Source organism: Anastrepha ludens, chromosome 4 (genome assembly GCF_028408465.1).
Source record: "Anastrepha ludens isolate Willacy chromosome 4, idAnaLude1.1, whole genome shotgun sequence".
NCBI lineage: Eukaryota > Metazoa > Arthropoda > Insecta > Diptera > Tephritidae > Anastrepha > Anastrepha ludens.
The window spans coordinates 103,914,030-103,986,118 of NC_071500.1; the positions used below are offsets into that span (position 1 = coordinate 103,914,030).

Sequence of the window (72,089 nt, forward strand, 5' to 3'; positions counted from 1 at the left end):
TGTTTGTTTTTTGGTTTTCAGATCACTAGAAACGATGCTAGAATGCCCGCCGATTAAAAAGCCTCACTCCGACCTTCACAGGAAGAATTTCACGTATACCCGCCATTTTAAATTATTATAATCAAAACATTTTTTTTGTATTATTTTAATATTTAAACAAAATACATGCCAATTTTTAAAAACATATAATGACTCTTTAATAAAAAAAAATAAATCACAAACATCAAGGAAAATTTAAGCATTTACATGTATCTCCCCCCTTATGTTGGGACATTGAGAAAAAATAAACGTGAAATCCCCTCCCAATTTCAACCAAATAAACAACGTCAACCTGGAACAACTATCTTTGGATTTACGGCGAGCAAAACACTAGCTTCTTTTGTACCGAAAAAGAATCAGAGTGTAATAATGATTTCTTCAATGCACCACGACCAAACTGTCAATGAAAGATCTGGGAAACCGGAAATAATACAGTTTTACAATTCCACAAAAGGTGGAGTTGATGCTTTAGACCAAAAGTGCGCTAATTACTCTGTAGCTCGCAGAGCACGACGTTGGCCAAGTGTAGTGTTTGCTGGCTATGTGTTATGGGAAAGTTCAAATACTGAAAAAAAACATGAAAAGGAAGAACTACATAAAATCAGCTGGGATGGAATTAATAAAAGAACATGTCATAAATCGGAAAGCTGAGTATTCAATGTACCCACGAGAACTGCGAGAAAAGATTGATCGTTTAGTAGCATCTTATAATATAACTGCAACATCTGTGACTAATTCCACGCCTGAAGTTGCCACCTCGAGCCGAAATGATCTAAAAAGAGGGCGCTGTTACTTATGTGATAGAAAAAAAGACGGTAAATTTGTTACAAAATGCAATAATTGCAAGCATTTCATTTGCAAATTGCACAGTAGCACAAAAGTACTGTGTGATAGTTGTCAAGACTGAAATTAGTCCACTTATAATGTTCCTAAACACTTCGGTTTATAATTTTGTGTTGATTTTTTTCTAATACGTTGAAATTCTTATGTTTTAGTTTATTTTTTCAAAGTTGATTTTATAAGAAATAAGAAAACATACATATGTTAGCTAAAGACTTTCGAAATAATAGTTTTTTTTTTATTTTTATATTGGTAAGAAAAAAATACCAAAAAATTGTCCAAATTTTGTGATCTCTTGTAGTAAATAAGTTAAAAGAAGTATATGAATAAAAACTTATTAATTTCATAAAACAAGCTTGTTATTTGTCCTATCAAAATAATTCTTGAAAAAAATTGTAGACATTTGTATCCTAGAATCTAATTTTAATAGGGGGCCGCGCGGCCCCCACGATACTAGTTTCGTTAGTCAAATTTACGATACCAGTTAAGGGTTAAACTAATTTTTTAATGTATAGAAAAGGTATTACAAAATTTGGAAAACTAATTTTGCGCCATCTTATATTAGAAGCAATTTCGAAGGGGAGCTCTCTCATGATGTGGTGCAAATTTTCTTACATCAAAATGCTGCAATTGCGCTTCTTTACAACAATTATGGACTGCGAAATAAATTTCAGATGTGAGAAGTTGTGCTCAATGAGCAACTCAATTCATACGAGTAAAACAGTTCATACGAGCAACCAATATTTCGTGTGCGAATGAGTTCTTTGAGCAGAGCAAAAATTCAGAGATAACAACGAAATAATCGTCACAAGAAAAAATGTTTAATTATTAAGCGTTGCATTGATAACACAGCTGAAAAAATTTGCGTTTTTTCTACCTAAGTATGTATGTATGTGCATACATATGTACGTATTTACTGACACAGCGTGAAGTGATTTTGCTTTTCCTGCAGAGTAGAGCCCGCGAATCAGTTATTTGCTTGCGTTCCCCGCAAAAAGAGGTGCTGAACTGTGAAGGTTTTTAGTGCTAATATTGTTTCAATGGAATTCGCGAAATGCATAGTGCTTTTAACTTTCTGTGGTCTTCTGAGCCTCACTGGAATTCGTGCTGGTGAGCATTGATTAAAAAGAATTTCAGCTTATGGCAAATTATTGAAACTATTTATAGCTGTGTGACTTATAAGTGTATTTTTTTTTTATTTATAATAATTGATTTGCGGCGGCCGCCGTATCCGAATGGGTTGGTGCGTGATTCCCATTCGGAATTCACAGAGAGGTCGTTGGTTCGAATCTCGGTGAAATCAAAATTTATAAAAACATTTTTCTAATAGCGGTCGCCCCTCGGCAGGCAATGGCAAACCTCCGAGTGTATTCCTGCCATGAAAAAGCTCCTCATAAAAATATTTGCCGTTCGGAGTCGGCTTGAAACTGTAGGTCCCTCCATTTGTGGAACAACATCAAAACGCACACCACAAATAGGAGGAGGAGCTCGGCCAAACACCTAACAGAAGTGTACGCGCCAATTATTTTTTTTTTTTTTTTTTTTTTTTTTTAATTTTTTTTTTTTTTTTTTTTTTTTTTTTTTTTTTTTCTCCCTTTATTTTATACATCTGTCCATGGACATTAAGTACGTTGTTTAACAATTTGGCCAGGATTTACATACATCGCTTAATGACCAGTGCCAAAGCGATAAAAATTAAAATAAACGAAATAATACTATATACAATTAAATAATATTCAATACAAGTTTTACTCTACATAATTACAATTTTACAAAACTTTAACAGCAATTTAACCCCTTTGCACATTTATTATTTTCTAGCATTCATTAAGTCGCTTGGTCGAGTTCTCTTTAAGCGTCTTTCAGTGTTTTTTTCCCTTTCCAGAAGTTTGTTGATTTCTGCATTATTGTGTTCCTGTATTTTTTCAAAGTGGCTTCTTGCTATTTTTTTGGTCTCTTCTTCTACTGTTGCTATATTAAAAGTCCTGTGGATGTCATCATTTTTCGTGTACCTGTCAGACATGGTCAAAATTCGAAGAATCTTCGATTGCTGTCGTTGAATTTTTACTAGGTGAGACTTTTTAGCCGTTCCCCACACCTGTAGTCCATATAGCCAGATTGGTTTAATCATGGCTTTGTACAATAATAGCTTGTTCTGTATAGTAAGTCTGGATTTTGTGCTGACTAGCCAATGAAGTTGTCGAAGTTTTTCCTTTATTTGTTTGACCTTTTGCTTTATGTGGTGATTCCAATTTAGTTTCGAGTCCAAATGTATTCCAAGGTATTTAGTAGTTGGTTTAATTGTAATTGCTTTGCCATTTATTTTTATTGGAATTGCAGTAAATTTTGTTTTGGTAGTAAATATAACCTGTACGGTTTTCTCTTCATTTATTTTTAGGCACCAATTATCGAACCATTCCTTAACTGCGTTTGTGTATCGCTGCAGTTTTTCAGTAGCGATAGTTAAGCTTTTATCCGATGCCAGTAGTATTGTATCGTCTGCGAACGTAGCAATTGATGAATTAGTTTCGTCAGGAGGTGGTATGTCTGCGGTGAATAAAACATATAGTAGAGGTCCAAGAACGCTTCCTTGCGGAACTCCAGCAGTTATTTGATGAATATCTGAACATTGATTGTCATATTTAATATAGAAACTTCGGTTAGTTAGGTAGCTTTTTATGATAAGATAGTAGTCAAAAGGAATCATTATTTTTATTTTGTGGAGTAAGCCTTTGTGCCACACTTTGTCAAACGCTTTAGCTACGTCTAAGAATACTGCCGCACAATAACGATTGTTTTCAAAGTCTGATTGGATTTTATTTGTAATTCTGTGGATCTGTTGGATAGTCGAATGTTTTTTTCTAAATCCAAATTGATGATCCGGTATTATACGTTTTTTCTCCAGAAATTGGGTTAGTCGATCATGCAGTAATTTTTCAGCAATTTTAGATATTGTCGGTAGTAAGCTTATTGGTCTATAAGATGATACGGTAGTTGGATCTTTACCCGGTTTTGGCAATGCAATAATCTCTGCCACTTTCCAGAGTTTCGGAAAATATTGCAAGCGAAACATGGCATTGAAAACGTTTCGCAAAAATATATATGCCTTGGTTGGTAGCTCCACTAATGCTTTTCCTGTTATCAAGTCATATCCGGGTGCTTTTTTATGTTTTAGTCCTTTTTTGATGCAACCTATTATTTCGTGTGTATTCGTCCTTTTTATTTTTGTAAAGTCATAATGATAGTTGTTTTGGTTGTCAATTTTCTTTTCTTCGTCATTTGATAGAACCTCTTCAAAGTATTTTGCTAAAGTTTTCGCTTTTTCCTCTTTTGTAACGGCCCATGAATTGTCATCTTTCTTTAATGGTGGTTGATGTTTTATTTGGGTTTTTAATGTTTTGGTACATTTCCAAAGAGAGTAGTTTGTATCTTTGTTGGGAGTCAGGTTCTTCAAATAGTTTTCGATTTCTTTATTATTTCTTTTGTTTAAAGTATCCTTAAGAATTTTTGTGGCTAAGTTTAGTTTTCTCTTGTCGTCAGGTGATCTAGTTTTTTGCCATCTTTTTCTTAACTTTCGTTTCTCAATAATTTGCTTCTTCATAGAAACGTCAGTTACTGCTGAATTTGTTCTATTTTCTTGCTTTGGTGCCGATCTGATCCCTGCTTCTAGTACTACGTCATTGAAATGGATAATGGCACGTTCAATGTCAAGTTGCGTTTTCAATATCACATTTGGTATAAGTTGATCGTCAATATGGTGGCGGAATTTTTCCCAGTTGGTTCTGTCATTAAATATGCGAAAAGATGTATCTATAGATTTTATATAACTTACATATTCAAGTAATATCGGCGAGTGGTCAGAAGAAAGATCATAGCACGACTGAATTGTCAATTGGTTATGGCTTATGTTTTTGGTTATGCAGAAATCGATCAAGTCTGGAATTTTCTTTACGTCAGTTGGCCAATAGGTAGGTTCTCCGGTACTTATAAATCTGCAATTGTTTTTGTTAATTGCGTTAATTAGAATACGGCCCTTTTTGTTGGTGAGTCTTGAGCCCCAGTCAATGTGTTTTGCATTGAGATCTCCAGCTGCAATAAATCTATTGTTAAGCGTTCTTATGTATTTGTCATATTCATCTGAGTTTATTAATTTGATTTGCTTTTTTTTGATTCTTTTTTTTTTTTTGATTTTTTGATAACAGCTCAGATTTAGCAATATAATTTATTCAGTGACAGTTTGAAAGTTTGTTTAGAAGATGAAAAATCAAGAACCAAAGAATTTGAAATTTCATAACATTCTTTCACCGTTCTGTGCATTTAACCCGCTCCAGAAAGATTAAATCATTACTGGTCAAGTTTCTTTGTGGAATAAACAAATGTGTATAGTAGTTTTTTAGTTCTCATTTCACAGTAGTTTTTTTGGTTCTTCTTCAAAATAAAATAAACAAAAAAGAAAAAACATGCATTCCAAAAGATGTGATGATATCAAAGATGGAGCACAGTGAAAGAGTGCTCTCTCTATTTTGTAATGACTGCAAATTTATTAAGGCATATTTTGCAATACCGAAGAAATCGGTTCAACAAAACTAATCGATCTGAGAGTGAATTCATCCAAGTCTATTAGTGTGACAAAGGTGATGTGGTCTCCATATAAATACAGCATTTTCCTACTTAGATTGTACAAGTGAGGTGAAACTTCAGCGTGTATGGATCAGTAAAATCTGAACCAAAACGTCGAATAAAAGCAAGTGTAGAATATGAATTAGAAATTATGCAAGTTAAATGACTCAGAAATAGGAATTTTGAATAAAATATTACACCCAGTTCCCTACTATTAGGCCATTTTGGAGTTATAAGGTTAAGACTAAGAAGTTTTGAAGAAGTGGCCTCATCTTAACCGCTTTATAATTTTGAACGAACAGATGTCGCGTGTGGTGGACATACTTTAGCGCACCAACCATTTTCCATTGCATTCGACACATAAATGAATCGTGCTTGCCAATCGGTACGTGCCATTTGTGCCGGTTTCTGCTTGATTTCTTATATTACGGACAATGACTCTGTTGCGGTTGCATTAACCGCTTTATGTGGCTGTTGATGGTTGGTTGGTTGGTTAGAGTGGTGATTCATCCGGAATCCAACTAGCGCTTCCGCACCATTTTGTTGCCACATCCTCGTTACCAAATTGTTTAACAGTTATTTACAGCAGGACTATATCCAGTCTGTGCGGTTTAGGAACCTTATTAGGTTGTTGACGTCTAAGCCAGACAGCTGTTCCAGACTCTCGAACAGCGGTTTACCCAGGGTTAACATTCTGTCCTTCCATAGGGCAGGGCATTCACAGAGGAAATGGAAGATTGTTTCTTTTTTCTCCGGTTGTTTACAACTATGATAGTATGTGTTATGAGAGATGCCCATTTTGGCGGCTTGTTCTCCGATAGACCAGAAGCCAGTTATGACTGCCGTAAGTCTACAGGTGTCCCGTCGTTTCATGCTAATTAATGTCGACGATTGCTTGAGGTTGTAGGTGGGCCATAACGTTCTGCTGATTTTGTATTTCGTCTGGTCGGCTGTTAAAGTTTATCAGATTTTTGATGTGAAGGCCTGCTATATCAGCAGGCGTAGCAAAGAGAGCTGAGATTTTATCAACCTCAGAAGACCGCACGAGCGCCTCCGATCCAAATGTGGCCAGAAGGATTTCGCGACTTTACAAGTTTGCGTACTTGTCCAGCGCTCACTGAGTTGGCGCGGTGCCCATCTTTACAGGCGCAGACCGCAGGTGGTCAAGGGAATCTCAATTCTCTCCCTTCGTGAGGAAATCACCTCACATCCCCATTATTTTATCATCCGCCTTACAAGTTCTTCCCATTGACCAGGAACCCAGAGGAACCTTATGTCAAAAAATTCGGATACAATCGAAAGTGAAGCCAGGTATTCCCTGACTAGTTTCGAAGGCACCATCATTGACCCGAGGGCCCTAATTGCCGCTTGGCTATCGGCTATATTCTCTCTTCAGTGTTGGGTCTCCACGTGAGTTCACTGTCAAGGATAATACCTGGATACTGCACCTTATCAGAAAGCATCAACGGAGCGTCCCCTGTTGAGAGAAGTTGAGGTCTGGGTATTTTATATGTCGTCGCGAATAAGACGATCTCCATCTTGAGAGGATTCACCGATAGGCCACAATTCGTTGCCAATCGAACAACTACGTTCAGATATCCGTGTATCAAATCGTACAGAGCATCCAAAATTTTTCCTCTAACAATTAGTGACACGTCATGCTCGCAGCTCCGTCCCCATGCAGCCCCTTCGCACCAGCTGCTTCAGCAAGTCATTGAAAACGACATCCCAGGAAAATAATAAGAGAAAACCGCCTGGCGGAGTGCCTATACTCACCTGCCGGCGAAGAGAGACGCCACCCCACTCTATCACAACTCTTTTGTCGCTAGATAAATCTGGCAATGTCGGCTTGGGCACCCTCCTTTGCACAGAGGCTTAGTAATTGCCTCCAGGACGACGTTATTAAAAGCTCCCTCAATGTCGGGGAAGTCCCACCGCAAGCTCTTTCTGATACAGAGACTTCTAAATATCTTTTGAAATTGAATGCAGGGCTTATTTCACTGATATACCTTTACAATAAGTAGAACGAGGACTTTCGCTGTTTATGTGCAAGTCAATCAGTCTCTCAAGTGTTTTCAGCAAGAGAGATGAAAGGGGAGACATGCGACTTCGTGCCTGCCTTGGGTATGAAGGCAACCCTCACTGCTGTCCATGATGTTGGTATGTAAACTCAAGCGATGCAGCTCGCATAGTTAGGGCTCAACCAATGGCATGATATGATGCCGTCAGGCGACTTGAAGGGCTTAAAAGAGTCAAAGGCCCGAACTAGGCGGCGTTCATCCAGTAACCAGCCACAACTGGTTTTGATGATTAATATGATATATTAATTCCTATTTATTTTGGATTATAATAGGAAGTGATTGTGAAATCGAGGATTTATATGTGTGCAAAATCAACTTACTAATTTTCACAAAATAAAAAAATCTGTGGTTTTGGTTACATTTTTATGAAAAAACCCGAGCGTTTTGAAGCTCTCAAGCTGATTTGTGAGATTATAATATTTTCTGCAGTGTGTAATATATATATATTGTACAATATATATATTTATTTATTTAGTCAATTGATCCATAAATTCTAACTGACTATAAAACAAAAGTACTTAAAAACATGTAAGTTTGACTCAACATAAAAAGCAAATTTAACTAATAAAAAAAGGAAAAGTAGAAGAAGTCTGTATATTTAACTTTGATTGAATTTGAATATTAATTTCCGTAAGAAGTTCCAAGTTTTCGGAAGGTAGACGTTGCATTTTTATTTTTATGGGTACTAAAGCGGTGGAAAAAAACAAAGAACGTATTTTGCTCTCAAATATTGTACTTAACATGCTAATCAAAAACCCGAGTGAACTCGACAATGCTGTTGAAAGTTTATCTGCTTTGATACATGATGCAGCTCTTGCCTCTACACCTAAAAAAAATAACAACTATAGTCGACATACCTCTGTGCATGTTTCTGCAGAAATCAGAGTCTTAATTCAACAAAAGAGACGATTACGAAAGATATGGCAAACTAGTAGAAATCCAAGAGATAAAACAGTTCTAAATAAAGCCACTAGTGAACTCAAAGGCAAATTGAAAGACTTTAGAAATAAATCGATCTCAAGCCATATTCAAAACCTTAATGACAATAATAATGATGATTATAAAATATGGAGGGCAACGAAGTACCTAAAACACCCAAAGAAGAGAAGTTATTATACTATTAAAGATTGCAATGATAGATGGTGCAGAACAGATAAGAGCAAAGCTGGTGCTTTTGCAAAGCATTTAGAAAAAACTTTCACAGCCTTTAACAGCAGTAACAATACGTTTAACGTTCTTCAATTTCTCGATGTCCCGTGCCAACTATCGTTGCCAATTAAGCATATTACACCTGCAGAAATTCGTACCGAAATAGAAAACTTAAGTAAAAATAAATCACCAGGCTATGATAAAATTGATTCTAAAGTGGCAAAGTGTTTACCAAAAAAAGGCATTATGCTGCTGACACATATTTACAATGCTATATTATATAAGATTAAACCATATATAAGATTAAACCATTTTCCTACACAATGAAAATGCGCGGAAATTGTTATGATTCCCAAGCCAAATAAGCCTGAAAATGAAGTAACGTCTTACAGACCAATAAGTTTACTGACACTTTTCTCTAAAATATTTGAGAGAATATTTTTACGGAGCATATCACCAACTTTAAAACAACATAATACAACACCTGAATATCAATTTGGTTTTCGCCGACACCATGGAACTCCCGAACAATGCCACCGAGTGGTTAACTTCATTATTGATTCATTCGAGAGAAAAGAGTATTGTTCAGCTGTCTTTTTGGATATCAAACAAGCATTTGACAAAGTTTGGCATCGTGGTCTTTTATACAAATTGAAAAAAATTTTCCCCTCACAGATATATTTAATTCTAAAATCGTATCTTACTGAAAGATCATTTTACGTGAAAGTGAAAGATGACACATCTAGCATTGCATACATCAAAGCTGGGGTACCTCAAGGAAGCGTACTCGGTCCAGTTCTTTATACTATTTTCACATCAGATATGCCAGTAACTGAGAATATACTTATTGCAACATATGCTGATGATACCGCTTTTCTTGCATCAAGTTATTCTCCAACCGAATTTACCTCACTAGTACAAATTGCATTGAATTACTTGCAGGTGTGGTTAGACTGCTGGAAGATTAAAGTTAATACCAACAAATCTGTACATGTTTTATTTATCCTACAGCGAAATGACTGTCCTGACTTGCAGATCAATGGAAACATTATTCCTAAATGTAACAGTGTATAATATTTAGGCTTACACCTAGACAAGCGATTAACATGGAAGTGTCATATACAAGCTAAAGCTAACCAATTAAAAATTAAAACAAGAAAACTTTATTGGTTACTTGGACCTAAGTCACCACTTTACCGTGAAACCAAATTATTATTATATTGTACAAAGCCTTATTGAAGCCAGTATGGACATATGGCGTACAACTTTGGGGAACAGCCTCTAATTCAAATATAGAAATCTTACAAAGATATCAGTCGAAAACCCTTAGATTGATAACGAGTGCACCCTGGTTCATTACCAATAAAGCCATTCATTCAGACTTACATATTCCTTTCATAAAAACTGAGATTAAAAGATTCAGTACAGCATATTTGCAAAGGATCAGCTATCATGAAAACCCGCTTGCAATAACTTTCTTAGATAAAACCAATGAAATAATAAGACTGAAAAGACAACATGTTCTAGATCTCCCATTTCGTACCTAATCACTATTTATTAATATGTTTACAACATATTCATATAACGTTATCCCATGTATAGCCTTAACTTTGTATAAATATATGTATTACATATAAGTATATTATTATTTTTTGTTCACTGGAGATCAATAATACATGTCAAATAACCAAAATGTTATATAATTTGCTTATTGTTCTTCGAATAGATTGCAAATAAAAGTATTAAAAGTATTAAAAAAAAATATTTTGCTCTCTTTCAAAGAAGTCGTTAGCTTCTGCCATAAGATGCACTACTCTTGCATACTCTTCCAAATATTCAACTCGTGGAAGCTGAGCCAAATTTGACAGTCGATATTATAGCTCAAATGTTAAATTTATCGCATGGAACAGTTCACAGGCACCTGGTTGAGTTGAGAAAGGTTTCAAAGCTGGGAAAATGGGTTCCGCATAGACTTTCCGTCGCCAACCTTCAGCAGAGAGTGAATGTGTATTCTCAGCTGCTGCAACTGCCTGAAAATGAACGTTTTTTGAACCGTATCGTTACTGGTGATGGAAAAATGGTCCTTTACAATAATCCTGTTCGCAAACGCCAACGGTTAGATAAAGATGAAACACCAGAACCGACCCCTAGAGATGGCCTTCACCCCAAGAAGATTCTCCTGTCTATTTGGTGGGATATGGCCGGTTTTGTTTATTATAAACTTCTGGTGCCAAACCAGACGATAACTGCTAATTATTATTTCCATCAGCTATCAAACTTGAATGAGGCACTTAACAAAAGTCGACCGTTTTTAGTGAATAGACGCAAAGTTTTGTTTCACCACGACAACAGCAAGACGTCATACCGCAAGGCAAACATTAGGCAAGCTGAACGAGCTCGGATGGGAGCTAATGCCGCATCCACCTTGTGATTATCACGTTTTCCGTAGACTTCAATCCCATATGAGTAACAAGAACTACTTCTCAAAAGAAGCTATAAAAAGGGATATCGAAGCGTATTTTGGCTCCAAGCGCTAACAATTTTTTGAGCAGGGAATTAAAAATTTGCCTAAACGTTGGGAAGATATTTTAAATAATGAAGAAAAATATATTATTGATTTGTAAATACTTTAAACTTATTTTTTATTAATTTTAAAACCACTTTTAAAAAACGCACGTACTTATGGACTGACCTAATAATTTCTAGCTTGCAGCAAAGTTCACCGAACCTTCTTTTGACTTCTAGAATTTGGAGTGTCAAATTGCGTTTTTTTCATAGTAATTAGCTTGACATAGTCTGTAAGAATGTATACATTTAAAGACAAATAAACAAATAAATAAAAATAAATAAATGAGTCTGCTTTTGACGCCAAGAGGTCTTGATTTATTTCGCTAGATTAATTAGCTTAATTCTATCATCATTGTAATCCACTGACTATACACCAGGAATTATTATGGTATTTTCTTATTATTATATAATATTTAAGGGCAATCTTTTATGCTGTTACAACAACAATAGCAAACATGTCATATACAACTTTTTTCTTATTATTTATTATATTGCATCAACATTTTTGACTTACCTTAAAAACAAGTTTTAATAAAAAAAAATGTAATAACAACTGTTTTTACTTACAGACCTCACAGTTGGCGCGTGCCTTTCGTATTACGCGGGTATTGCCTACGGTGACTGTATACCAATTCAGGATTGCCCGACTTTATATGAAATTGCTTTGAAACCCACTTTACTAGTAGAAGACGTAAATTTGCTGAGAAATAGCAAATGTGGCAGTGCAAATAATAAATTCTATGTAAGAATTTTAAATAACAAAACTTCGGATTATACTTTTTTTCTCTTATCTGCTAATCTGCTGATTGTAGGTTTGCTGCCCAACAGTTTCATGGCTACGGCAATCCCAAGTTTCCATTTGTAAGTTGTATTAAAATAATTTGTTTTTGCTCTATATTAGACAACAACAGAGATTACAGGCTTTGGACTGAAGTATAGAAATTGAGAAAAGCTGACAACAATAATCACAAAAACAAAAAGTCTAATTTTTTCACTTTAGAACAGAATTTTGATAAGCAGTTATTAGCGGCTCAATTATTTTGACCCCGAACTAAAAAAAAAACGAAAATTGTTAAACATTTCAAAGCTGAATACTATAAATAGTGTAAAAACCTACCTCCAAAAGTATGGTCCCAGCCTTAGTTTTCCTGACGGACCTTACTTTGACTGACTCATCAGTCATAATCTTCGCGCGCAAATCCTTCAGCACATCTGCATAGCTATGACCTTCTGCGGGTTTTATCACAACATCTTCTGGATTTACGTGTTGTGTTCGCGGCTTGCTCCTTTTGTTTGGCTCGGCTAGCTTATACTTCGGCTTCTTTGGGTTGCCCTTCTTCGTAACTGTCTGCAAGCCTTCATCCATTTTCTCAGAACGTCCTTTTTTGTTCCCTGTCGGTCCATTTGTCTTGGCTATTTTACAGCTCTCAGGGGCAGCCGCACTGGTTGCCACTCGCTTCGGGTTCGTTGTCGCAGAGGTGGAAATATCTGTTATTTGCTGGATGGCAGTGTTCTTTCAGAGGTTCTAGAGCTCCCTTTCGTCTTCTGCTGCCTTCCATGAACGTCTGTAGTTCGGCGTTACATCCAGCAGCTCAGCGATTTTGGATACTCTAGCTTTGACTTCGTTGCTAGTGTTCTGTTGACATCTAAACATCTGCGCATAGACCTTATCACCAGATTACATTGGGATATCATAACTTCCCCATACTCCTCATGGTTTTTATTAGCTCAAGTCCAGGAAACATTTCAATTGCGTCGATTGACGCGCTCTTACATTCTCATTAATCATATTTGAGGACCTTTCTATTCGCCACTTTTCTGCGCGCTATCTGTCTGCTCGGCTCATTTGACGATAAACTTGCATGTGAAGGCAACTACAAAGTTATCGAGTACAAGTCTTCATCTATTCGCCACTTCCTAGTGCTTGCTGAAGGGAAGAGGCTTTTAGTATCGCTAACCTCACTTGTACTGCATTCCTTCTCACGGCTTACTTTTGATGCAAATGCATCGTTGCGAATTGGCATTTGGGTTGACATGCGTCTGAGCCACTGAACGAATTTATTGTTTATGGACTTTCATCTTCCGAAGAGCTTACAAAAAGTCATCATAATTAAGTGAAGGCTAAATTGACTATTTGACTGGCGGCATATTGACTAAAAATTGCTTGCATCCGAATAGAAGTCATTCAGAATAGCCCCTAACACATGCCAAAATTTGTGCATGGAAGATAACAAATACGAGCAAAGAGACCGTAATTCTCCATACGTCGTGTCTACAAAAATCCCGCGAATTTTCATATAAATACTTATAGATATGTACAGTCCGGTTCACTTGATTAGAGGCACTAATTTTTGTGGAAAAAATGTTTATTAGAGCAATCGTGTTTGATCTAGTAATCCAAGGTTTTCTGACAATTCAGGTGCTGCACTTTGCTCAAAAATAAACGTGCATCAAAATATTATTGCGTCTAATAGTATTTCCTAGCTTAAATTTGAAAGGAGGCGCTCAGTTAACATTAACATATTTGTGGATGAAAGCTGTGAAAAGCGATCGTATTTTTAAGCATTCATCTTCATCGAAAACTTCTTAATTTTAATTAAATGGATCGCGAAAAAGGACAAATCGGTATCTTGACTTCAGAGGGACTTTCAAATCGCCAAAAATCCAAACGTTCTGGAATCTTACGTGAAACAAGGTGCCTTATATGGTAAGACAGAACCACAAGGACAGAACTGCGATGGCTTTGATACCGAAGGACGCCGTAAAATCATTAGGATTGCATCAAATTCTCCCCTTCCAACAGAAAAAATTAAAGTAATGACAAATGCTGCAGCTAGCAAATCCACCGTTCGAAGGGCTATTCTAAAAGCGTCACACCTGAAGCATAAAAATTACAGAAAAAAACACGTTTTAATAAATTTCGCAAATAATGCCGCCTCAATTTCGCAACGGACCACATGGCTTGGAGTTCTGTTGCAAATAACGATCCCGGTGAATGGAAAAATTTAGTATTTAGTGACGAAAAAAACTTCAATCTGGATGGGCCGGATGGATACAATTACTATTTCCATGATTTGAGAAAGGAGGAATGGTCGACAGAGAGTCGACATCATAGCCGTGGAGGAGGTGTTATTTGATGCGGAGCAATCTCGTGCTACTGCGGATTCGAATTGAAAATTGTAGACTACAAAATGATCGGAAACATCTAAAAACCCTCTTGGAATTATAAAGGGTTTTTCAATAAGGGCGGGTAGATGTTGAAATGGAATAAAACAAGCTGTGTGTGAGCTATTGACAAAATTATTTTTTTATTTGAAAAGCGCATATATGCCATTAAGTGTGGAATATGACATCATTCAAATGCCCGCCTCGGCTTCTTACGGTGGAACGGATCCGAGTGGCCCAATTTTCAATGGCTCTTCCGCATAGATCCGGCTGAATTTGAGCGATGGCCTGTGTTATGTTCCCCTTTAGAGCATCGGTCGATTGTGGTTTATTTGCATAGACCTGAGACTTCAAGAAACCCCACACCAAAAAGTCTAGCGGGGTCAAATCGCATGACCTTGGTGGCCAATTCACATCACCACTGCGAGAGATAACCTTACCCTCAAATCGTTCATGCAGAGTGTCAATCGTGGCGTTTGCTGTGACGGTGACCGCCTCACCAACGTCGTTTTCAAAAAAGTACGGACCAATGACGCCGCCGGCCCAAAATCCACACCAAACGGTAACTTTTTGGGGATATATTATCACCTGGTGAAGCTCGTGTGGATTGGTGTCGTCCCATATACGGCAATTTTGTTTGTTAACACATCCATTCATCCAAAAATGCGCCTCGGCACTAAAGATGATTTTTCGCCCAAAACTGGGGTTTTCTTCCAAACGATTCGAAGCCCAGTCAGCGAACAAACGGCGTTGTCATCAACTTTGAGCTCCTGGGTCAGTTGGATTTTATACGGGTGTAGGCCCAAGTCCCGACGCAAAATTCGCCAAGTTGAAATCTGCGAAAGGCCAAGTTCTTGTGCACGGCGAGGAATAGACTGCCTCGGGTTCTGCTGTACACTTTCACGGACCGCGGAAAAACCCTTTATTTTCCCAAGATTCGTGAAACATGTGGATCTATTAATTGAATCTTTCTACAAGATATTGCACCTGCACACACTTCAAGAGTGGTTTTAACTTGGATTGCGTCCCAAAATGTTGAAACTTTAGCATGGCCACCGTATTTCTCAGATCTGAACAGTATTGAAAATCTATGTGGATGGAGCAAGCCAAGGCTTATGATCAATAGATCAAAAACGGTTGCTTTAGTAACAATTTTTTCCCCTAAAAATTAGTTCCTCTAATCGAGTGAACCGGACTGTAAATGCGCATACATACAAATTGTAAGTACAGATTTATGAGTATAAACTACAGCACTTTTTATTTTGCACAGCTGTGCCGGAGAGTATCTGCCAAGCACCCAATGGCGCATCTGGAGTGTGCAAGCCCATCAAAGGGTGCAGTGCCTTAATGAATATCGCTATGAAAGAAAAAATCGCACCCGAGGAGATTATCTACCTACGAAATAGTCTGTGTGGAAATGCTAATGGCAATTTTATGGTAAATATTTTAGAATTTGTTATCTAGGTTGTAGATTTAAACTAATTTTTAGGCCTGCTGCCCAGTAGCTCCGAATATATCTGAAGATGAAGTGGAATCTACAACAGTAGCGACGGGTAAGTCAAACTTCATATATTTATATTTAGCGTTTTATGTTACTTTTTTTCTCGCTGAATATTCGTAAATTTTGAGCGTATGTTTGAGCAGTATTGTTAACTCGTCCTAAGTCCTATAAACCCCTGTACCAAAGCCCTAATTTATTATTCATTTGGATGAAGATCAATTTTATGTATTTTGCAATATAACTTCTTTAACGTATCGGAATACATATTTCTTAAAGAACTTGGCGAAAATACTGCTTGTATAGAGAAACCTGTGAAAACCTGAAAGTCAAATAACATTCGCCATATACCGAGTTTCACCAGCCGTTTATACACTTTTTGATAATGACGAATGAATCTGTTAGATTATTGTAGATGGTTGTGTTCGACGGTGAAGGCTGTGGCTTGGCCAAATCCTACAAAGGATTATACTCAAGACCTTCTAGAGTGCTTCTCCGCTTCCTCAATAAAGCTGTAAAATATACAGAGAAGATATTCAACTATTTTCTATTCATTTTATTTTCCAAACTTCTATGCAATTCAGTCTAGGTTATAATCAGCTATCTGACGAGAGTGCATATAAAAAAAAAACAACAACTAAAATTCGAGCAAAGGCTATGTCTATATTGATTTATTTAAATAAGTGAGAAGTTGCTGGCGTTTGGCATATTCGCACTTCGTGGGTCTCGTCTTGTTAAATGCAGCTGCCCATAGGGAAATCCTTTATTGCATCCATCGCCTCAACGCAATTTGCCCTTTGTAGCCTTTTTAGTTCGATATCACTATATTGATTATTTAATGGAGTTCACCAGTTCAGGCTCCATAATACAAGATTGGAAAAACCGTGTCTGTATACATCCATAATACATAATAGCTGTTAAATGTGGTGTAAGACAAAACCGCATTTTATTAGCGGTTACTGTTTATTAGTTGGATACTGTGTTGTTTAAAGCAACTAAGGACAAGAGAGGCATTCCATGAGGCCTAACCGAAAGACTTGAGGATTTAGACTACGCTGATGACATCTGCCTTTTAAACAGCACCGCTTCAGATGTGAAAAAGATAATCAAATTGGTGGTTAATGTGGCGATGAAAGTAGCACTGTGCATAAAAAAAAAAAAAAAAAAATAAATAACTGGCGCGTACACTTCTGTTAGGTGTTTGGCCGAGCTCCTCCTCTCTCTGTGAATTCCGAATGGTAATCACGCACCAACCCATTCGGCTACGGCGGCCGCCTACACGTTGACAAAACTAAAGCTCTCCGAATTAACACCGCTTGTAACCAGTACTTTTTCACATGCAATAAGTCGTTGGAAAATGTAGCCCGTTTTTCCTACGTAGGCTCCTTTCTTGACAAATGTGGCGGCTCTTCGGCAGATGTCGTGAATCCGCTTGTAAAAGCTAGACAAGCTTTCGGCGCCCTAGGCCCGGTGTGGAACTCAAGAGTCAAAACTACAAATCTTCGAATCGAACGTAAAATCAAATCTTTTGTACCGATGTGAAACGTGGAATCCAGCACCAAAAGACATACAGAAAGTCAAATCATCAAAATCTTTTTGCCCCATACAATAACAAATGACAATCTGTGGCACTTAACACAACAGCAACGTAAGTGGAATTGGATTGGCCATACGCTACCATAAACTACCCGACGAAATCGCTATACGAGCTATTACATACGTGGAATCCACAAGGCACCGGACGTAGAGGAAAATCAGCTCATACCTGAAGAAAGCAGCTTGAAATCGAAATCGATAATCTCCAGTTAAGTTGCAAAGAGATCTAAATGCATTCATTACGTCCCTTTGCTCCTAACGGAACGATAGGAGCTTATATATAGGAGGTTGAATTAGTTTTAAAGGTGACACACAGATGGCGCTATTTATCACTTTATCGCGTTGGCAATACTGAATATATATTCATGACAAAGCCTCATCCCTAGGCTTTGTTTATCAGTATCTGTCATTTCGCTGAAGTATAAACAACGCAGTGTTTTCGTGCTCCGAGTATGTCAACTTTCGTGCCGTCGAAACGCAATTTGCGGGAAGCTTTGCTTTTCTGCTTCAATTTGAAAAAAAATACAGCCCAAGCCCGTGAATTGCTGCAGGAGGCCTACCCAGACCATACTCCGTCGATTTCAACATGTGAGTACTGGTTTCGACGATTCAAAAGTGGTGATTTTCACACCGAAGACAAGGAGCGTTTTGGCCAGCCCAAAAAGTTCGAGGACGCGGAATTGGGGGAATTGGTAAACGGGGACTTGTGCCAAACCCAAGAAGAGCTTGCTGAATCATTGGGCGTTGATAAATCAACCGTTTGCAAGCGTCTAAAAGCGATGGGAATGATCCCAAAGCAAGGACATTGGGTCCCGTACGAGTTGAAGCTGCGCGACGTCGAACGGCGACTTTTTACGTGCGAATTGCTGATCGAACGACAAACTCGGAAGGGTTTTTTGCATCGGGTGGTGACTGGCGACGAAAAATGGATCCACTACGATAACCCAAAACGCAAAAAATCATGGGGTTTGCCCGGCCACGCATCAACGTCGACGGCCAAGCAGAATATTCACGGCAAGAAAATCATGCTCAGCATTTGGTGGGATCAGGTCGGCGTCGTATATTTTGAGCTGCTCCAACCGGGCGAAACAATCACGGGGGATCGTTACCGACTGCAATTGATGCGTTTAAGCCGGGCATTGAAAGAAAAACGGCCGGAAACGGTAAAAAGGCACGACAAGGTTATTTTGCAACATGACAACGCTCGGCCGCATGTTGCTCAACCTGTCAAAAAATACCTTGGAACGCTTGGCTGGGAAGTGTTACCCCACCCGCCTTATAGTCCAGACATAGCTCCCTCCGATTATCATTTGTTCCGTCATATGAGTCGCGATTTGGCAGACCAGCGGTTCTCCTCGCACGAGGCTACCAAAATATGGGTTGAGTCATGGATAGCCAAGCAGCGGCCAGAATTTTGGAGAGACGGCATCCGGAAATTACCCGAAAGATGGGCGAAAGTTGTAGCTAGCGATGGCCAATACTTCGAATAAAATATTTTGTACCGTTTTTTCACAATAAAACCCCAAATCTTCGAAAAAAACCTTTAAAACTAATTCAACCTACAATCACGAGACTAATTTCGCATAAAGACGTCAAAATTTGGTGATGTTTATTAAGAATTTTTCTTATAATTTTAATTAAAAACATTCCGTGCCGCTTAAGTCTTCTAATGATTTCAGCATAAGTTCTGCACAGAAGACTTTCTATGGGAAGCTGCCAAAGTGAATTGCTTGAATTCCAATTACTTCTCGACAGTTCTAATGACTTCAAGCGCCACCTCTGCGAATACTTATGTATTTAAAATATGAAACTGTGCCCAGATATGTGAGCATCTCAGAGCAATGGGCGTCAAGAACATTCTTAAGGGCTTTTGAGAACACAGCAAATCAAGCGGAATTTGACCTCGCCTTCCCATTTTCGGAATAACTATTTTTTTGACTTGTCTTCACGACATGGGCAACTAGATAAGGGAGATGCAACTCTTGAAGATTGACCCAATTCAAGGCATGAAAGCCGCTTTCACATCGCGCAACACTGCTTGGAGGTCAGCATTTGTTGTTTAGGACCTCAGCCAAGCCAGTTGGACATGGTTGTATTTATGCATTGTAGTCAAACCCCAAAAGAATTTAGCTCTTCTTCATCAAATTTTTTTGGCAGTATGTTAAAATGAAAATTTTTTAGTCAAATATTAGGTTGCTTCAAATATTATGTGAAAGTAATGCCAATGCTATCTTAAGTGACTCCTAGCAAAATCAAGTTTTCGACAGCTCTTTTTAAGTCTCACGCTTCAATCCCCATTGTTTTGACCCCTTTTTTAAATACTTTTTTTTCTCACTCCACTCGGGACCATAAGACCTCCACAAGACTATTCCATCGTATACGGTTCTGGGCTGTTGCTTTTGCGCCGTCTCATGTGATGTCGACAATTGCTAGCTCGCGCAACATTGACCTTCTTCAAGTATTCTTTGGACGGCCGCGACCTCCGATCACTTACGGATTCCATTCCAGTACCATTCTAGTGATGCTCTCTGGTGGTTTAGATTTGTCCCTAATTCATTCGGTAATCTTTACAACATGTCGTTGCTGGTGGTGAATGGTGTTCGGCAAGAATATTTCATAGATGATGCGGAGGCAATTGTTGACGAAAGATTGTAGCCACGATATGATGGTGTTGGATATCATTCATATTTCACTTCCGTAGAATAATACTGACTTCACATATGAGCTGAATATTAGCAGTTTCGTGCGCCTGCAAATTTACGAACTCGCCCTTGCTGTGTTTATCCAGCAGTTGACATCTTCTGCTGCTTTGCCGTCTTTCGTGATGGTTCAGCCGAGGTAGCAGAAGCTTTCGACAAATTCTACCAATTTGACGATGTTGTTCTCCAGTCCGACAGTTCACGCCAGTGTGACTAGTCTGTCAGCCTTAGTTGCATATTAGTGAGTTTGTGAGAGAGTAAGCAGATGTAATCGGCGAAGTCGAGGTCCTCAAAATGTCTGGTGAAACTTCATACGATGCAGGGTCAATTGGCTCTAGAAAGGGGCGAAGAAGAAACAGCCTTGCATGTGCATGGAAATTATTTAAAAATAAGAAGTTAGAAAGTTCAAATTTCCAAAGAAATGTTATTGGGAAAATTTTACTAGGAGTCATTGAAGCTGAACAACTCCAATGGATTAAGGTTATTGCGGTAAAAGGCCTTAAAAGAATACAAAATTTTTAGCTTTTATTAGAGTAGAAGTGCCATGAATGAGAATATGGTAAATTGAATTTCGCTCCATCTGTAAAAAAATTGTTAAAGTAAGAGTTTGAGCATTAAAATTGTGTTTGGTGTGGTTGAGGTCCTAAAATGGCTCATTAATTTTTCTCGAGCGAGCTAATGCTCATTAAAATAAACTAATCAGGGTAGAAAGACATGCCCTAAAAAAGTTTGTGTAAAAGTATTTCTTCACCTTCTGTCGTTTGAAGATTTCAACGCCAAACAAATCAACATTAATGAAACGCTTTCTCCAATTCATATTTTTTCGCTCATTGCAATGGCTGAGAAATGTTTTTGTGAGTACAACGACAAAGTTCCTAAACTTTTGAAATTTCTTAGCAGTTCCTAAACCAGAGGCCTGTCAAACACCGAACGGCGAACCTGGAGAATGTACATCGATTCGAGACTGCAGACTCTTGGTCAATTTAGTTACCAATCCGGATAGAACGGAAGCAGAAACTGCTCTTTTGCGCAAAAGTCAATGTGGACTTGCAAATGGAACTTTTTTAGTGAGTATTTCAATCAATTCACGGACTATCCCGTTGTACATATTTATGTTTGTATCTGTAATAAATCTGCTGTTATTGCTTGAAGGCTTGCTGTCCATTGCGGAAATCCGTTAAAATCCGTGCTTTTGTGGGCACAACAACAGGTAAGTGCGGGAGTTAATAGCTTATGAAAAAAGTTATTTAGTATAAGGCATTTATTTAGGCAAATATTTAGTATAAGGCATCTTTCAAAAGTTGACGCCTAGAAGTCAGTAGTGAATAATTTCTAGACGGTACCTTTAATACCATCTTTGATATTTGTTAAGTAGACAGATGCACAATTTTACGCATTGGAACATAGCGTAAAAATTATTGAAATGTATTAGGGAAATCTTTGATCTTTAAGGCCCTCGCCTCATTTCAAATGGTGTTTTTTTTTGGTGTGTCTTTAAAATCGTGTCAAACAGAAACGAATAAAGATTTTTTTGCTATTGTTTTGAGTATTTAATTTTTTGATGCATTGTTGTTCCGCGACTCACAAGTGTCTGAAATCAAAAAGCCAAAACGTTCTGGTTCAGTTTGAATAACGTTATCGTGAGAGCTATGATCCTAATAAAAAATTAAATTTTACAAAATGGCGGACGTTCAAATTTTAGCCTTTCTCTTTCGTTTTCTGATCCTTTTTTAGACTTTAAAGGTTCGGAAAAAATACAATACTACAATTTTTTTCCAAATGATCATACTTTCCACGAAAGCGACATCAATTCTTAGTCTTTCAAATTTGATTTCATCAAAATCGGTTCAGTAGAACAGGTTATATCTGTGTCCATTGTCCATGTAAAGACCATTTGTGAAGACTGACATCTTTTTCAACGAACCTCGTATGGCCAAACAAAAATATTTATTTTTTATTAATGGATTAAAAAAAAAAATATTAAAAAACAAAAATAAAAAATCTTTTTTCGTTTCCGTTTTACACGAGTTTAAAGAAACACCAACACAACAAAAACACCATTTCAAATGAGGCGAGGGCCTTAAGAACAACATATCTCGTGAACAAAATTCGTGATTTTTTAGGGGAAAATAATCGTTCAAACGCGCCAACAATTCAAAGGTTGGGGAAAAAATTGAAACAGTTTCAAGAAGTTGGTTCTCTGGAGGACAGAAAAACGATTGGGGGACCAACAATTTGGCATTCTGTTGAGACTATTGCTACTGTCGCGCCAAATGTTGCTGAACAACCTTCAGCATTGATATCTTAACAATTAGACAATCATGAATCGACGCTTTGGCGAATTTTACCACCCACAAGCGAGTTTGGCAGGCTGAGAGAGGCTGCAGATGGACTAAACTGATGTTACCTGTCATGTCCGGTCGATTGTCGCAAACTCTTCTGTCATTAAGCAGAAGGGAATGTAGGCAGCTGGTTGGACTGATAACGGGCCACTTTCTGTGGGCGAAGCACATGGAAAGGTTAGGAATCTCAGACAGTGTACTCTGCCAGCTTGTGAAGAGGAGGATGAGACGGCGGACAGCTTCCTGTGCGTCTGTCCCGCCTTTGCTGGCATCAGGTTTGAGGTCTTTGGCACTGATGTGTTAAGAAGCGACCATCTTAGCTCCTTGGCACCACAAGATCTACTCAGATTTCTTCGGAGATCGGGTAGATTTAAAGAAAATTAAAAGGGAGTCCAAGCGTAGTACAATGAACTTAATTAATGTCTGAGTGCTACACTTGCTAGTTGTCCCGACAAAAAAACAAAAAAAAACCTGTAAACGTCATAATGATGGGCATTTAAACGATGTAATTTTTCACATGTAATTAAGAACCGTATTTTGAATAAAAATATTGAAACCTGAAAGAACCAAAATTTTTATATGTTTTATTTTAAACCAACGTCTAGGTGCGTCTTTTGAAAGACCCTTTATATGTATTAGACCAAATACAAAAATCTGCTTAAATAACAACAAAATCATTGTATTCTATTTTTGTACAGAGAGGATTTTTTCAACACAAAGTAGTTCTAAGGGAACTGAGCGAGCACTTCGTAGCTTTCAATTTCCGGAAGAAGCTGTTCCAGAAACTGTAAGTGAAAAGCTAAAATTAAAAAATAAAAATAAAAAAAAGAAATTACGCCCGGCAGTGATAATTACTTTTAAGAGCAACTATTTATTTAAGTGCACCTAACTTTCATCGTACAAATTGAAAATCTCATTTTTAAACGCGTTTTGCGATTTTTTTAATTTTGTTTTTTTTTTTAAGAAAAAAATTTCATTTTTAAAAGCGTTTTTCCATTTTTTTCATTTGTTTTTAAAAAAATATTTTTTTTTTTTACTTCGTGCTAATATAAATATTTTAACGTCCAATTTTATTAAAATGATTTGTCATGAGCTTCTTGAGTTCGAGATCAAGTTTTAGAATACCAGAGATCGGCCGCGTTGTGCGTGATTACCATTCGTAGTGCTCGGATTCGAAACCCAGTGTGAACATGAAATGCTAAATGCTAGAAAAGGTTTTTTTTTCTAATAGCGGTCGTCCACCCGCCAGGCAATGGCAAAACTCCGAGTGCTGCCATGAAAAATCTCCTCATAAGCAACCATCTGCCTTGCGGAGGCAGCATAAAACACAACAAGACCCACACAACAATTAAGAGGAAGCACTTTGCCAAATACCCAGCGACACTCCCCGGCCCAAGTTAATACTTGCGCGTGAATGAGGCCAGAACTCTAGTTACAGTTGGTTATACCTATTCTCTCGGCTCGGTTCGACTTTGAATTGCTCTGCAATCTCCATATGAATTATAGGATTCGAATTGCTTAAGAAGACAACAAGCGCATAACAGTCCGGCTCCAGAGCCTTCCTCTGATACGCCAAGTTATCCAAGTATTTTGGAGATGGTCTTCAATATTTCTGAAAATTGCTTTATTTGTAGGCTTGAATATAATAAGAAGTAAATTCAAACAATTTTGAAAAACAAAAAAAATATATTATTTATTTTTAGATTTACTCAATATTGAAAATTTTGAAATATACTTGGAATGCAAAAATTTAAGTTTTTTGCCGGAAATTTATGGGAAACATTTTTTTTTAATAAAAATAAAAAACGCTCCTGAATCCACCAACCAAATATTTAATTTATATTTTTCACAGGACTATAAAACCAAGCAAATACGAAATAGGCCCAAAAGTATAATAAATATTCAGGGCTGTAAGGCGGTTGCTGCATTCATTCGATCTTTTGTGTCCTCAAAAACTCTCTTGTGTGAGCCGATGTGTCTTGGGAGATTATGATTCGTCTTCGGCGGTTGATTTTCCTTAATTCACCGAAAAATTGTGGCAAACAAAAAGCTGTTTACTACTCGGAACTGGCTATTGTAAGTTTCTTTAGTAGTAAAGTTGCGACATGTCCAAATTTTCGGCAGATTCAGGTGACCATTCGACCATTTGCTTCTTTCGCGAACAACTTTTGTTGGATTAAGCTTGCCTAGGAACACCCAAACTGTCAATTGTTGTTTTGTTCCCAACTCATATGAATGCGTAGATCCAAGATTCGTCATAATGTCACAGATCCTGTTATAAAGTCACAGATGCTTTGCGCTCAGCATCGATTGTTTCTGGCACAACAATCGTTTTTGGATGGCCTTCACGAAATTCATTTTGCAAGGTCTAACAGTCAGGTTGGTACTCATTGTACCACAAAGCGGCTAAATGTGGTGTCGAAGCAAGTTGATCAATGCACTCCTGTATCGATAATCCACTTCGAAAATGGGAATAAATCATCGCACGAAAATCTTCCCGAGTTAATTCCATCTTTTGAGCGAGTTGAATTTTTCAACTCACTGAGGAAGCAACAAACAAAGGCTCAAAATATAAAGGGCAACCCTCGTATAAATTATCCATTGAATGCAAAAATTTAGCATAGAGCAAAGAAGGTTGGGTTTTGAAAATTTGATTTTTAAAAAGGAATTTTGTTTTACAAAATAAAATAAAGCCTAGAATTTAGATCAAAATGATTCAAATTTCATTGTGCCAGAAGAAGTAATATTTGACAATTATAAATTTGAATTTGAATTGTATCAGTGATATCCACATCATCAATAATTGGAGAAAATTCGGAGTTGTTAACATCTCTCGATAGCGAAATTCATTAATCGCAAATGCATTTCTAGCCGAGGTTTCGAGAAAAAAAATTGCCTCAGTCAAATCCATAGCACGTAGCGTTCCGAAAGATGAGCTTAGGCTTCTCAACCATCCCATTTTCATTGTGGATTATCATGATTTAATAATAAAAGTTCCTGCATTCAAGCAGCTTTTTCGATTCCACAGAAAAAATCGGCTTCTTAATTGATTAACAACGTTGCTCACTCTTCAGTTTTCCTCATGTAAGCTCGTGCTTTTGAGTGAAACGCGTTGTTAGCCTTTCAAAAGAGTATTAAGATCAGCGTCAGATCCCTGACAGATTTACGTCGATATGCCCACGACAAGTATTGCCTTCCATATATCCAGACAATGACGGATTTCTTTGGAACATTGCGAGTAAAGGGCGGTATGCATGACAACGACAATTCAAGTATAAGTTGTGAATATACTTGTTAGGTAAATGAGATAATTCCTCAATATAAAACTTAAATTTTCGATTACTCAATACTTATTCTCAAAAACATTGCGTAATACTGTAACATTATCTGTTTATTGTAGTGTAGAAGCTGACGAAACCGAGTGGCTACGCTTCAGCGATACTTCTTTGGAAACATTGCAAGGTTTCCTTACTGAAGATGAGGCGGCTTTGGAGAACATTTTTTCCCCAGCGAGCTTGAAGCCGAAGAAAATTTCGAAAATCTCTACGAGGATGCTCTGGAGTACATTGTCGGCTATTTCATCCGAAAGCTTCATCTAAGCGAATATGTGCCCAATGAGTCTTCGTTCACAAGGGTCGCCACGGTTTCCAAGGGTGCATTGGCTAAACTAAGAATACACGACTGCACATCTATTACGAAAAAACTATTGCCGCACGAAGAAAATATTGCATATATGAAGATGTCAGGAACTTCCGCACTTGAACAAGTGTTTGGAGAAAAATGGCATTTGTGAACTACGCTAAATATATGAATCCATCTAATTTCACTTTAGTTTTCAGAGATCTTTGAATTTTAGCTCTGATAATAAACATTTCCACCTTCCTTCTTCACTGTACGATAAGAAATGAAGACAAGTTTGGTAATCTTCTTAGTCGCTCAGGAATAACAGTCGCGTGTACGGACGAGACCTCTTGCAACATTGTAAGTCGTGCAACAGCATTAGAAGAATAAATGAAGGCAAAACTAAATATCTGAAGATCTCGCGCGGGAAGAGAGACGAAACCCTCAAGATATCGAAATCGGGACATTTACCTTTGAGGGCACTCAACACTTCAAATAATTGGAAGTGTTAATAAGAAAATTACAACAGTAGCCATAACGCAATACAAAGCAAATGACGCCTACAAAAAATTTCTGAAGTTGAAACTGCTAACGCGTGAATGTATACTCCGCCTCTACCACTGAATAATACTGCCGGCGCTGTCGTACGGCTGCGAGTGCTGAACAATGACAAGCAAAGACGAAAAAAGCTTGATGAGTGTTCGAGCGAAAAGTGTTCCCTAGGGTGTTTGACCCCATACGCTGCAACGACGGAATGTCCGAATGCGCTACAACGAAGAGTTGCTGAACTTATAACTAGAAAATATGTCGTTAAAGAAGATGTCGGGAAGAAGATGTCGTTAAACACATTAAATCCCATGGGATTCGATGGTTAGTAAGCACTGTGCGTAGAGGACAGCCGCCCTCAAAAATTCTTTCTAACAACAAACTCCCTGGCGACCCAAGCACGAGGACGTTCAAGGATAACCCGGCTTGAATAAGTCATAGCCGAACTGAAGAAACTACCAGTTAGGAGTTGGAAGTAATTTGCTCTGAACCGTGCGGATTGGAAGGGGATTGTGGAAAAAGCTAAAGCTCAACCTGAGCTGTAATCGCTAATTGATGATGATGATGAATAAATAATTTATTGAAATTTATTTATCTTTTCCTCAATATTTCTATTACAACACCATTTCACTGCTTTAGAGTGTCAAATTTCAGTTGTCACTGAATGCAGAACCTTTTATAATTGAATTAACGTAGATGATCCTTAGTTTAGTGTTACTTGCGTGCAAAATTGATCTCATTGCTCAAAGCTTCGACCGCGTATATGTGAAAAATCGGACGTCAAAACGTTCATAATATTAGGGTTCACTCCTATCGTAAGACGAAGTTCTCGGTGAAAAACTCTATACATAAAAAAGTTCATTTACACATTTTAACTTATGGCACATTTGCATATTTTAGGAAAACTACCGAGATACGACCGAGAGTACACGAACTCCATCAAAGCAAAACAAATGTGGAAGAGCTGTTTTAAGCAATCGTATTTTCAACGGAAATCAAACAGAAATCGATGAGTTTCCTTGGACGGCATTGCTAGTGTACACCAATGGTAAATATTACAATAGTAAAAATTTGTTTAAAAAATGTGTAAAAAAATATGTTTACAAATATCTCTACAGACTACGACGACGTGGACTTTTTATGTGGCGGTGCTCTGATTAGTAAAAATTACGTTCTCACCGCCGCACATTGCGCAGATGGTTATTCCATTGCTCAGAATTTCTTGCTCACGAGTGTTCGCCTAGGCGAATGGAACACTAGAACAGAGAGAGATTGCCAATATGACAACAGTGGCCAAGCGTTTTGTGCACCACCGCATCGAGATGTAGAAGTGCAGAGAATAACAATTCATCCACATTACAATCATGTAACCCTGACCAATGATATTGCATTGTTGCGCCTAGCGGAATATGTTGATTTGACAGATTTTATAAATGTCATATGTCTTCCGTTAGAGGCGAGCCAACAATCGGAGCTCTATGAAGGTGCCGCTGCAGAAGTCGCTGGTTGGGGAGCAACTGAAACGAGTCCACATAGTTCAGTAAAATTGAAAACAACTATTACAGTGCTGAATTCCACACAATGTGGTGTAAAAAAATCTCGTCGAGGTATTACAATTAGCGATAAGCAAATATGCGCAACGGGCAGTCGTGCCGACTCCTGCCATGGCGATTCAGGTGGTCCACTTATGCTGACAGAGTCACAAAATGGCAAGATTTCTTATTACTTGATTGGCGTGGTTTCGTTTGGCACTGGCGAATGCGGACAAAAGGATACGCGTGGTATTTACACACGCGTCGGAGCATATATGGATTGGATAGAAGATACTATGGCGAAATAATTCTCATATAATAATATATAAATGTAATATTACTGCTATGCTACTCATAGACACGATTTTTACACTATAAAATTCTGCAGGTCCAAAAAAGGGCTTTTTCCAATCATATTATATTATAACATATATGACAAGTGATGCCTAGGGAATGTGGTTTAGAACAGGGCTTCTTAAACTTTTTTATATAGCGACCCTCTTCAAGCTTAGGAAATTTTAAACGACCCCTCCTCCATATAATGAAATATATATTAACCGTAGATGTAGATGTAATATCGCACTATTTTACAATGTAAATAAAATAAGGATTTAAGAATACGTACCCATTCATTTCACATATATATAATTGGAAACGTTGACGGGATATCGGTCGTAATAAAACACAATAAATAGAATGACATAAAACTATATACCTATATATTTATTCAATAGAAAAAATAAACTTTTGTAACAATTTTTTTAATAAAAACATATTATTAACATCAAACAATATTAATGTGACGGATGTGATTGTTTATTTTTACACAAATAATTAAATCTAGGCTCAATTTGAGTTAGCGCAGATCGTAATAAATTTTCAACGTTTATTAAAGTTGAACGGTATTTTGATTTTATGTAAGTTAATGTGGAAAAGGCTGATTCACGTAAATATGTTGTACAAAATGGCAGTAATTTTTTCATTGCCATTTCCGATAGTAGGGGATATTCTGATTTGATTTCTATCCAAAATTCATGCACAGGCACTTGAGAAAATCTGAGTCGCAAGGTAGTATCACTTGTTAATTCGGCAAATTCTTCTTGTGCTTTTAAGTTTAAAAAATTAATTTCTTCCATTTCAATTGAAAATGGATTGCAAATCCATTGTTGTGTATCAGTATCATTGGGAAAATACCTATGAATGTCAACTTCCATATCCTTCAAATGATTAACTATAATTTTTGTTATAAGAGTATCTTTTTTTGAAATATTGTTACTAATTATATACTCGTCAGTAAATGGAAACATTTCGAGCGATCCACTTTTTAACATAAACATATTAACGCAGACTCCCTCCATTGATAAATTCATATCATTGATTTTATCAAAAATATCTGCCAAATAGCATAGTTTGAGAAGCCATAAATTATCGTGAAAATAATCGGCCAAATTAGAATTTTGCTCTGTTAGAAATATAAGAACTTCATCTTTTAAAGTTAATAATCGTTTCAAACTTCGACCTCTTGATAGCCACCTAACTTCAGCATGTAGCAATAAACTTGTATAATCCGAATCCATATCAATGCACAAATTTTTAAACAATCGACTATTAAGTGCTCGACTTTTAATAAAGTTAATGATTTTGACTGCATCAAAAAACATAGTGTTTAATTCTGGTGCAATTTTTTTAACAACAAGTGCCTCTCGGTGAATCATACAATGTGTAAATGTATATAAGAGGTTGAATTAGTTTTAAAGGTTTTTTTCGAAGATTTGGGGCTTTATTGTGAAAAAACGGTAGGTACAAAATATTTTATTCGAAGTATTGGCCATCGCTAGCTACAACTTTCGCCCATCTTTCGGGCAATTTCCGGATGCCGTTTCTCCAAAATTCTGGCCGCTGCTTGGCTATCCATGACTCAACCCATATTTTGGTAGCCTCGTACGAGGAGAACCGCTGGTCCGCCAAATCGAGACTCATATGCCGCAACAAATGATAACACTTCCCAGCCAAGCGTTCCAAGGTATTTTTTGACCGGTTGAGCAACATGCGGCCGAGCGTTGTCATGTTGCAAAATAACCTTGTCGTGCCTTTTTACCGTTTCCGGCCGTTTTTCTTTCAATGCCCGGCTTAAACGCATCAATTGCAGTCGGTAACGATCCCCCGTGATTGTTTCGCCCGGTTGGAGCAGCTCAAAATATACGACGCCGACCTGATCCCACCAAATGCTGAGCATGATTTTCTTGCCGTGAATATTCTGCTTGGCCGTCGGCGTTGATGCGTGGCCGGGCAAACCCCATGATTTTTTGCGTTTTGGGTTATCGTAGTGGATCCATTTTTCGTCGCCAGTCACCACCCGATGCAAAAAACCCTTCCGATTTTGTCGCTCGATCAGCAATTCGCACGTAAAAAGTCGCCGTTCGACAATGCCCTTGCTTTTGGATCATTCCCATCGCTTTTAGACGCTTGCAAGCGGTTGATTTATCAACGCCCAATGATTCAGCAAGCTCTTCTTGGGTTTGGCACAAGTCCTCGTTTACCAATTCCCCCAATTCCGCGTCCTCGAACTTTTTGGGCTGGCCAAGACGCTCCTTGTCTTCGGTGTGAAAATCACCATTTTTGAATCGTCGAAACCAGTACTCACATGTTGAAATCAACGGAGTATGGTCTGGGTAGGCCTCCTGCAGCAATTCACGGGCTTGGGCTGTATTTTTTTTTCAAATTGAAGCAGAAAAGCAAAGCTTCCCGCAAATTGCGTTTCGACGGCACGAAAGTTGACATACTCGGAGCACGAAAACACTGCGTTGTTTATACTTCAGCGAAATGACAGATACTGATAAACAAAGCCTAGGGATGAGGCTTTGTCATGAATATATATTCAGTATTGCCAACGCGATAAAGTGATAAATAGCGCCATCTGTGTGTCACCTTTAAAACTAATTCAACCTCCCATAATATGATCATTTCCAGCTTTAACAAATGCTGTAAAACCAAGATCTGGTCCGTTCATTGCTGCAGCACCGTCCGTGCACACACCAACACAATTTTTCCAATTTAATCCTTCTTTTTCAAAAAACTCATTTACTTTTTTATATATCGTCCCCTTAGTATTAAAATAGCCTACACATTTTTTTATGTTTTGAGAAAATGAATTTCAAACTTTTTGTCGAAAGTAGCTCTCACTCAAACTTGTTATGTCTGTAAATATTTATTATTTTTTGACTGACGTTTTGACCCACTTTGTGGAACTAGAATTTGACAAAATTTTGACCACATATAAAATCGACGATGGAGAATCCAAAAATGCAAAAAAAAAAAAATAATAGCCTATGAGCACTTAGGCTATTGTTATACTAAGGGGACGATATATCTTTTCCACGAGTATGACCTTCCAGAGGACGACAAAACAGTATATCTTCATGAATGCTTCCCTCATAAATACATATATCTTACAAAAAGTAACAATTGTGCCATTTTTAAAATGTCTGTCGACTCGTCCAGTTGTATTGCAAACTTTGAGCTGTCTTTAAGACTCAGAAGAAGCTGTTGAAATTGATCATTGCTAATGTCTGAAATTCTTTTGGACACAGTGCCATTTGATAATGGAATTTTACTAATTTCAGCAGCATACTGTTTTCCATGAACAATTTCAGACATTCTTATAGCTGCAGGTAGTAAAAGTTGCTCTCCAATAGTAAAAGGCTTTTTCGTTTTTGCTATTAAACACGAAACTTCATACGATGCCAATAGATATTTATCATTCAAAGTAACATACTTCTCCAAAGTGTTCTTTTCTTTATTTGATGTTTGCAAAAGACACTCAAAATATTCTATTGGCATTTTTGATAACGTTGCATGTTTAGTATTCAAATGTCAATTTTGCAGGTACTAAGCAGTAAAGCTTCAATAATTAATATCATTTAATGCATATTTTTATTTTTTACAGGTAATATGGTCAGATGAAACAAAAATCAACCGATTTGAATCGGATGGCTGTTCATGGTTTTGGTCAAAAGATCCCCAGCAGTTAACAAAATCAAGCGTGAAAGAAACAGTGAAGCATGGTGGTGGCAACATAATGGTTTGGGGGTGCATTACTTGCACTGGTGTGTGTCCTTTGATCAAAATCGAAGGACGAATGAAAAAGGAGCATTACTTGACGATCTTGCAAGAAAATTTGCCTGCTGCCATCCACAAAACCGGTCTTGCTGTTGAAAAAGATATTTTTCAACAAGACAATGACCCTAAACATACGGCAAAAATGGTGTCCAGCTGGCTGAAGTCCCAAACATTTTCGGTTATGCAGTGACCAGCGCAAAGCCCTCACATGAACCCCATTGAGAATTTGTGGATTCTCGTAAAACAAAAGCTCGTACACCCCCCCTGGGGGTCGCGACACACAGTTTAAGAAGACCTGGTTTAGAATATTGTGCAAAAGCAGTGCCACATCCAGTAGCATAACAATTTATTTCATAAACTAGAATTTGTCCGGCTTTAAACGCGAAAATAAAGTGATTAAGCGACGAAATTTAAGATTTTCACTTTTTGACGCATTTACAGTCTGTGTCACAAAAAAAGGAACCGCGATTATTCATGAAGTATAAAACATAAATATTTAAACATTTTTTTTACCTAAAAGTATGTACAAAACTACGAGAAGCAATTACTCAATAAGCTGTCTAGTCTCCATCGTTGTTGAGTATAGCCTGACATCTTCTCTGCATGCTTTAAAGCTTTTCTGCATAGCTCATCGACAAACAGGGCTAGATTATTAAACTGCACGCACGAGTTGCTTTAAATCGTGGACTGGACTTTCGGCAAGATGCGTTTTCATAGTTCCCCACACAGTTTCAATGGGGTTGGCGTCTGGGGATTGGGAACGCCAGTCCAATACTGTGACGTTATTTTCTGGGTTTGTTGTTTCCCAATGTGTTTTTCTGAGAGTAGTGGTTTTGACGATGTGGGACGGTAGGATATGTTCGCCTACTTCAGTCGTCGTTCGATGGTGTTCATACTCACATCTATTACGTTTACGGGAGAGTTTCCAACGACACTAACCAGCGTGACATATTGAAATACTTTGACTATTTGTTTATTTTTTATTAAATTTTTTTTTATGAAAACGTAAATAACCATATAACTCCAAGTTATAAACTTTGAACAAAATTCACCAAATTTTCTTAACCCTTTACTGCATGAATTAATAAAGCGTTGGAAAAAAAATGTTTCCGGTAGAAATAGCTTTATTTGATTATCAATAAGACATATTAAGAGAAAAATTATGAAAAAGTTCTTTGGTTCTTTTTTTTGCGAAACCATATATAAAAACAAGTTGTAAAGTATAAAGAATAGTTGAAAAAAGGAAAAACTAAAGCGTTTTCCAATAACAGGTGCTACTGGTGTACGGATTGCGCTATCGAGAGATGATTAACCATTTTTTATGGCCGAAATTGGATAGTATTGATCTGGACAACGTTTATTTTCAAGAAGGCGGTGCTACGTGCCACACAAGCAACGATACCATTGATCTTTTACGGGAAAAGTGATCATAATTGGCCACAAAGATATTCTGATTTAACAGCTTGTGACTTTTTCTTTGGGGCCACGTGAAAGAAAGGGTCTACGCCAACAGCCCAGGGTTGATCCAAGACTTCAAAGATGGAACCCGTGAGGCTGTCGAGGACATAGGACAGCCACTTTGCAATTCGGTTATGGAAAATTTCATGAAAAGTATATTCTCCAGCGTGGTCGTGGTGGTCATTTGCCTGAAGTTATTTTCCACTATTAACGGCATACCTTCCTCTTTATAATGAAATAAACATCCGATCATTTATATTAAAAAAATTGCATTTCTCTTTGAATATCCTCTGTTTGGAAAACCCTATGATGAAAAAATGAACCCTATCAATGAGAAAAGCTGCTCCTACAATGCTTACGCTTCATCTCTACTCTGTTATATTCAACACGGGCAAAGGCAATGGGTAAACCTCTTACTTGAGCTGATAATTTAACTCGAGTCTAAAACTGAATGGAATGAATTCAAAGGTTATTGTTTTACTATTATTCCAATTAACCTCCAAATAATCTATTTTAGGAATTTTTGAATTTATCTCGAACTTGATCTATATTTTACAATAGCTGTTCTTCGCCATTTCCCTGGTAACCAGCTCTAAAACAGGTTTAATTCTTTTGGTTTTACTATACAGCATTTCGATTTTTCTTGATAGCAGCGTTTAAGTCATTTAAGTACTTCTTCGTCCAGTCAACTATTTCTATTTTAATGTTTTACTATATTTTAACACCCGAAATGCACCAAATCAGCATTTCAACCCACTCCGAAACCAAATGGGGTACACACATTTAAGACTTCTACCGATGTAGAAAAAAGTGTGCATTCAATCCAAGCAGACTTCTCAACTCGGTTTGCAAAGGTGTGCATGCATGTGGGTCGAATTCTCCTCTCTTGATTATAAGTAAATAGAAATGAAATGAAGATTGTATTGATGTGTGTGATTATATGTCTATTAGCAAATAAGTCTCGTGAACTTTTTGCCTGAACTAGCGTGAGTACTTTGTGTTTTCTAAAACTTATCAATAATTATAGGATTACCCCAAATGACGTCATTGAATTTCTTCAAATTAAAATTATATGTATGTATAATTGACGCGTACACCCTCTGTGGGTGTTTGACCGAGCTCCTCCTCCTATTTGTGGTGTGCGTCTTGAAGTTATTCCATAAATGGAGGGACCTACAGTTTCAAGCCGACTCCGAATGGCAGATATTTTTTATTAGGAGCTTCTGCAAGGCAGAAATACACGCGGAGGTTCGCCAATGCCTCACGAAGGGCGACCGCTATTAGAAAAATGTTTTTCTTAATTTTGATCTTTCACTCTTCTCTCACTGAACTCCGAATGGTAGTCACGCATCAACTCATTCGGCCACCTAAATTAAAATTAGTCAATTAAATTTAATTAGAAATTAAAATAGCGGAAGAAATACCGGCATCCCAGCATTAAGATCCCTAATACTTCTTGCTCTTCTTGATTGGCCGATTGAACGATTTTGGCCTAGTTTAGCAAGGCGCACCAGTCGTATCTTTCTCGTGTTAACTGGCGCCAGTTGAACACACCAAGTGAAGCCAAGTCTTACTCCCCCTGATCTTTCCAACGCAAAGGAGGGCTTTGGTTTTCTTTGCTACCGCCAGTTCCACCAAATACTTTCAGAGCAGGAGCGCTTGTATCCATTCGGACGACATGACCTAGCCAAAGGCGCACAGTGTGGATTTTTCGACCAATTTTGATAAAAAGAGGTTACAGGATCAGACAACCATTAGGGGTTGTTTTATAAGATACTTTAACGTATTCGATGCTTAAAAAACGCGGAATTGAAAAGAGTTTCATCCTAATTCATTGGTGTTTTCGCCGATCTCAAGGCTATTAATTACCTTTGGAATATGTTCTGATGGATATAGAGCTTCAATTTGACCTCGAAAATACAATAGGACAATGAATTCTGATTCATCAACAACAAAAACCCTTCTATCAATCATATACATTTTTTTTAATTTTTGTGGAGCGTATTCTGTGTTAGACCTTGAACTGACCTTCATTCTTCCCCCTTGTATATACCAGTTTTTTTAAGTCTTTTCGCTGAATATTTTCTTTAGTTTTTAAGTTTTTAGGTAGTTAGGGAATGATTTCACCTCTGAAGAGGAGTTGGTAATTTCCGTTCTTGGTCTCATGTATTATCATAGAAGAATTGAAATTAAAAAAATTCCCAGCCTAATATGAATGTATATAATTTTTTTGTTTTTAAGTTTTTCTGATTTTATCATAAAAGTATGATTTAATAAAAAAAAATTGAAACTCGGTCCCTGGTCAAAAATTGTCTTATTTAGGACTTTTGAAATTAAAATCGTTGTTTTTGCTATAAAAGAGATTTTTGTGCCTCCATTTGATATGCTTCAAAATGGTCGAAAAATCCCCATTTTGCAGTGCCGCTGGATTTCTATGCGCTGCGCTAAGTCTATGCCGTCGTAAAGCTCATACAGCTCATTATTCCATCACCTATGATACTCGCCGTCGCCGGCGTGCAAGGTCTAAAAATCTTCAACAAAATCTTTCGCGCAAACACTCCAAGGGACGCCGCTTCGCATGCCATCCAAGCCTCTGCATCATGCAATAAAACGGGCATGAGGAGGGAATATTATGTGGTATGTAATTTGCTTACATATTTAACTTCACGTTCATTCTTATAATTACTAATATATATTTACTTACATAACTATATTTACATATATACGTCCATATATGTATGGATATGTACCCACTTAAAATTTTTCATTATTTCTAAAACGTAAAACCTGCTATTTAGAGCTGAAGCGGTCGCTCAGATTTCAGCGTCAAAACAATTTATGGTACAAGTAAGAGTTTGTAGTTGAACCATCCTGTATAAATTTTCTACATTGCATTCCAAAGCTTACTTATATATGTTTGTATATATACAAATAATTAATTGTAGCAGTGATTCGCGAGAAGTGACGCTTTAATTATGACTCGAGCGATTACTTGGATAAGTAGACGTTTTTTTTTTTTTTTTTCATTTCTTCTTATTGATAAGAATTTTTTTCGCGGTAAGTGCAAATACATGTGGTTGAATTAAAATAATAAAACACGAGGCCTCGGTCAATCAACAGTTGATTTTCCAACGTAGCTCAAAGTGCAACAAACTCGGAAATAAAGCGCTTAAATATCAGTAAAGCATGGAATTCTTCGCCAGTACAGTTTTTGTGATTTTGTGCGGTTTGAGTCAACTCATCACAGTTAATGGCGGTAAGAATTCAATAGAAAGGCTTTGAGTGATTTACATGTTCAAATCAAAGAATCTGGAGTGATTGTGTTCAATGCAAAATGACTTGGATTAATTTCTCGATTAAATAAAATTAAAATATTAGATAAAATAAAATAAAATAAAATAAAATAAAATAAAATAAAATTAAATTAAATTAAATTAAATTAAATTAAATTAAATTAAATTAAATTAAATTAAATTAAATTAAATTAAATTAAATAAAATAAAATAAAATAAAATAAAATAAAATAAAATAAAATAAAATAAAATAAAATAAAATAAAATAAAATAAAATAAAATAAAATAAAATAAAATAAAATAAAATAAAATAAAATAAAATAAAATAAAATAAAATAAAATAAAATAAAATAAAATAAAATAAAATAAAATAAAATAAAATAAAATAAAATAAAATAAAATAAAATAAAATAAAATAAAATAAAATAAAATAAAATAAAATAAAATAAAATAAAAATAAAATAAAATAAAATCGTATCCACAACAACAAGATATAGAGCAGTTTTGGGAGAAAATATGGGCACAAGCAGAGCACTTCAATGCTGATGCGAATTGGTTAGCCAATGAAAAAGAAAAATCGGACAACGTAGCACCAATGCACTACTGCGACATTACAGCAAAGGAAATAAAGATTAGTATATCTACTACAGCTAACTGGAAATCCCCTGGCCTAGATCAGCTACACAACATCTGGCTTAAAAAGCTTTCAGTAATGCATGAAGCACTCGCAAGATGCTACAACGAGCTGTTGAAAAATACGGCTGCCATCCCGGAATTCCTTACAGCCGGAGTGACCTATCTCCTCTCAAAGGACACACCATCTGCTGATCCAGCAAAATATCGCCCAATTACTTGCTTAAGTACCACATACAAGCTCTTGACAAAAATTATTGCTAATCGGATATACGAACATTGTGAAATTAACGGCATTTTATGTGAAGAACAGAAAGGTTGCAGGAAGCGCACAATGGGCTGTAAAGATCAGCTTATTATAGACACTGTAATCACAGGAGTAGCTCTGAGAAGAAGGCGGAACCTAAGCGTTGCTTTTATTGACTACAAAAAAGCTTTTGATTCAATGCCGCATGATTACCTATTAGAGATATTAAGAATTTACAAAATCGATGCTGCCACTGTTGCCCTCTTGGGCCGCATAATGAGCAAGTGGAATACTAAACTGGTTTTAAATGGAACTGTTTCAAAACTAATTCCAATCAAACGTGGTATATTCCAAGGGGATGCCTTAAGCCCCCTATGGTTCTGCATTGGCCTCAACCCGCTTAGCAGGCTTCTTACACATAAGCAAAACGGCTTTACACTCAAAACAGAAATAAGAGAGCATACGTTCAACCATCTTCTATTTGTTGATGACTTGAAACTTTACGCAAACAAAAAGCATAAGCTTCATGAGCTAATAGATGTCACTAAAGCTTTCAGTGATGATGTAGGAATGGAATTTGGGACAGAAAAGTGCAAAATAATACATCTAATTTGAGGTCAGCTTGATGAAACCGAAGAAAACTACGCAGTAGATCAAAATATTATTATAGACAACTTGCATAGCAGCGAATCTTATAAATATTTAGGATTTCTGCAACTTAAAGGAATCAACCACACGCTAGTAAAGCAAAACCTCATTAAAAAATTTGAGGCACGACTGAAAGCTGTATTAAAAACTAGTCTGAACAGTGGAAATAAATGCAAGGCAATCAATACCTGGGCCATACCCCTTTTGACATACTCGTTTGGAGTAATAAAATGGTCTCAGACAGACATCCTTCGGATTGAAACGCTGATACGCACCACTTTTACAAAGTTCCAAAGCCATTACCCTCAAAGCGCTGTGGAAAGAATATCGCTTCCTCGAAACGTTGGTGGGAGAGGAATCATTAATATAGCGCGTCTACACTTTTCGCAAACTTTGAAGTTACGTACATATTTTCTAAGCAGCGAGTCCCATCTATTTAAAACTATCGCTATGGCAGATAATGGCTTTACCCCGCTAAGTCTGATGGAGCAGAATATCCCAGTACCTGAGGGGGTTAAATCCCTAGCAGAAATGATCGCAGCATGGAAGGCAAAAACAATACACGGTGCCCATCCGCATGATCTCGAAATGGAATGGATAGACGCACAGGCATCCAATTTATGGTTGAAAAGAGGAAAACTATTTTCTGAAACAGAAGGTTTCGCAATCGCTATCCAAGACCGAGTTATTCCAACAAGGAATTTCCGAAGGTCGATACATGGCGAGGCAATAGAAGATAGATGCCGAAGGTGCGGCATTTACGGTGAAACAATCGACCATATAATTGCTGGATGTAGCGTACTTGCCCCCCGTGAATATGTCATGAGACATAACAATATAGCAAAGATCCTCCACCAACAACTTGCGATCAAACACGGTCTCTTACAAGCAGAAGTCTTGTATTTTAAATATGAACCAAAGGCAATATTGGAAAATGCAAATTTTAAACTGTACTGGGACAGATTTATTTCCACAGATCAAACCGCAGCTGCCAACAAACCTGACATTATCTTGTTCGACAAGACAAATAAAACGATCGAAGTAATCGATATAGCGGTGCCCCTTAATCGCAACATCCAAAGCACATACTCCACCAAAGTATCGAAGTATGCAGCTCTGGCCATAGAACTTAAACGGATGTACAAAGCGAGGGAAGTGAATATAATACCAATAATTATATCTTCCACTGGATTAGTGCCTAAGCATTTAATAAAAAACTTGAAGAAGTATGACTGCCAACACCTCTTAGAAGACATGCAGAAGTCGACCATACTGGACACATGTGCAATAGTTCGTAGATTTTTAAATAATTAAGCAATAGCAATCGCATGGGCGTAGAACTTGGACTACGCTCCACCAGAGCACAATCCCTTGAAAATTTTATCCGGGATGTGTAATCTCCGGCAATAGCCGAGATGGATTAAGCTCAAATAAAATAAAATAAAATAAAATAAAATAAAATAAAATAAAATCAAATAAAATAAAATAAAATAAAATAAAATAAAATAAAATAAAATAAAATAAAATAAAATAAAATAAAATAAAATAAAATAAAATAAAATAAAATAAAATAAAATAAAATAAAATAAAATAAAATAAAATAAAATAAAATAAAACAAAATAAAATAAAATAAAATAAAATAAAATAAAATAAAATAAAATAAAATAAAATAAAATAAAATAAAATAAAATAAAATAAAATAAAACAAAATAAAATAAAACAAAATAAAATAAAATAAATTAAAATAAATTACAATAAAATAAATATAATGAATGATATTCTAAAAACAGAAATTAAGAGCGTTCGAAAAAAAATTTAAATGAATTTATTAGTGCTGTATTTTGGTTTTTCTTTTAGAGTTTGCGCCATGTCAGACACCGAATGGCTCAGCTGGCAGCTGCAAACTAATAGATGCCTGTGAAAGTATTTATAAACTTGCCACAAGAGACTATCTTACTGAAGATGAAATGCACTTTTTACGACAGAGCCAATGCGGCGTTGCGAACAACAAACCAATTGTGAGTAAAATAATTTTAAAAGTGAATCTAACGCATTTTTAATTAATATCGTAATTCAATAACAAAAGTAGTGGTTGCTTCCACAAGTCGTTAAATTTTATACATAAGGAAGTATGAAAGTATCTAATAGTAAGTCTAGTTGACTTCCAGCCATCGATTCCATGAACCGGTTTGGTCCACAGCGCCACCAAATATTGTCTAAATCCGTGTCATCTAACTCAGGCCATAAAAGTGTTGCTATCCCCGCAGCGCCTAAAGCACAAGGACGTCCAAGACTAATGTGGTTTGAACAATTTTTAATGAACCTTTGGACACTGGGTGTTAGAAACTGGAGCACTGGAACCGAAGATCGAAATGCATGTGAACGAAGCTAAAGCTCACCCCGGGCTACAAAGCTACCCGATGATGATGATGATGACGGTTCCATGACTCCGTGAGCCAAAAAGCCACACCAACCTCTGACTCGTTTTTGGTACATAGTTTTTTCTTTAATGACACGTGAATTTTCGGTACACCAAAGTAACAATTTTTCTTGTACCCGTTTTGCTGAAAATGTGTCTCATCCCTCGCGATGTCTTTTTTTCGCAATACGTGAAATGTATTTCTTGCACAACGACCAGTTTTGTAAAACTTTTGTATCACTTTTGCGTGTTGTTCAACTGAGTATTGGTCTATGACTAATTTTATCACAGCCTGTGGTACCAAATGTCTGAAGAAAAAATTAAGTCATAATTAATTGCTGGAAAAGGTGGCCCTTCAATCACCCTAACCATTTAACGCCAAAAAGCAAGTTAGGTTAAGTTAAGGTGGCTGCCACACTCCATAAGCCTAGAGACCAATCGTGATACCACTAGTTTGGACTCAAGTTCCTCCTCTAATACCCAATATGGTGAAACCACTTCGTTCCTCGAATAAATTTTAAAATACTGCGGTTGGTCGGCGATTCCAAGTCTGCTAGACATTCAAAGTAGTAAGAGACATGTGATTCTGGTAAGACTGCGGCTGTGGTAGGTAAGTAAAATGGCAAGAGCGCCACTGGCACACTCCAAGTAGCACTTAAGTGCCGTTTTGATACCATTAAATGTGCAAAGAAAAAATGTTGGGAAGAGAAAACCTTCTACAGACATCCAGTGCTGTTGATGTAGTGGAGGAGAGAAAAGGGATCTAGGCTGGAGAATTTCTTCAGGTCATCCCCAAAGGGCACGCTAAGGAATCTCAAGCGCCTAGCCGCCAGAGCCGGACATTTGCACAGAAAATGTTCAACAGTCTCTTTCTCTGTAGGATCCCCACAGCTTCTGCAATAGGGATTGTACGGAATCCCAAGCTTCTCCGCCTGAGTACCGATCACCCAGTGGCCAGTGAACACCACAATGAGTTTGGAAATTGAATGGCGGGGGATTCCCAACACCTTAACCGTTCTATTTCTATCGTACTGAGGCCATAGTGTTTTCGAAATAGCGCACGATGAGACAGACCCCCATCTGTCTTGCGCTTTTCTTAGAAAGAAATTGTGTAATTTCCCTTTAACAACGGACAAAGGGACACCGATGTCTGCGAGGGGGACAGCTGAAACCGGGTCTGCCGGCCCCTTCCTGGCAAGCTCGTCCGCAATTTCATTTCCCTCTATATTTCTGTGCCCAGGAACTCAGATGAGAGACATGTTCCCTGAACGTTCGAGACGTTTGAGTTCCTCCTTACAGGAGTTCACCAGAAGAGAGCTATTGCAGCTCGGCAACGACTGTGCCTTGATCGCAGCTTGGCTATCGGGAGAAATATTAATGTCTGCCTCCCAATAGCGATCTTGAAGCATTTTGCCTGCCTGCAGGATCGCGAAGACCTCTGCTTGAAAAACGCTGCTCGTTTCCGGCAGTTTGAAGGAGACCGAAATGCTGGCTGATTTAGAGAAAACCCCCGCTCCCACTCCAGATTCCATTTTGGATCCGTCAGTGAAAACAGAGGTACCTATATCCGTGCCGACTCTCTCCTCCTTCCAATCTTGCCTGCTCGGAAAGAAAGCCCTAGCACAGCCCTCAAAACATAGTTTGCGCATGGAGAGATCAGTGCGAAGAACAGAAAAGGAAGGGGAGATCTGCCTCAAGATGCTACTATGCAGTGGTAGTAAAATTAATAAATAAGAACTAAAAAAAAAGAAAAGTTTTTTTATGAAAATTGTTTTTTTTTTGAATAATAAAACAAAAACAATCATTCATTACGTATTCGCCATTTTTGTTCAATTAGTACACAGAATTTTTTTTACCCCGCTGTTTTTCACTGAAATTTAGCAGATAAGATTAATTATACATTTTCTAACGTGCTTTGGGTTTAGGTGGAGCTGGGGACTGAAGGGTTAAAGCCTCATTATAAATCCCGTTTTATTATTTTCAGGTGTGCTGCCCAGAAGACGGCGAGGAACATAATCAAGCAGAAGTTGAAAAGAGTTGTAAGCAGAAATTATAAAGATGTCGTGACATAATTCAATAAATATTTTTTTTTGTGATATGACAGCAGCTTCTAACTCATGTCAAACATCGAACGCAGAAGACGGTGATTGTTTACGTATGGAAGATTGTCAATATTGGCACGAGTATCTTACTGCGAGGAAGGAAATAACAGAAGCTGACATCCTGTTTTTGAGAAGAAACAGATGTGGGTCTGATGTCTATTCTCGAAATGTAAGGTTTTATTAACTTGATTTATTGGAGTGTTGGATCGCTAATTTGGAATTATCCTTTAGATATGCTGTCCGAAACACAAGCCAGATAAAGTAATAGGAGAACTAAAAGTTCGTGCAGTCGTTAATGATGGTAAGTATTTATACTCGTAAATACAAATACAATAAAAAAGGACGGCCCCATTGATGTGGCTAATAGGTAATGATATTCCTCAAGTATTTTCTGACCTACAGTCCCATTCCCTTGTTTAGAAGCAAAGATTTTCATGGCAAAAAATGGTTAATAAAGCAACCGTATTTGATCTAGTAATCCCAGGTTTGTTGACAATTGAAGTGAAGACTGTACTTTGCTCGAAAAAAGGGCATGCATAAAAATATTATTCCATCTAACGGTATTTCGTAGCAGTACAACTTCATTTAGTTCACTTGAATAGAGGCACTAACCAAATAAGTAAAACTAATAACAAATAAGAGAACAATTTTTTTTTACATTTTTTGTTTGGAGTTTAATATTTTGTGCTGCCACCTTGTTTATAAATTACTTCGTAAATACGTTGATGATGGATTTATGCAAATTCTCCAGATAGCCTAATGAAATTTCAGATTAGGCCCTTTTATTGATTCGAATTGAAGCATTTTTGTCTTCAAATTGTTGCCCCGTTCACATAAACCTTACAGCAATCCGTCCTCATAAATTTTCAATTATGTGCAGATCTGAGGAATATGGCGGCCATACTAAAGTTTCAACGTTTTGAGACGCAATCCAAGTTTTGGCCGCCCTTGAAGTGTGTGCAGGGGAAATATCCTGTCGAAAGATCCAATTAATACTTCCAAATGTTTAACGAATCTCGGGAAAAGAGCTTTATGGCTGTTTCCCATTATTTTGCAGTTTACATTTCGATTCAATTCGTAACCGCAATAGTACGAGCTTGCGCCCTATCCACAAAACCACCTTCACGGTTGTTATGTCGACCTTTCCTCCTTTCTTAAATCATGGAAATCGTAATTGTATGCATCCGACCCGCCCAGATTGAACTACTTTTCGTCACTAATTACTCATTTTCTCCATTCACTGGGATCGTTTTTTCAAGTCACCAGAACCATGTGAGCCCTTGCAAAAACAAGGCGACGTTTTTTGCTAAATTTATTTAAAGCTGGTTTTTTATGTTTTAGATGTGGCTGCAGCATTTGCTATTTCTTTAATTCTGCCTGTTCGAAGGGCGGAATTTGACACAATCCTAAGAATTTTGAGGGTTTCCTTCGGTGTCAAAGCCATCGCAGCTCCACCTTTGCAGTTCTTGCCATTCGAAAATGCTCGCAAAAGAAAAAAGTTTTTTTTTCTAACAGCGGTCGCCTCCGGGCAGACAATGGCAAACTTCACCATGCAAAGCTCCTCTTAAAAAATATCTGCCGTTCGGAGTCGGCTTAATAGTGTAGGTCCCTCCACTTGTGGAACAACATCGCCAAGCATGCCACCAATAGAAGAAGTTTAAACATATATCTATGATACATATGGAGTTGATTTAGCCCCAGTGCAAATAATCAATGACGGCCAATAGGTGAACGCTCGCCGTAGGTTGGTCCAGCCGTCAAATTTCTCTACTACTTCGAGTGTTGCGTCGCTTATATGGCACGTAACGTCGTTTTGTTGGAACTACAGCTCGGCTATATCGTTGTTGACGAGTTCTGGCTACAGAAAATTGATTAAAAAATCAAGAAAAATTGTTCTTCTTCTGCATTTCGAAAAAATAAGGTCCGATGATAGCGCTATGCCATTAAACGCAAGAAATAGTCAAACCTTGTGTATGTTTTGGTGCTAAGCTGAATACTTGTGGGTTGTGTTCACTTTAATAAAATCAATTTTGCTTGTTGATATAGGCAGTGGCCCTAAATGTGCCTCGTCCGAGAAAATTATTTACAACTGAGCTGGAAATTTGATAAAGTTTTGATAACAAAAAAAAAAAAACAAAAAAAAAAAAATCCTGATGATATATCAAACTTTACTGAATATTTTGGAAGCTGGTAGCCACTGCAACTTTGACAGGTATTTGAATGTAGCAATCGCAAAAATTATCGCTGCTATCTGGCCACTTTATAGTACGCACGATGCACATTTGTTTAGTCAGCAAAAGCACATGCTTTATATAAGCTAAAACTTATAAAATAATATAAGAGTATATATCGTTTTAAAATTCATTAGGCACCCGTATTCAGTTTTTACATAAAAATAGCTTAAAATTTAAATATTTATTATGTAACCAAATAAAACTCGAGACTAATGAATTTCTTAGACTTTCCGATAGTTCCTGCCACGCAAACATGTCAAACGCCAGATGGCCGACTTGGCGATTGTATGGCGCTCGATAATTGCAATGCTCTGAGTGAACTTTCTCAAAAGGAAGACTTAACGGAGGATGAAGTATTGTTTATACGGCGAAGCGAATGTGAAACGAATGAAATGGAAGTGAGTTAACTCTTTGCATTTTCTAATTCAAGCCTCAACATACATTTCTGCAATTGTAGATATGCTGCCCGCGGCCTAGAGATAATGTGGACGATAAGGACAAAATTAAAAAAGGTAAATATGTTATAAGCTATTTAAGGCTCAACTTTTCAACACGGAATGGCCACTACTCTACTATTGCAACCACATTGATCCAAAAGTTCCCGAAAGATATTCGGAAAATTCAAAATATATATAAGTTTATTCCTCAAAAGTGATATTATCGTCCTGAAAGTACTTTCCATCAACTAAAACTTGTTCCCTCGTACTGGTTTTTTGACTCGATCAAGCAGAAAAAAAATCTCAGGGAGCGTTGTCCGGTGAATTATATGGCTAATAGATGGTATGCGCTTCGTTCTTTTCCAAAAACTCATTCAAATATTTTTTTATTTTTTATTTACAATATTATGAAACTTTAGCCTCTACTGGTGGATTACGCAATCCCCCCATCACTTGCTTCTTTAATTTTAGCATTTCGGATAGCTAAAAAGTCGTTTATAAAATAATTTTTGGCATAGTTTGAGGCAAAAAACCATTTTTTTAATACTATGAAGTAGAAAACACTTAGTGAAGAATCATAAATTCAAATTTTATAGATGATTTTTATTCATGGACATACCCTTGACTAACATTTAAAAAGAGCAAAAACTAAATTATTTTTTAATTATTTCCAAAACGTTTAAGTTTTGTGCATCAAGTAACCAAATTAATCAAAATTATTTAAAAAAATAATGTCCTTAAGTATATACTATTTAGTACGACCCGTTAACACTGTATATTATTTTGCAGTTGCCTCATTTGAACCATGCGTGACGTCATATGTGAAGAAAGGCGAGTGTATGCCGATACGGAATTGCAGCATTTTGCTGAATCTGGTTCTGAAACCGGATAAGACGCAAGCAAATACAATTTTCTTGCAGAGTAACCAATGTGGATATGTCAACAATAGTCCACTTGTGAGTATAATCAGAAAATTTTAAAATTATAATGCAATTTTAAAAATACAAAAATATAAATTTTTAAAACATAATAAAAGTTTGAAAATAGGAAAAAAGAAAAATCTTAAGATTATAAATATTAAAAAGTAATAAAATTTTGAAAATATAAACTTTAAAACAGAAAATAAAAAAATTTTGAAATTATAAATTTTAAAAATATAAATTTTGAAAATATAAATTTTTGAAACAGAAAATGAAAAGTTAAATTTTAAATTTTAAAGTTATAAATTTTAAAATATTATATATTGAATTCTTGAAAATGTAAATTTTTGAAATATAAAACTTTTAAAATAATAAATATTAAATATATAATGAAATTTTGCAAATATAAATTCGTTAAATAGAAATATACAAAAATTGTAAAATTATCAATATTAAAAATATAATGAAATTTTGAAAATTTTAATTTTTAAAATAGAAAATAAAAAATATACAAATTTTAAAATTATAAATATTAAAAATATAATGAATTTTCATATACAATATTATAAAAGTATAAATTTTTAAAATAGAAAAATTTTAAAACTTTAAAATTAAAAATATTAAAACTACAATAAAATTTTGAAAATATAAATTTAGAAAGTAAAAGAATTTTAGAATTATAAATTTACAAAAAAAAAAAAATCTTAAAATTATAAATATTAAGAATATAATGAATTTTATAAAATATAAAAATATAAATTTTTTAAATACAAAAATATAAAAATTTTAAATATTAAAAAATAATGAAATTTTGAAAATATAAATATTTAAAATAGAAAATAAAAATAATTTTAATTTGAAATTAATAAAAAAATAATTTTAAAATATAAATTTTAAAAATATAAATTTTTTAAATAAAAAATATTAGAATTAAAAACTTTAAAAGTATAAATTTTTTAAATAAAAAAATATTAGAATTAAAAATTTTAAAAATATAATAAAATTTTGGATATATCAATTTTTAAAATAGAAAAATACAAAAATTATAAATATTAAATATATAACGCTATTTTCAAAATAGAAATTATTCAAATACAAATATACAAACATTTTAAAAACATAATGAAAAAATTGTCTCACAAATTGGAGAATTTCAATCTGCATATTAAAATTTTTCTCGCTAGCCAGCAGCTTAAGTAACAAAAATTAATTTTCAGGTGTGTTGCCCAACATTTGAAAAGCCTCAAATGCCCACAGAGACAAGCACAACCAGAACAACATCATCAACAACAACAACAACAACGACAACCTTGACTCCTGTCACAACCTCAACAACCATATCCCCAACCACCACCACCAAAAGTGAAGGTAAATCCCTTATCTAACAATACACAGTAACAAAGGGTAGGTCCTCAGATGGGTCTTTTTTTAATACTAACTTTGTCTAATCGCGACTCTGAGATGGCCAATTGGTACCTAACATAACAATCAAATATCGATTGAGCTGTACAACTGAGACAAGATCAATTTCGATACGCAAAACTCTAGTAATTTATAGAATTACAGCAATAGATTTCATTATTTCGAAGAATTTTTTTATGCGTAAAGTGCACGAAATAGCTAACAGCATCAAATTAGTATGAGATTTTAAAAGAAACCAGCTGATGGCTCACTATTTGGGTTAGCGTAATTTATATCGAAATTTCTTCGCAGTGATCTCGGGTGAAATATGTCAAACCCCAAATGGTACGCTTGGCGAATGCAAAGCGCTGGAAAATTGCGACTCTCTATGGAATCTTCATCAAATGGAACACTTAACACAAGAGCAGTTAACACTTTTAGATGAAAGCGAATGTGAAACATCGGATGCGGACAAAGTCTTTGTGAGTATTCAAATTTTAAGCCACACATAATTTCACTGAACATTTCCAGTATTACATCAACAGCAAAGCGGAAAAACAGATAATCCTGAGTGAAATTGTACGAGTAGTTTGTTCACTTTTGTAGAACAAAGTTCTAGTTGCTCTCCACCGCGGGCCAAAGTTTCCAAATTTTGTTCATAATTTCATATAATAAGTAAAAAATGTTATAAGTTGAGGTCTGATAGAAATAAAGTGTTTTCCAATAACAGGAGATTAACAATATCGAGAGATTATTAACGATGGATGGTATTGATCTGGACAACGTTAATACCTTCCTCTTTATAATGAAATAAACATCCGAGCATTTATATTAAAAAATAGCACTTTTCTTTGAATGTCAAAATAACATCTCTTATTGGAAAGCCCGTATTACCATCAGTATTACGTGGTAGAATTTCAAGAGAATCTTTTTTTGTGCAACTTATTAACCCTCAAATTTCGATTTTTACGTGTTTGTCATAAAATTTTAGTGGGCATTACCGGAGACACAAAAGCCGTTAACATGAGCATTCATACGTAATTGGCAAAATACTCGCCTTGAGCCATACTAGACTGTAACTTTGTTCTACGAGAATGATCTATTTATGTTGTATGAACTTTCAGAATAATTTAGTCGCTTTTGTGTCTCATTCAAAGCAACTAAATTTGTGGTAGATTTTTATTAAAATAGAAGTGAGAGCAAAATAGGCGTATGAGTTACTTTTTTTGGACCTTCACCATCTTCTTTTTACCATAAATGGTTCTTCTCTGTCCTTCCTATCTATTCATAGAAGAAGGTTGCCGATGCAGTAAGGCTAATTCTATTTTCCTCGGTCAAAGTTTAAATTAACAGGTTATCGGAGAGCCATATTTGTGAGAGAGATGGCCTGTGATGTTCGATAGTTTCTCAGTACTCTCTCCATTTTTATATAATACAACTCCAAGCCAGTCGTTCTCCCATCAAGGGCATAGAAAAATATGCATAGTAAGTGCAAGGAAGTGTAGTTGGATTTCTTCAAATCACTATTGTGATTCGTACATTTTTCTCCCTTGTTCACCGCGCTCGGAAGCATAGGACCTCGACAAGACTCTTCCGTCGTAGACGGTTCTGGACTGTTTTATTTTTGTGTCGGCTTTAACTGACAATTATAAAATACCCATTAAGCACAAACACTTTTTGCTCAAAGATCTTAAAGCTAGAAGTTTAAAACTTCAAATTGCTTTTTGTCGGAACTACGTGCGACCATTTTCCACCGAAATCCAGCTTTTCAAAAATCACTAAGAACGTTAGGAAATTTGTCTGTTCCCTTAATTTTTATGAGAAGTGTAAGTGATATCGGCATCTACTAGGTCGCGCAACATAGACCTTCTCCAAGCATTCTTTAACCCACCACGTCCTCTGTTCCCTTGCGGGTTCTAGTCTAGTGCTATTCTTTTGATGCTACCTGTTGATTTCCTAAGAGGGTGTCCTTTCATTCACCATCTTCTGAGTTTTATTTGCCATTGAATAGATTCCTCATTGGTTGATCTCCACAGTGCGTCGCTGCTGATGGTTTTTGACCAGAATATTCAACAGATGATGCGAAGGCATTTGTTGACAAAAGGTTGTAGCCTCTGTGTCATGCTGTTCGAGATCAGCCATGAATCACTTCTGTGCAACAATACAGGCTTCACACGTGAGCTGAATATTCGCAGTTCATAGCGCCTGAGTCCAGGTCCTTAAGATGTCGAGTAAAACTCCATACGATCCCTCCAGCTGGCCCCGGTTAGCACGAGAAAGGAACGACTGGCGCGCTTTGCTAAACTCGGCCAAAATCGCAGAAGGGGTTATCGCGCCAATCAAGAAGAATAAGAGAAACATCGCCGACGTTTGATTCCAACGAGGCGGCGCAACTTTCTTTACAGCGCGCCTAACAATCGTTTTATTGCAATATCTGGCCATATGGCCAGATTTATTGGTAAAAGTAGTCAAAAGTTGGCCTAATCGTCGCAGCCGCGACGGATATAGGTCAAGTACCAAAATCTAAAAAATAAATACCAAGAAATTATCTACATCTGGTAATAAAAAAAAACTCATTCCAATTACATTTCTGTTTTGAATTATCATTTAAATTCTCAAGGCCTTAAAAAACAACAGCCGATACAAGTAAATGGGGACCTCGTCTACAAAGGCGTATGCCTTCAAAAAACAAAAAAAACAAACTTGTTTTCCATAGAATTACTTAATAAATTTATTGAGGGTATCATGAATTCATAGATTTTAAGATCAATAATTTCTAAAACTGAAATTCAGTTCAAATTACTACAGGCCTAAACGTAATTAGTCACAGTTTGGTCATCATCCTTCTTTTTGCTTGTTTGTGTTTGATATTTTCCCCTCTGTTTGTCCTCTGCATACCATCACAGGGGGTTAATTTGCTCTTGGTCTAAATGGGCCCTCTTTTGGGCAGCCATATATCCTAACCCAATCTAAGCTGCTAAAGGCCTACTGAAACCTTGGCATACCCACAAAGATTAAAGAGTAGGGTAGAATAAAATTAATAGGTACCAAAGTGATAAAAAACTCATGATTTCTTAGGGGCTTATGCGCTGAGTTTTGAATGTTACAATGTCTGATGTTACGATGTTAAATATACAATATGCAAATTCCTCGATTTGGTTGAGGTATAGCAACAAATTTTACTATGGGTAGGGAAAGAATTCATACCACAACATGTGGCTCCGCTAAAGGAGTCTAAGTCCAAGTCCAAGTGCACCAATATGAGTTTCCATAGTAAGACTCGCTGCTTTTTGAACTCTAGTTTTTCAATAAGAGTTCATCTCTCTTCCATTTAAATTTAAAATAAAATCAAAATACGCTGATAGGCACCCATCCTTCGGTTAAGTCTTGCCTAATCATTCACTTGCTTATAGGTTTGTTGTCCCAACGACATACCGAAACTGGAAGCAGCACCAAAAATCGCAATACCAGGTACGTTGCACGCGTTTGTTAAATATTGAAACTTTATCTACTCTTTGACTTAATTTTTTGTAATCAATTCCCACTTTCTTTCGCAGCTCGCACTGCAGACCCGAATGAATGTCAAACACCTAATGGAATCGCTGGAGCTTGCATTTCCATTATCGATTGCGATTCTTTAATGAAAATTATGAATAAAAGTGATTTCTTAAACAACGACGTTAACTATTTGAAAGCCAGTTTTTGCGCAGATGCAGATAATTTTCCGAAGGTAAGTTTGTACACTTGAAGGTTTGAAATATACACCCAGCGATAATACGACAGAAAATTAACATTTTGACCAGTGTTGAATATTTTTATCTTTTCTGTTTGAATTTTCGTTATTTTTTTGACTAATAAACTTAAAAATTTAGATCTTAATTTTTTGATGAAAATTTTTTAAAAATTAATTCCAAAATTAAATATGCAGTTCACTCACGCGTTCTTTGTTATTTTTAAAAGTTTTTATTTTTTTATTTATTTATTGAATGTTCATTTTTTTTTTGGTTTTTTGTTTAAATATACTAATGAAAATCCAAATTTAAAACTTAATTCAAAAATTAGAGACCACAAACTTTTGATTCCGATTCGACGTCTATTAATTAAAAGTTCGTGAAGGGCTTTTTGTACAGAGTTTCGGGAGGGGTAGGATTTCCCATTTCAGTGTTTCCAGGCAGGGGTTCATGGGTTTGGCAACGTGAGGCCGAGCGTTGTCATGCTGTAGAATCACTTTTTCATGCCTCTCCGCGTATTGCGGCTGTTCCCGCGCAGTGCTCGGCTCAATCGCATCAATTGAAGTCGACACCGATTCCCAGTGATAGTTTCGCTTGGTTTTAACAGTTCATAATAAATAACACCAACTTGATCCCACCAAATACATAGCATAATCTTCGCAGCGTGAATATTCGGCCGAGGCGACGACGTAGAAGTATGACCGGGCAGTCCCCATGACTTCCTTTTCTTTGGATTGCTGTAATGAAACCATTTTTCATCACCCGTCACGATGCGATGAAGAAAACCCTTCCTTTTTTGCCGCTGGAGCAGTTGTTCACAGGCGAAAAAAGGACGTTCAACATCTCTTGGTTTTAACTCATAAGGAACCCAAGTCCTCTATTTCTGAATCATTCCCAAAGCATGAAATCGCTTGGAAATGGATTGGCGGGTAACTCCTAGTACTGAAGCAAGCTCTTCTTGCGTTTGACACGGATGCTCATTGAGCAATGCCTCCAATACAGCGTCTTCGAAGGTTTTTGGCCTTCCTTCACGCGGACGGTCGTCAACATTAAAATCACAATCTTTGAAGCGACGGAAACAATCTCGGCAAGTTGTTTCATTTAAAACAGCATTTCCATGAACTTTTTTTTAATGAAAGAGAAAAATCAACACTTCCCGCAAATGACGATTATTCGGCACAAAATCAGACATTTTCACAAAACCAAAAGTATATGATACCAAAACAAATTCACTAATGTGTCGAAGCGGTTTGCTTACCATATGTCTAAGTTTGGTTTATGACGTTTAGGTTATGTTAGAATCGACTAGCACACCCTGCTGGCGACATCTATTGACAAACAGCGAGGACTTAGTTGCGCACCTAATAATTGTAATGAATAGTTTGTATAATTTTTATATGAGGTTTGAAATTTGGATTTTGTTAAACCGTGAACTATACTTTTATCGAAAAAACCAGCTATTACCCTGCGCGTCGCTGCCATAGATACATTAATTTTATTAAAAGAGTTATTTTGCTTAGTTATATCATTTAATAAGAACACATTTTAAAAGAGCTTTTCTTTATAAACCTCGCTCAAAAATGTAAAACTAAAAACAAAATGTTATTATAAAAATGGCTATGTTCCCCCAGTACTTTCGGGCTATGGTGATGATATCGATGTCTCTTTTCCTTTTATTACGCTAACGCAATATTAACACATGGGCTGAAAAGTCCCGGGCCTGGCAAAAAAAAACACGGTTTTTCTTTTTTTTGTTCAAAATCAGCTTTATTCAGCGACGTAATTTCCGTCAAGTACAACACAATCATTCCAGCGTCGCTCTAACATTTCAATACCACCTTTGCAGAACGATTTATCTTTCGCCTCAAAATAAGCCTCAGTTTCAGCTATAACCTTCATTCAAGCAAGATTTCTTACCGGCGAGCATTTTTTTAGGTCTGCGAATAGCCAGTAGCCGCTGGGAGCCAAGTATGGTGAATGGCTGGCGGTAGATGTGGGAGCAATTCGAAGTTCAGTTCATGTCGTTTTGCCATTGTTTTGATTGACCTGTGACTCGGTGCGTTGTCTTGATGAAACAAAATGATGAGCTAACGCGGCACCCACTTTGAACAGAGCTTTCTCATAGTCAAATGCTCATGCAATAAAAGCGAATCAGTTATTTAAATATCTTTACGATGTCAACTAACTCACGCAACTTCACTTTGCAATCACTCAAAGCGATTTTGTGGATTTTTTGATGCTTTCAGTGGTGTTACTATCTCATTTGTACGTCCACTTAGTTATGCATCATCGCTGTCCCTATGACCACATTTGAAGTTAGCAAACCATCCATTGAAGGGTGGGTTCCCCATAAGACCTGCTTCGCTTGAACGGTATTTTTCCCATCAAGAAGCAGTGTAAAATTAAAACTCAAAATTCTTCTTGATCCATTGCTTTGGAAATAACAAAAGTAGGGTCACTCTTAGAATAATAACTCACGAATTGATGAATGGAATATCAGGAAATTTTAACAGCTGTCTTTTCAAGGTTAGTACTAACTGAGGAAGAGGTGAATGCAATAAAACTAGTGTAATCTGTGTATTAGGCCCAGGACTTTTCAGCCCAAATGCTAAATGCCGTGAATTTTGAAAACCCCGTTATATTAGTTTGCAGGTCGAAACTAAATATTTTTGGATTATATTCCTTCAATACTTATTTTTTATTTGTTATGTTCCCTTTATTACTTATCGGCGATATCAAAACGTTGATTTTGTGTGGTTTCGAAATCATGGAATATTGAAAATTTGGTTTGCATGTGAGATGCCACGCCTACTTTGTCAATTCTGCTCAGTTTTCGTAATTCTTAAAACAAAGAGAATGGTATCGAAACTATATAATAATAATGAATTGATTTATATGGAGACTGCTACGCCATTTCTGAACTGTTAAGGTACTAATATTTTATGTTTATGTCCTTGCACCAAATTTCAATATTTAGCTACAAATGGGAACGAAAATATAAAATATTAAAAATTTCTTATTTTAAATAAATCTTATTATGCCTATGTCCTTTCGGCTATTGCAGGCAATACGTTTTTCGAAGTTTCATTGATATCCGATTATTAGGTTAGTTTATAGGTTAGCAAGGCTGCATGTCTGAAAAGAGACTCGGTGGCCCTAAGTCCCATTGTAATACTTGCATTTCATTTCATTTCCATCCTCTAACTAAGTTGCTTAAACCACTTAGATCTTTATAAGAAGGTAATTAGTCCAGGCGGCCGCCGCAGCCAAATGGGTTGGTGCGTGATTACCATTCGGAATTCACAGATAGAACGTTGGTTCGAATCTCGGTGAAACCAAAATGAAGAAAAAGTTTTTTCCCTAATAGTGATCGCCCCTCGGCAGGGAATGGCAAACCTCCGAGTGTATTTCTGCCATGAAAAAGCTCCTCATAAAAATTTAAAAAAATATCTGCCGTTCGGAGTCGGCTTGAAACTGTAGGTCCCTCCATTTGTGGGTGTATGCGCCAATTATATATATATTACAATATATATATATATATATTAGGCCGGGTCGATTTGTGGGGAGGCAAAAAATCAGCCATTGCTCTGTGAAAATCATATTCTAGGGATCAAAATAAGAAACTTTGCCGAACCGAACCTTTTAGTTTCTTTTCTCATGTAAAGGCCAAAAATGGTGATATTTTGAAATGATTGTATGGGGAATCCCCCAGGGGAGTTCCAGGGGGTATGTCACTGACATGAGTGGATCGGCCGTCCAAAGTTAGTCGGGGTCGGTCATACATTTGGACTCGATTGGAGCACTCTAAATGGGTCAAAGTGGGATTTTTCGTTCGATCCAAATTAGGGGACATCAGAATTCGTTTTAGAGGTATGGTTCCTTCGGCAAAGTTTCTTATTTTGATCCCTAGAATACGATTTTCACAGAGCAATGAGCGATTTTTAAATCGACCCGCCCTAATATATATATAATTAGTCCCTCCAGACATTTTACAAATTTTCCAGATCTTCGAAGATATAATCGCCAAGATATTTGGCACTGCTTCTTTGAACTGCAGGGCATTCACAGGGGAGGCTTAATTTATTTTTCAACTCCACAGCTCCTGCCGAAATCATTGTGAGATACACCCATTCTACTGGCTAAGGTGCCAATAACGCAGTAATCTTTTATAACACCTGGGAAGATGCTGGTATTTGATCTGTTGTATCCAAACAGACATTTTGACCTTTTAAGATTCAGCTTTGGCCAGAGCGCTTTGGGGACTGTACAGTTAGTAGTTAGAGGCCACCTTCTATTGGTTTCCACGATTATGCTCAAGTGTACGGTTCGTTTACAGGATTGCATATGTCCTAGACCACTCGTTGAAGGTCAAGCTTAGCGCCTTTCCTTGTACACTCATCCACTCTTTCCTTTCCCTCCACTCCAGAGTGGCCGGGAGCCCAACAAAGTATGATGTGGTGTTGCTGAATAAGCGAGAGGAACTCCTACATTCTTATTGGCTTGGTAGCTTTTAAATTACGCGCGAACAAAGACATATTAATTGTTATATATATTTATTGTAGGACAATGAACACTAAAATCAAATACGAAAAATATTCAAAACTGGTCGCACTGCCTATATAAAAAGCTATTCCACTTACTAGGTTTGTTGTCCCAACGACATGTCAATGCCTGCGAAAGCCAATTTACCCATGCCGCCATACTGCGGAAGAGTGGTGGCAGAGAATGATACTGATGTTGCTGCTAGAACAACAGATATCGATGAATACCCCTGGACGGCATTGCTCATTTACACAAACGGTAAATATTATTGCTGTAATATTATTTTATTCGATAGACATTCACCAACTTCTCTGCTTTCCAGCAAGGGGCCAACTAAGTTTTCGCTGTGGTGGGACACTTATCCACGAACGTTATGTTCTCACTGGGGTGCATTGCCTCAGAGAGGAGTCTGCGTCTAGCACGTTAACTGGTGTGCGTTTGGGCGAGTGGGCTACACAAGCGAATGTGGATTGTCAAAGTAAGGAGCAGCATTCCGAAGTCTGTGCGCCGCCACACATCGGTATGGGCGTGGAAAAATTGACTATGCACCCAGAATACGACTCTTTGAATAACGACATAGCACTGCTACGCTTGGTCAGCGCGGTGCAATTCACCCGATTTATAAGTCCAATCTGTTTGCCCTTTGAGATTAGTCAACAATCGCGTATAGTTGAAGGTACTACTTTACACGTAGCCGGTTGGGGTGCAACCAGTAATGGCGAAATGAGAAACCTTAAAATGACGTCTACTGTTACGGTAGAAAATTTAGCAGAATGTATGCGTCTGTTTAGGACCAGTGGCTTGGTTAACCTAACGGCAGAACACATTTGCGCCGCTGGTAAGAGTGCAGCAGAGAGCGTAGTTCATGACTCTGGCGGCGCGCTTATGTCCATGCAAGAGATTGGAAAAGTTCAATCGTATTTTTTGGTTGGCATTGATACCCTGAGTTATGAGTATGCACTGCAGCAGGACTTTCCAGGTCTTTATACACGCATTGACTCCTATCTAGAGTGGATAAAAAACGAAATTGAAAATAATTAAATTGTAGAAATATTTATTTTTTACGTTAGAGTGGAACTTTGTTTCCAAAATTTAATTTAAAAAGCAAGTATTATAATTCTGCATTCTGTAAAGAAAAAAAGTCTATTCTATAAGTAGGACTTCTGTTTAGAAAGTGGGCGAACTTTCTCATTCAAACGAACCGCGCTTGAGATGTTGCCAAAATAAATTTTTTTCGGCTGAAGGCCTCGTAGCCAGTACTGCGTTTATACATTTATCTAATAATTTTATATACATTTTTATACATATAAATAAAATAAATAAATACAAGTATACACATTTTTTTTTTTGTCAGCTGTTTTGTTTTTTTGAGATGACGCCTGTGAAGAGGAAACTCCCATCAGTACTGAGACGACTTGTACTCGTAGCCACACAGCCACACCTACGTACTAAACACCTCTCCTCTTTCTACCACTCTCCCTGCGGAACTGCTAAAAAGGTATTACCTAGCGGGGCTGGTTAGCTCATAGGCTGCTAGTTATTGTCTACGTCTACGAATCTCCGCGCATCTTAGATCAAAATGAATATATTTTACATGCGCCCTTTCCAGTTAACAGCTGATTTCAGCATAAAATCTGTGTTAAATCTAATGTTAAAGGTTTCCGGAGCATATTGTGGGCATTGGACCAAAGCCTGATCCACGTCTTCTTCCCTCTGCGTACAGATCGAGCAGTTCGTTGAACAGTCCTGGAGGTATTTTCGAAATAACCCGTGCCTTGAAAAGAATATAAAGCTGGGTTCGATGATTTATTCCACTGGTGCCAGAGGACCATCGAATAACGCCTTTCTTTTGCTCTAAAATTTTTACGTCTTTCTCTAATATTTTTACGCCTGCACTCTATGTATTTCTTTGACCAGAATGCCTACCAAAATCAATGTGTTTATTAGTTGTCAGCCAAGCAGCAATTATCGCCTTGGGCTCGTTATTTGTGCGTTAGAAATAAGTCGGGGAATGCCTGACTTTTCTCTCAATTGCATCGGAATACGGCAATATTGGGCTCCCTTGGGTTCCCGGTCCTAGCGGCATAGAGGAAAACTGGTAGGCCGTTGAGCTGGCTAGAGGGCGAATCTCGGAGGTGGCTTCACCGTAACATGAGAAGATTGGAGCTCCCTTGAAAGTCTGTAGTCTGCTACTGGAAAGATGAGCCTCGCGTCAACTCAGCGAGCGCTGGGCTAGAGCGCAAACGTGCAAAGTCGTGAGTACTTTCTGGCCGCGGGTAGATCGCGAGCGCTCGAGGGAACTTCTAAGTTAGTCTTTCCATTGAATCCATTGAATTAGGAAGTATTGTCTGCCAAAGGTTTACACATCTGGGCCCTCACTTTTTCGCTACACCGGCAGATATTGCGGGTGTAAATATGCCTGTGCTTCGCAAGTGGCCCGTCATCAGTCTAACCAGCTGCCTACAGTCCCTTCTGCTTAATGACAGCAGGATCTGTGACAATCGGTTAGACATTACAGGTAACATCAGTTTTGCCCATCTGCAGCCTCTCTCAGCCTGCCAAGCTCGCTTGTGGGTTGAAGTAGTCCGTTTGTTAACGTTGGCTTTGATGGCTGCAGAAGGGAGTGGCAGAACGAGCTTCGGACCAAAGAAGTTGGCCTCAAAGCCCATCCTAGCAAAAGAGTTAAAGGTCTCGTTACCCGCGATACCCACGTGTCCCGGGATCCATGTCAGCATCAGGCTATTATGTCTACCGACATTATTCAACCTGGATTTACAGGACTCAACTACCCTTTTAAGTGTTTGGAGGGCTGTGTAAGGCGTTGAGCGCAGCTTTGTTTTCCACAACAAAGTTGATTGCTTTTTGGGTAGCATACTTTTATATGATAGCAAGCTTTTAATAATTGAATTATTATTCGAGAGTAGATGCAATGGAAAGGAAATTGAAAACTCTTATGTGAAAGAAGAGGATAAGATGTTAATTTCCCTCTTAATTTGGCTCTTATTACCCACAAGAGCCACTTTTACATTACATAAATACTTGAAGCAGTTCGTATTTAAAACCAGTCGCTAATAAATAAATATTGCATACACATACGAGTATTCTCTGCTTCTTTTCAATGCTCGTAGTTCCAAATTTGCATATGGAGATCATTTTCGATTTTCACGTGCATCGCAATTTGTTCGCCTTATTGCGTTTTTGTTTTTTTTTGTTATTCCGTTATTCCATTTGTAGCCTTTGTTATTGTTATTTCTATTATTATTTTTTTATTACAGTTACTCAACTCGCGCCTATTGTATTTCTCTTTCATATGTTTTTTTGTTTTTTTTTTATTTTTTTTTTATTAGCATTGTATTACACTTATGCCTGTTGTTTGTATTGTTGTTGCGGTGTTAGTTGGTAACTTTGCACTGTTGGTATTCTTTTTGCTATTATTGTAGTTGTGTTGTTGTCATTGTGTTGGTTTGAAGCTGAAAGCTTTTATGTCGCCTTTATTGCTTTTACCGCCACTATGTTTTCTTTTGTGTTTGTTGCCACCATTTTATTGCAAAAGTAACCAGCTGACTAGCCAAAGGGTTTTAGAGTAAAAGTAGACAGGAAGCGGTTTGGGGAGAGTTGTAATGCTTCTGGTGCAGTATTGCATTTCTAATAGAAACAAATTTCATAGGTCGTTGCACGGATTCGTATGCGCAGAAAGTAGACGCACTTGGATAAACGGGAAATTCGAGCGTACATTCATTTGTGTGCGCATTTTTTCTCAATGCGATATTGAAATTTACATTCCTTCACTTGCCCGTTTCCACCCTCTAAGTTGCGAGCACTCGCTTACGTGCTTACATATGCACATACTCGTACATACCAATGCAAAGGCAACAGAAAGTGCACTATTCAGTAGATGGAACTCTTTTTTCGCAGAAAAGCTTTTAGTTTCTGCTCATGCAGGCGCAGGATATTGAACCCCCAGCTGGTTATTTGCACCTCAGGTTTGTGAAAATAAAACGAAAGCTTTTCACTCATTCAGTGGTAATTAATTTATTACCTTCACTGCAATTTTCATAGTAACCAACGCTATTTCCAATCTTCAAAACACTACTCATGTCTAAATAAATATGTATGTATATTAGAAATTAAGATTTTTCGAATCTCTTTCCATTCAGCCCCATATTCATATTAGTGTTTGAGTTAACTTATTTATCAAAATTTTTCCAATCTGATACCCATACTCAGTTATTTGTTACTAATTATTTAATTTAGTAATTTAATTTTTAAACGGGTGGTAATCCCATTCAAAAGTATGTCAAAAATAAAAATGTTCCATACTTCTTTCATTTGGCGCCCATTTAGTCGTACTCCAGTTAACTTTTTATTACATTAAAATAGCAGCCCTTCCAAACAGGTGGCAACCATCTCCAAAAGTATTTTTTGTAAAACAAGATTCCGGATATTCTTTCATTTGACATCAACCTGAATTAATTATTATTAATTATTTCATATATTATATATAATTGTGAAACAGATAGCAACCCTATTCAAAAATATGTCCGAAATCAAGATTTTTCGAACTTCTTTCCTTTGACACTTAAATTATTAAAACTTTAGTTATTTTATTACTTTTACTTTAATTCAATTTTTAAAAGACGGCAACCCTATTGAAAAATATATCCGAAATAAAAATAAAGCATATAAAACAAAGAGCCCTTCAGAACAGGTGGCAACCATCTTTAAAATTATTATTTTTTGTTATTTTTGTTCGTAAATTCTTTTAGTTGACACGAACGCAGAATTGTCAAACAGGTAGCAGCCCTACTCAAAAATATATCAAAAAATTAAGATTTTTCGAACGCCTTTCCTTTGACACCTAAATTATTAAAACTTTATTTATTTTATTACATTCACTTTAATTAAATTATTAAAAGATGCCAACCCTATTGAAAAATATATCCGAAATTGAAACTTTTCAAACCTCTTGCCTTTAACACTCGAGTTATTGATTTAATTCAATTTGTTACTTTTATTTGATTTTTTAATAGGTGGCAACCCTCTTCAAACATATATCAGAAATTGAGAGACTTCAAAACCTCTTACCTGTGACACTTAAATTACATTTAACTTTTACTTAATTTTTTAATAGGTGGCAACCCTCTTAGAAATATATTCAAAATTTATTTGATATTTTTCGAACCTCTTTCTTTTGACATTTAAATTATTAATAGTTCATTTATTTTGTTACTTTTACTTATTTTTTAAATAAGTGGCAACCCTATTCAGAAATATTTGGGAAACTTACCTCTTTTCCTTGACACTTAAATTATTAAAACTTTTCTTATTTTATTACTTTTACTATAACTAAATTTTTACAGATGGCAACCCATTTAAAAATATATCCGAAATTAAGATTTTTCGAGCTTCTTTTCTTTCACAATTAAATTATTAATACTTATTTTAATACTTTTATTTCACTTAATTTTAAAAAAAGGTGGTAAGCCTCTTCACAAATATTTGCGATATTATTGAAAAATATATCCGAAAGTAATATTTTTCAAACCTCTTTTGACATTTAAATTATTGTTATTTATATTAATAATTTTACTTGAACTAAATTTTTAATAGATGGCAACTCTCTTCCCAAATTGAGATTTTTCGAACTTCTTTCCTTTGACACTTAAATTGTCAATATTTGGTTTATTTTGTTACTTTTACTTTAACTTAATTTTAAAACAATTGGCAATCCTCTTCAAAAATATTTTCGAAATTGTTATATTTCAAACCTCTTGCCTTTGATACTTAAATTGTTATGTATTATTTGTTTCGTCGCTTCTATTTTAACTTAATTTGAAAACAGGTGGCAGCCCTTTTCAAAAATATTTTCGCAATTAAGCTCTTGTGAAGCTTTTTCACGTGACACCTGTATTGTAATATTTGATTGAACTTATAGTTTTATTTTATTTTACCTTTTTTAACAGGTGGCAACTCGCTTGAAGAAGTAAACTATTTTTCAATCCAGATCCTGGGCTATTTGTGTGCAAAATTTCATGGAAATGCGTTCAGTCTCAGCATAATTGAATCACAGTCACTCGAACTCACAATCACACAAATATACAAATTTTATTTAGCAAAAGTTGCCTAAATAAAAACTTGCGCTAATAAAAATATTATGGCCTTTATTTAATTCCTTCAAGTGTTAGTGTTAAACTTCCCAATTATCTTTGGAAAACATTGCATTTTTGTATTTATTTTCAAATCAAACAATTTTCAGAAAATACAAATAAAAGGATAAACATAAAAAAAACATAATTCCATAATCCTCTAAATATTCTAATACGAGGGGTGCCTTTTATATGTCGGGATTAGAGAACAAAAACAAATTTTAATCATCGAAAATCACTTTACGGTTTTTCAAAATATTCTCCATGAAGATCTATACACTTTTGCATGCGTTTGAACCAATTGTCGAAACACTTTTGCCACTCTGAATGAGGTACCTCCAAAACATGCATTCTGAATGCCGCAACCGCTTCTTCAGGTGTCGAAAAACGTTGACCTCTCAGTTTGTTTTTTACGTACGGGAATAAAAAGAAGTCATTCGGTGCCAAGGCAGGACTATACGGCGGATCACCCATTAATTCGATCTTTTGGGTGCTCAAAAATGCAGTTGTTTGAGCCGATGTGTGAGAGCTCGCATTGTCCTGGTGAAGAGTGATCCGTCTTTAGCGATTGGTTTTCCTAGTTTCTTGGAAGACAACTGGCAAACAAATGGTTGTGTACCACTCAGAATTTACCGTTCTGCGTTGTTCTAGTGGTACGGTTACGATATGTACAGTTTTTCCGAAAAAACAGGCGACCATTTGCTTGGAAGTGCTTCGTGCGCGAACAACTTTTGTTGGATTTGGCTCATCTGGAAACACCCATACAGTCGACTGCTGTTTACTTTCGGGCTCATACGCGCAAATCCATGATTCATCACCTGTCACGATGTCATAGACGTGTTTCGAAGCCCCGCGATCGTATTTTTTGAGCATTTCCTTCGACCAATCGACACGAGCCTTTTTTGAGCGATTGACAAATTGTGTGGGATCCAACGCGAACAAATTTTTTTGACAGTCAAATGTTTATGCAATATTGAATGTATGCTGGTCCCACTAGTGCCTAAGATTATCTCAATCTCACGATAGGTCACATGACGATCTTGCAATATCAGTTCGCACACAGCATCAATGGTTTTCCGAACAACAACTGATTTTGGACGACCTTCACGAAATTCGTTTGGAGTGAACTACGACCACGATTGAATTCACCATACCATCGATAAACACTGGTCCTTGATGGAGCTTCATCGCCAAAAAATGAATAAAGTTCATCCATGCAATGTTGCTGAGTTAATCCACGTCGAAAGTTGTAAAAAATAATCGCACGAAAATGTTCACGATTTAAATCCATTTTTGGACCGAGATGAATATTTTAAGTTACTGTAAACAACACAAATAGCGCTGGTATTTCAAAACGTTCTGAGTACGTAAAATCCAGAAAATGTCAAACTTTGCGATACAGCTGTCAGTTGCCAAATCCTGCCAAATATAGGCACCCCTCGTAGTGCAACACTATTTGGCAACTGTCAAAAAAGTGACATTGGAACTATTTTCTTCATTGCATAATGAGCATATTTGCTTGCTTATTTTAGCTGGCTTTTCAAACCTCTTTAAATCTACAGTATGTTAGCTACGTATACAGCCAATTAAATGGTACTAAATATAACCAGAAAATCGCCCACCAGTTACCAGTTCAATGCCACATAAATGCTTTTAAATGGTTTTTTTAACCATTCCCTTCCTCGCTCTCTACCTTATACACCGACCAGCGTTCAATTTTTGCACTTTGGTGGCGGTCCAGTTTGGTTCAGTCTATAAAAAAAGGTTGATCCCTATTTTTCTTTTTCTCTAAATTTCGTTTTTTCTTTCTTTCAAAGAGGTTTCATTGTATGTAAGTTTGTGCATTTATGTACTTATATATAAGTGTGTGAGTATGGACGTTATTCCTTTGAGTGCATTTTTTGTATGTATTCTAATTAAATTGTCATTGTCTTTCCAGGGAGTCGTAAAGTAAATGAAATTTGTCAGCAAATTGCGTAAAACGTATACGTCAAACTGATTGTCAGTTGAAAAGTTGAAATGCTTCAGCGTAATATCTTCGGGCTATTAAATTTGAGCGTCGATGTACTTTGTTGACGCCTTTGGGGAGATTTGGCGGTGATTGCTGGTTAGTCATAAGACAAAATATTTACTGGCTACAAGACGTTTATGGTTTAGTAGTGGGGGCAAATATGTACAAGAATGTGGGGGTAAATGTATGAATGTTGCAAGGGAGGCAAGTATTTGAGAATAGCGATAAGGCTGTTAATTGAAAAGTTTTATTGCAAATTGGATTCCGGATTGTTAAGTGCCATTGGTGGCATGTATTGTGTTATTGAATTTGGTATACACCAGGGTGGGTACATTCTTTTTTAGCCAAGGTTTTAAGCAGATTCGGATTCCAAGCACGATTCTAAGAATAATAGTCTGGTAGAGCATAGCTCCAAAGTGATTTTTGAGTACCTCCAATTTTAAAAGAAGCTATTTTTATTTGAATGCGATTTTCGGTACCAAGAACTATTTTTTGATATCCAAATCGAATTATACGTAATATTTTTAATATCGTATTAGGCAAAAAGACTGCATGTAATTTTTTTCTATGTAAATTCAACTAAATTAAAACTCCAGAAAATCACAAAAAAAAAATATCTTTAAAAAATTTCTTTTGAATCATTACTTTTTTTAACTATAAATGTGTTTAGGGAAATCTCTCAAGGGAGAAGGCAGCATTTTTAGGCGGTTAATACTGCACTTCTCTGAACTTTGTACAGATCCTATCCGCAAACTGTAGTTTGACGGTGGGTCACTACAGGGCACTCTTTCCACGTAGGCTGGATTGATATGAAAGAAGAATCTGTATCGATGCTGGTACCTCAGTAGTTTTCTCCAAATCAGCCAATTTATCGGCTTCATTAAAATTGCAGAATACTGCTAGTGTTTTTCAAGCAGAAGCCTTTGTGATACTGCAGGCATGCTAAATGCTTAGGGAACGTGAGACCGAGGAAGATATTAAAATTCTTCCCATAATCAAGCCGCGTTCAAGCCTCTGATGAAGCCGTAATGTAGACCCAAACTGGTCAACTCCTGCAACGAGGAGATCAAATCTCTTTGGTGTGCAGGTAACATTTATCTGTTCTGACCTCTAGGGCATAAGAATATAAAGGGAAATGGAATTGCTGATGAGCTTACCAGGAAGGGGTCGATTGAATAAGTCTCAGAGGTTTTCTACCCAGTTATCGGCATTCCACTCACTGCAGACAGGCGCAGAATTCAGAAAGTCATGCGGACTCCACGCTATTCAATTTTCAAACGGGTAGCTGTGTTGCCCGGTCATAGGATGATCGGCACACACTAAGTTTACCATTAACTCCCATTGCAGAAGCTGTGGGAACCTTTCAGTAAAGGAGACTGTTAAGCACGTTCTCTGTAAATGGTCGTTTCTGGCAGGTGGACGAATTAGGTAACTAGGAGCTCCTTTCCTCGACAGCTTCAGGTAGTGCTTTAGCCTAAATCCCATCGACCCTCTCCATTACATCAAAAGCTCTGATTGGCTGTAGATATCTGCCCGTTGAAGGTCTCAAAATAATATCGAAACGGCGCTGTAGAGCCATTTCAGCTACCCACCCACCTACAAATTTACCAACATTTTGGTTTTAGTTTTGTTTTTTGCTTTCTTTCTTCATAGCCGTAATTACCTTTCTATATTCGAAGTTATTAGAGAAATCTTCGTTTTAAATTTGGGGGCTCGAAAATTACTCTAGAGCAATGCTCTAGTGATTTTTTCTAATAATTGTGTGTATATTTATATATATAATATTGACACCTACATCCTTTTACGGTGTTTGGCTAACCTACTTGTGATGAGCGTCCTGGTGTTTTATTCACAAAATGGAGGGACCTATAAAGTAGTTTCATGACCAAGTGGGGTAGCGCTGTTGGCATTCTAAGCAAATCGATGGCCAGCCCTTCGCAAATGTACGCAAGCCCAATCACCAACGCCCAGGTCTAGGTACCAAAAAAGGTATCAAGTTCATATTGAAAGAAATAAAAGATTTTTAAATCATCAGCCTAGAGCAGAAAACTAGAGTAAGAAAAACAAATACCTACAGCATTAGATTCTTTATGAGATTCGCACTTCGACCACATGCTCTTTTGTGTCCACCTACAACGTTAGCAAACAGATAAAATAGCGAAAGGCCTTAAAATGCTTCACTGAGGAGCACCAGCAGAAGCAATCAAAGGTGTAGAAAAAATGCCACCAAATGTGAGAATACTTCGCCTATTAGACACATGGGGTTCAACCCATTGAAGAAGAACCGAGTGACATCCATAGCAAGCTCACTTATGGCATTTGCTTTAGTATTTTTTTAAATATTTTCTGAGTTCAGGAACACTAAGTGCTTTCGCTTGTTTTACTCTTTTGCATTCACACTTTCTCCACGCGCACATGTACCCACTCCTTCTACATTATCACAATCCAAAGATATGCGTTGCATCATTTGACTCGCATAAATAGCTGACAAATGGCAAATGAATCGTAGGGAATATGTAACAAATTGTCACAAACCATAATCATGCAACGCCTACTTGAGCGTGCTTGAAAGAGCTTTGGCGGAAACGCTTTTCACACCAATATCTTCGCCTCGCCTTCAGTTGATTTTAATGAAAATTCCACCTCCAGGAATTCAAGGAAACTGTAATACTTCTGTCATTCATTTCGTGCCCTTGCCATGATTCACTCACTGCTCCATGGAAGATGATGGTGATTGTCGTCTTCCTAAGCAAAAATATACTTACTTATATATTTGTTGTTGTATTGTTGTTATCGTTTGCTGGCATGGCATTGCAGCAGTGCCACTGAAGACTACTATTTCTGCGTGTATAAAACTGCCCTGCAGGAAAAACGTGAATTAGTGAAAACCTTATCTTTGGTGCTTAAGTTGAAAGTCGCGACATTTGCCTTCAGAGGGCAGGTATATTAATTAAGCACAAGGCAGGACGACTTAACTTGCTTCCAACCGAATTTTGTATGCCCGCGCATGATTTGGTAAAATTTAATTCGGGCTGGCTGTTAATTTTTGCAAAACAACGAACTCATAGACAACAACAGTTATAGCTTGTAACAGCAGAGGACGGACGGAAACTTAGTCCTTACATATAAAGGGTGACATGGTTTTTATCCGATCTTATTAATAATTTTTTCGGATCTTTCCTAGGAGTGTAATTTTACATGTACCAAATTTTACGAAGCCAAAATCAAGATACACAAATGTAGGCGTGGCACCGTTAATTTTTAAAACCTTCTTGCGATATATGTATTGCCTTGGGTAAATTATTTGTACCAAATTTGAGTAATTTTTCTTCATTTATGTATAATAGAGATTTCAGTTTTCTTCGTTTTTGGAAATTACCGTTATACGTCAGCTGGACATGGTTATCGACCGAGTTCGCTAATCATTAACATGAAGTAGTGGGTTGTCCAGTTTCTTTTAGCAAGAAAGATTTTCCCCCTTGGTGGAGCATGACGCTGACCGACTTGAAAGAGAAGGTTAGGAGGGTTTTCAGCGAATGCTACCAAATAAAAAGCTTTCAAAGCTACCGTTTTATTTTGACTGAATACATAAAAGGCATTAAATATGCGAAGGAAGGGTCTTGGAAGGAGTACTGCGAGTCCACTGAATCAGCGAAGGATTCTGTCAGACTAAGCAAGATCCTTTTGAAAGACCACTCCAGCAGAACTCTTATAAAGAGGGAAGATGGAAAGTAAGATGGATCGACAGAAGAATCCTTGACTATCCTTATACACACTCATTTTCCGGGCAATTCTATTGCCCCTTGTGACCTTGTCAATACGAGTCGACAGGTAGGGTTACTCGATGTTTCCCTGAAATCTATCCTGTCTGTTGACAGAATCACCTGGGTAATCAATAACTTTCCCCCTTTAAATCTTTTATTTTTGACAATATCTTGGCTGCATTGCTTCAGAAACAAGCAATTTGGTGGTTCCTGTCCTGCGAGAAATTTATCGTCTTTACCAACTGGAAGAAAATGAGATTTGTATTTATACCCAAGGCAGGTAGGAGGGAACACCACTCGGTCAAAGACTTATAAGTCTTACTTCATTTATCGTAAAGCTGTTTGAAAGTTTCATCGATTACCACATAAGAGAGCATATCGAATCCAAATTATCTGCAGCTCAGAAAACTAACCTGAAGGGGAAATCTATGGAAACAACCACACATCGTGGAGGGTATGGGGCTATGGGAAAATCTCAGGAGACAAACGATTCATTTTCGCGGCTTGCAAAGGTATAAAGGGTGCTTATAATAATATAAGGACATTGCGTTAGATAGACTAAAGGTGGAGGGATTTTTCTGCCTCTGGATCTCATCTCTGCTTGGCTGTAGGGAAGCTAATGCGGTGGCAAGAGTTCTCATTTCCAAGATTTCCAAAGTTGCTAGATTCGAGCACAGGGGGATGCCAAAGGGTGGGGTTCTTTCACCTTGCCTTGTCTAGTTGCTATTGACGAACCTCTGAGAATGTTAAATAAGGGTGGAGTTCAGGAAATAGCATACGCCGATGACGTGGTCATAATGGCTCAGTTATGGCTGAAAGTTTGGAGAGGTCATTGGCTGTACTCAGTCGCGATCTCAGAGTCAACTCTGACAAAACGGATCTGTTGCTATTTACCAGAAAATTTAAACCTCCACACTTTAGGTTTCCCAAATTATCCATATTCGCCCGCCTCCGTCGGAAGTTAGGTTTCTTGGAGTGGTTCTTGACTCCAAACTCCATTGGATCCTGCACATATAAAGAAGACAGCATAACTTTCTACTACTGCAAATTTATGCTCCGTAAAAAATGGTGACTCAAGCCGCAAGTCGTACTGTGGATGTACAACGTAGTGGTTCTACCAATTTTAACGAACGAATGCCGGTTTTGCTGGGAAGCTCTTCGGAAGGGATATAATATCACTAAACTGGGAAAGGTGCAAAGGACTGCATGCATTGGCATCACCGGAGCAAGTAGAACTTACCCCAGTGCTGCCCTGAATGTCGTTTTGCACTTACTTCCCATCGAGTTTCACGTTATTTCCATTGCTATTCAAAGTGCAATCAGGTTAAAGGAGGTCGGCCTCTGCAGGCAATCTCTCTAAGGGCATTTTTGGACAGTTAACACCGCATTTCTTTGAACGTCGGACAGATTTCTCTATCCGCAAACTTGAGTTTGATGGTCGTGCCAGGGCAATCTTTCTATGTAAGCATCAAAAATGCCTGAACGGAATCGACGAAACAAAAATTGCACGTAATTAGCGGTATCAGCACCATGAAAACCATTCACAATTGCAGCGGGATGCCTTGCATTTTCGCCTTTTTCAAAGAAACTCTGTAAAATGTACCTAGCTTTCACTTTGTTGACTTCCATCGTTAACACCCAGTCACTCACAACTGAATACAACAAAAAAAAAAAAAAAGAAAAAAGAAAGAAAGAAAGAGAATGGATTTCTGCGTATTTTGCTGCCCTTCCAGATTCTCACTTCAGGCATGGAATTCATAAATTGGAATCTCGTCGGAACCAGGGTACTAATGATCCGAGAGACTATATTGAATAATAAAATGTATTTCAAACCATAAAACTGTGGTTTTCCTATCGAACCGGAAAACATATAAAAAAATATAAAATCGTTGGGCGCAAGTGCGTGGGTATTAAAATCTGTGCCCCTTTAGCTTCTAATGGCTTTTGGTTTGGGAAGTTGCTGTTTCGAGTCGTTATTGGGTGCTGATGTCCGTTTTTGGCGCCACTTTTGAGTTTTTGTAAAATATTTAGTGTCAAAACTGCCGTAGCTGAATGGATTGTTGTTTGGTGCGTGACTACCATTCGAAGTACATAGGTTCGAACCTCCGCAATTCACAATTTTTTCTAATGGCGGCCACCTCTCGGCAGGCAATGGCAAACCTCCAATTGTATTTTGCCATGAAAAGCACAAAAAAAATAAAAATTCGCCGTTCGGAGTCGGCTTAAAACTGTAGGTCTCCCCATTTGTGGAATAAAATCAAGGCGCACGCCACAAATAGGAGGAAGAGCTCGGCCAAATACCTAACAGAAGTGTACAGGGTTGGATTGAAAAGTAATGAGCCTTATTTTTTTAAGCAGTTTTATTAAACCTTTTGGCTTATACAACTAATATTCTTCAAAATAGGACCCTTGAGCGTCAATACACCGCTGATAGCGGTCCTTCCACTGCAGGAAACAGTTTTTAAACTCATCCGCCGGAATCGCGTTCAATTCGTCTGTCACAGTCTTTTGGATCGCCTCGATGGAGTCGAAACGCCTCCCCTTCAGCTTTCTTTTCAGGCGCGGGAACAAGAAGAAGTCCGGAGAGGACAGGTCTGGGCTGTAGGGAGGGTGGAGAAGCACCGGAACTATCTTGGCCAATGCTGAGGTGCAGAGGAAGGCGGTGTGCGCCGGCGCATTGTCGGGATGAAGGGTCCAATTGTTGACGAGGTCGAGCCGAACTCGGGCGACGCGGTTTTTCAGCCGAAGGAGCACTTCTTTGTAAAGTGCCGCGTTTACAGTGCTTCCTGGAGGTACAAACTCCTTGTGGACGATGCCTCCAGAGTCGAAAAAGATGATCAGCACGGTTTTAACCTTGGATTTTGACATGCGCGCCTTCTTGGGTCGTGGCTGCAAAATCCTAACACATTTTTAAAACAGCTTTCACGCGCGAAGCGATGTTGACTGCACCGCTGTTGCCACCGAACTCGGACAGGTTTCTAGTGAAAGGGGAAGGTCCAACGATCATTTTCCCCCACCAGCCGATTCGGTTGATTGCTTGACAGACGCTCTGCGCGGGAAGTATCATTACATTCAGTCATATTTTATAGAATATCTGTTTGTGAAAGCGTATTCTACAGATCAAAGTACAGGCTGGATAAATAAAAGGCTCGTTGTTATTTTTCAATGTTTTTGTGCATTAATCGAAACGAGCAGCAGTGCTAAATAGTCATGTCTCCTCTCCTAATTCGCTACTTGTGGTTTTTCCTACAGGGTGACTAAATATTGTATAAATTTGTTTATATATGCGACTTTGTGTGTCGTGCTTTGATATTATTATTATCCCGCTTGATACTTCCTTGATGGCATCTTTAGTGGTGTTTGAATTATTATCGAAATTCAGCATTTCATTACCAATCAAAATAAAATAACAGCAAGATAATTTAAGCGCTAACGCCCCTGCCACTACCCCCACTTAGTTGTATTGTAATTTCTGCGGTTTTAGACGACAGTTCGGCATTCCTTAAGCATGCCTGTCATTTGTGAGTGGCTGCATAGGGATATTCACATTTTGTATATATGTACGTGTGCCTGTATGCATGTATGTATGTGTATAGCTATTGCTTATTTTGATCATGTGAGAGGCAACACTTGTCGATGAAGACATTTTGCTAACCTAATAAAGGCGTCGGCCTGCGGCGGTACAGT

The 72,089-nt window shown here is 37.1% G+C and overlaps 1 protein-coding gene across 1 annotated transcript; it reads left to right on the plus strand.

Annotated features, from left to right (window-relative positions):
* The first annotated feature begins 1,838 nt into the window (after nucleotides 1-1,838).
* LOC128861931 (uncharacterized) lies at nucleotides 1,839-57,806 on the plus strand. Its single transcript, XM_054100305.1, has 24 exons — nucleotides 1,839-1,989; nucleotides 11,867-12,039; nucleotides 12,110-12,158; nucleotides 15,733-15,899; nucleotides 15,952-16,015; nucleotides 21,153-21,322; nucleotides 21,408-21,465; nucleotides 23,296-23,384; nucleotides 27,665-27,812; nucleotides 27,883-28,595; nucleotides 32,243-32,402; nucleotides 40,553-40,713; nucleotides 43,099-43,153; nucleotides 43,219-43,385; nucleotides 43,448-43,517; nucleotides 45,676-45,848; nucleotides 45,908-45,962; nucleotides 46,677-46,843; nucleotides 48,025-48,175; nucleotides 48,521-48,690; nucleotides 51,622-51,679; nucleotides 51,766-51,938; nucleotides 56,583-56,739; nucleotides 56,804-57,806. The coding sequence occupies exons 1-24, from the start codon at nucleotides 1,920-1,922 to the stop codon at nucleotides 57,520-57,522; spliced, it is 4,137 nt and encodes a 1,378-aa protein (XP_053956280.1). The 5' UTR covers nucleotides 1,839-1,919; the 3' UTR covers nucleotides 57,523-57,806.
* Nucleotides 57,807-72,089: the final 14,283 nt, after the last annotated feature.

Coding starts and splice junctions, on each gene's coding strand:
- LOC128861931 (XM_054100305.1), top strand. CDS start 1,920: ATGGAATTCGCGAAATGCATAGTGCTTTTAACTTTCTGTGGTCTTCTG. Junction 43,518..45,675: donor TCGTGCAGTCGTTAATGATG/GTAAGTATTTAT, acceptor TGAATTTCTTAG/ACTTTCCGATAGTTCCTGCC. Junction 46,844..48,024: donor ATGTCAACAATAGTCCACTT/GTGAGTATAATC, acceptor ATTAATTTTCAG/GTGTGTTGCCCAACATTTGA.